Source organism: Erigeron canadensis, chromosome 4 (assembly GCF_010389155.1).
Source record: "Erigeron canadensis isolate Cc75 chromosome 4, C_canadensis_v1, whole genome shotgun sequence".
Lineage (NCBI taxonomy): Eukaryota > Viridiplantae > Streptophyta > Magnoliopsida > Asterales > Asteraceae > Erigeron > Erigeron canadensis.
Window position 1 is genome coordinate 7151888 of NC_057764.1, and position 72089 is coordinate 7223976.

General features: G+C 35.0%; 5 protein-coding genes across 7 annotated transcripts; 2 read left to right on the plus strand and 3 right to left on the minus strand.

The window, feature by feature from the left end:
- Positions 1-5779: 5779 nt before the first annotated feature.
- LOC122596910 lies at positions 5780-6661 on the minus strand. Its single transcript, XM_043769556.1, has one exon. The coding sequence runs from the start codon at positions 6659-6661 to the stop codon at positions 5780-5782; it is 882 nt and encodes a 293-aa protein (XP_043625491.1).
- A 6824-nt stretch (positions 6662-13485) lies between these two features.
- On the plus strand, positions 13486-14361 carry LOC122596912. Its single transcript, XM_043769557.1, has one exon. It carries the CDS (start codon positions 13486-13488, stop codon positions 14359-14361), a length of 876 nt encoding a protein of 291 aa, XP_043625492.1.
- Positions 14362-17210: 2849 nt separating this feature from the next.
- LOC122596913 (probable methyltransferase At1g29790) lies at positions 17211-18353 on the plus strand. Its single transcript, XM_043769558.1, has one exon. The coding sequence runs from the start codon at positions 17211-17213 to the stop codon at positions 18351-18353; it is 1143 nt and encodes a 380-aa protein (XP_043625493.1).
- A 208-nt stretch (positions 18354-18561) lies between these two features.
- Positions 18562-38639, minus strand: LOC122596914 (O-fucosyltransferase 16-like). Its single transcript, XM_043769559.1, has 10 exons — positions 38610-38639; positions 38300-38359; positions 38080-38170; positions 33065-33141; positions 20743-20831; positions 20466-20652; positions 20210-20391; positions 19689-19791; positions 19269-19600; positions 18562-19192 (listed from the first exon to the last, which is right to left on the minus strand). Exons 1-10 carry the CDS (start codon positions 38637-38639, stop codon positions 18874-18876), a joined length of 1470 nt encoding a protein of 489 aa, XP_043625494.1. The 3' UTR covers positions 18562-18873.
- Positions 38640-40128: 1489 nt separating this feature from the next.
- On the minus strand, positions 40129-49186 carry LOC122595840 (putative uncharacterized protein DDB_G0270496). Of its 3 annotated transcripts, XM_043768297.1 has the most exons (16): positions 48941-49186; positions 48201-48303; positions 47470-47579; positions 46429-46542; positions 46150-46331; positions 45201-45273; positions 43894-43968; positions 43691-43801; positions 43534-43576; positions 42837-42930; positions 42439-42541; positions 42245-42340; positions 41459-41488; positions 41007-41106; positions 40791-40875; positions 40129-40435 (listed from the first exon to the last, which is right to left on the minus strand). In XM_043768297.1, the coding sequence occupies exons 3-16, from the start codon at positions 47557-47559 to the stop codon at positions 40309-40311; spliced, it is 1323 nt and encodes a 440-aa protein (XP_043624232.1). In that variant the 5' UTR covers positions 47560-47579; positions 48201-48303; positions 48941-49186; the 3' UTR covers positions 40129-40308. The 3 variants fall into 3 exon arrangements, with proteins under 3 accessions (XP_043624232.1, XP_043624233.1, XP_043624231.1); XM_043768298.1 differs by lacking the exon at positions 48201-48303 and having other exon boundaries at positions 46150-46328; XM_043768296.1 differs by lacking the exon at positions 48201-48303.
- Positions 49187-72089: the final 22903 nt, after the last annotated feature.

Consider the following 72089-nt stretch of genomic DNA (forward strand, 5'->3'; position numbering starts at 1 on the left):
ACGGGTCCCCCCACGTATATATATCATCAAGACCTGGATATGGGTGCAGGTTTCCGAAAATGTCAGGATTATCTTTGACCCATTCTGATTCAGGGTGGGATTGATCGTCGAACAATTTTCGGTTATCGGGATAACGACAGGACTGGGACGGCTCGTACGTACTGTGTCTGGCGGGCTGCGCAGGTGGGGGTTTGTTCAAATCTGGCACCTTGTATTCCCTCGGTCGACTGGACTTGGATTTTCGTAGCCCAGGTGGGTTGGTGTTGAGATCCGGCACCTAGACCATTAGTAAGAATCAGTTTCCTTAACTGAGGTAGTTATATATACTATATTTATTGAATAATACAAATATTTTTTTAGATGTATTATGTATACCTTTGGCGGCTTTTGTTTCGAGCCGACTGGTCTTCCGCGTGTGGTCTTTTGAACAAGAGGATCTTTCACTTGTGTCTTACCAGGCTTAAACATGTCTTTAATTTTTGACAACCAATGTTTCTTTTGAGCCTTGGGTTGCTGATCCAAGAAATTCGTAATACCATCAACAACTTTATGTACATCGTCTTCTGCGTCTTCGTCTTCTACGCATGTCCACGGTGTTAAGTCAAGCTTTTTCCAAAACGGGTCTATGACATGAGGCTGTATTCGAGTCCCTGCATTTTTTTTATATAAATAAGTGTACGAAATTATGTCCTTTTGATGAAAAAATACAAGTAATAAATCGTACTAACCGCGCTGCATGTACTCGGCAATCTTGCAGGCACATGGTAGCCCGCAACTGGACTGAACCTTGCACCCACATTTGTTAACCTGTCTTTTAAGGACTTTGTCTAAGCGTACAATTTCATCAGCCATGATGTCCAAAGCTTTAAGTGAAACCTTTCCCAACAGGTCCTTCATACAGTTGTAATTATGTTTCCCCTTCCGGGTCCCGTAGCTATACCCCAGTTGGCCCCTTATTTCTGCTTCTTGACTGATCAAGACAGAATCAACACATTGGAGGATTCTAGTAAATGTGCATTTCCCCCTCAATTCTTCCTTCAGTAAATGGTGCTCGGCCTCCACTCTGTTTGTGGTGTGGTTTTGGTAGTTGAGGTGTTCATCGACCCAACAGGACACAAACTGCTCTCGGTATGGGGACAACCAATTATCGGTCAGGTACTTGTAGACGCCTGGAAAACCCGCAAGTTTTTCCTTTAAATCCTTCTCATTTGACTTAAACTCATCAAAAGTCCGAGACTGATAGACTTTTTTCCACCAAACGTTAAGCCTGTCAATGTTAACATCTTTCTTCATACGCAATGCCGGTTCGCAGTGCTTGATTATGTTTTGCCATATATGGTACCTACACAGCAGATGTTTCGAATCCGGCATAACAACCTTCAAAGCTCTCATCAGGGCCAGCTCCCTGTCAGTAAGAACGACACGAACGGCAAAGCTATCATCAAGGGTGGACCGAAGACATCGTAAAACCCATTGATAATTTGCCTCCCGCTCGTTTACGATAAACGCATACGCTAAACTGAAGGTCTTCCCCGTTGAAGTCACGCCGACGATCTCAACTAGCGGCATGTTGTAGATGTTAGTTTTGTAAGTGGAGTCTATTTCAATAACCCAGGGAAATGCGCGTCATAGGGTCATTGATGTTGGATGAATGAAAAATAGGTTCTCCAAGCGTCCATTTTTGTTATTTGTCGTGAACTGGTAAAAGTACCTTTTCTCTTGCAACAGTGAAAACATAACCTGCGATTAATGACCAAGATAGAGTAAATAAGTCAATTCCAACTACGTAGTACAATAAAATATTTAATGTTTGTACCTGCATTGGAGTACGCCCTGCTTGCCCCGACCTTCTTCTCGCTTTTAGGAAGTTCGTAATGTCTCCTTTGCGAGTCAAGTTTCCTGGAAATTCAAGTTTAAGGTTTACCAGGATCTGATGTGGGTACAAACCGCGATCCGATTGGGTCCCCACAAATTCCTTTTCTTCATCCGTCATCCGTCTGGCGTATGCATTCCCTTGCAGATTAGTAGTTGGATCATGATTGTGTCTCCAATCCTGGACAGTTAACCTCAAACTACCATCAGGCCCAGAGCGGCCTATTAAAGTGAAAGGACAACCTATCTTACTTGACCGTTTAGGTGGACCAATTAACCTTGCATCGCGCGCTCCACCGTGGTGACATATAAGTGTCACTTTATTGACCACCTCTTTTGAGTTTTTGTTCGTCCGCCGTATAACTAGAACATAACCCAAATCCATTGCTGTTCTTTGAGCCCACTCCGTTAATTCTTCAAAGGAACCGAACACCTCATCAGTTTCAAAGTCCCCAGGTTCGCATTCATATTCACCGTCTGCATCAGGTTGCTCAAACACATTATCCGGCACTTCAATACGTACGTTTTCTGGGTCTGCCCAAATATCCTCTAAACTATCCATCTGAAACAATTCAAGTCAACATCAACCTCATTAACTATTAATGATGTCCATACTATATATATATATGTATATATATTTACACATACGTATAATATCTATATCTATATTCATAATACACATATATATATATATAAACAATAAGCTTGAAAAGGAAAAGATACACAAAACCAGCAACTACAAATATGTAATGAAAACGATGATTCCTATATATGTATATATATATATTTACACATACGTATAATATCTATATCTATATTCATAATACATATATATATATATAAACAATAAGATTGAAAAGGAAAAGATACACAATAACAGCAACTACAAATATGTAATGAAAATGATGATTCCTATGTACCCAAATTTTTTTCCGAAATAGACAAAGATTCAGTATGAAAACCACGACTTAATGATATTCTGTATCTTATTACATGAATATTGGTTGTCAAGTATAAGTATACGATAGATAATTAGACATTCCATATATATATAGTCTAAAATTGTTGCAACGATAATTCCTATGCGCTACATCTGTTGATCTTATTGAAACAAATGTTGATCTTATTGAAACAAATGTTGATCTTACTGAAACAAATACAAAAAACCATTCCCCATACGTAAATTCCAAGACTGACCAGCTTGCAGACTAACGTGACCGACGACGTGGCAGTGCCACGTCATCACCATTTGCGGAGACGTCGCCGCTAATGGTGATGACGTGGCACTGCCACGTCGTCGGTCACGTTAGTCTGCAAGCTGGTCAGTCTGTGTCGGAGGTCCCACTATTAGCGGCGACGTCGCCGCTAATACCCTGGTGGGGTTGACCGTTGACCTGGTGGTGTTACCCAATGCCAAAATTAATAACATGTCTCCATTCACCCAGCAACCGTTGACAAATCTGGTGCGTGTGCAATATAATAATTTCTATGGCCTGAGTGGCACTGCATATGAATGGGCTGTACATGGAGACAGAAGGAATCTTATGAACTCCTAAAACAATGTTTTTTAATTTTTTTTTTTAATGTATATAATGCCAAACATGTGCATTTTATATGCAAAAAGAAATATTTTGTTCAGCAATGCAATAATATGCAATTTTATTATATTTGTGTAACGTGTTTTAGGAGCCAGGACGTTATCATTCAATGTGACATTCAATGCGAAGAGTGTTAGAATATATGAACATAAACACATAACAAATCACAAGTACGCAGTGGAAAAGAAACGTTTATGCAATTATATTAATTAACAAAGTAATGAATAGAATATGTGTACCTTTGCGTAAAGTTTTCAATAATATTATTAATAATAATAATTATTATTAAAGGGTCTAAACTAAAACCCCTTTACGATCGCAAATTTGACACCCATATGATGTATGCTAGTACCCGATCACGAACTCACAAACCCGTTGTGTATCTCCCTTAATTCAAAAAACCACATGAACCGATAATTATTATTTGTTGTTGTCAAAACAAATAAAATCCCAATTAATGCCAAACATTAATTATGTTACTATCATATAACATGAAGTTTTTTACGGCTCAAATCGAAGCCCTTTGAAAGGGCTTCGAACGAACTACAAGAGAGAAAAGAGAGAGGATTATTTAGTTAGGGTTTTTACAATTCTAATTGTCATATAAAACCCTTAAACCTTAACTCTTATATATAGGGACTAGCCTTGTACCCGCTGGTTTAGTCGTGATACCGTGTTATTACATGAATGTATGATTCATCTCAAGTGTTTCTTAGTCCGGCTGAAAGTGCAAACCGCCGTTGTTGTTTTAGAGTGAGCGTTTTTATGTGATTGATTAAAAACAGTAACGTATGTGTGTTTTTTTGGTATACTATATGAGCAACTATAGGGAAGGAAATGAACACGCGTAAGGTTTTTTTAAGGATATTTTTGGAATTTTAAGGATAAAGTGTTGGATGGGATAAAGTGTTGGATGATAGTATAGATTAAAAGGGTAAATTAGATATTTTAAAGGTCAAATGTTAAATTTTAGGGGGGAGTTTGTTTATATAGATATAGCCTTGTACCCGCGCGATGCAGCGGGACATAAGAAAAAAATATTGGTTAATTAGCGGTACCTGCGCGATTACTAGATTACCGTACCTATGACTATGTGTGTTTTAGACAGCAGAGACAACGGTTTTGGGGGGCGGTGGCTATGTGTGTTTAGAGGGAGGCGGTTCTGAGGGGATGTATGTGTGTATTTTGTTCTGGGGGGATATATGGGTGTGTTTTTTGGTATAATATGTGAGCAGCTTCAGAGGAAGGGAAGGGAGACAAATTCGGCGTAAGGTTTTCTTAAGGGTATTTTTGATATTTCAGGATTAAAATGTTTGGTGGTAGTGTAAATTAAAAGGGTAAAATAGGGAATTTAAAGGTAGAGTGTTTAATTTGAAGAGAGATAGTTTGTTTATATAGAGAGTATAGATAATTAGTTAGGGTTTTATAACTTAGTGACCAAGTTTGTATTCCTTATTTTCTAATTTACACTTTAATCATTCTCTTTTTTAATTAATTAATAAACACTATTAATCTTTTAATAGTTTATTAATTATTTCATGATCAAATTAATCAATATATTACTTTAATACATTAATTAATTACATAGAGTTTACGTGTCATTTTCGTGTAACCCCGTAGGGTTAAATAAATACCGGACATGCGTTTATGTAACGTGATCATAACCCAACAAACAGATGCACCATTGGCATTGGGACTAACCTTTATGCAAAGGAGGGATATATTGGTACACTAATTAACTTGTATTGATGTTTGATCTTTTGATGGTTGGTATTTGATATTTATAAATAAGAAATGAATTACGGAATTAATTTCCAAAAATAAAATATCATAAACTCGCTTTGCTGTGAGTTTTTTGACGGCCCATATATGTTTCAACGTGATTTGCAGAACATGTATTGCCAACCGGAGACTTTGCCAACTGTGCAATTTCCGGAAAAGGCAATCAGTATTTCAGCGTTACATCGATGAGAAGCAGAGATAGGGTGGTCAAAGCCCGGCGTTGGCAATACAGGTTTACCGTTTATTACAAATCTTCATATTGAACATATGTGTTCTATAAAGGTTGTCCGAAAATTTCCTTTGTTACAATGGCCTAGGCGACACATATATCTTAAGCTTTATTCTGTTGATGAACATTGTGACAGATCCTTGGCTAATATCCAATGCACGTATATATTGTAAAATGTACTGTATTTCTCAAGAAACTATCATAAATCAACTAATGATGTATATAACAAAATTCTACACAAAACATGGTCTAGAATATGTTTTTGCTACAAGATTACATAATGGTTCTTCAACTTTTGCTAGAAGTTAAGGAAGTTAAGAATTGAAACCCTATTTCTGATCAAATTTCTGCTAAGGCGATCTACTTGTTGATCAAGATCCAAAAGTTGCAATTCTAAATTGGCTAATCCGGTTTGTATTGTGTCGACTTCCAGGCTGCCTGATTTCAGGTTCTTGAAGCTAATGATGGTGCGCAGTACGTCATCCACCTTCTTGACTTCACTTTCTTCATGTTTTTGGTCACACTGCACACGCTTGTAGCCGACCATCTTTGAAAAGAAAATCCACCCTTTTTGCTTTAGTTCCGTCTCTGATCCAAGAAAGAAGGTCAACAAGGATTCAAACATTGTCAATGTTTCAAATCTCATTTCCTTCAATATATTGAAGTCTGATGTTATTTTATTGTCTTCTTTGTTTGAAGAAGAGGTTTGCTTTTCCAAACCTGACAAAGCTTTACAAACAATCTTTTTCACATTTTTCCTTTGGGATAAATATTCCTTGAATAAGGAAATAAGGTTTTGATGATCACCCCTTTTACGTCGAAGAACTGACTGGAGTTCTTTGGACGCGTCCATAGACATAGACAAGACATCTTTGGTAGTGGTACAGAGGTCTAAAAGGCCAACAATTTCATCTAATGACTTGTTCAGTTGTTCTTTGTTACATCTTTGGACGCAAGAAGTACTTTTAGTTGCTGGCAGAGCAAGCCATGGCTCTATCGATCCATACATATCATTAAGCTGACTTAGCCTGCCACGCATCAAGGGTGCCGATGTGGAGGCTTCTTTGGAATCTTGAATTCTGTTCAAGTTAATGAATTCGGGTTCTTGGCCTGATAAAGAAGGTAAGCTGATCGAACGTACATGGCAATTGAGTTTGGTGTTTGAAAGAATTGCAGCCATGTTTTCTATGGAATAAGAGTGTAGAAAGTAGAGATTGATTTGAGTTTATGATATTTCTTCTAATCATAAACTTGGTATATATAGTAAGGTTTGGGGAATGGGAATGCTCATGTGATCCTGAATCATACTCAGCAATGTCCCCTCCAAGCAATATCCACAGCTCATTTTCTGATTATTCTATGTCCTGCTGCAGCATTCACAAGCCTCATAAACGTGCAATCTGGAGGGACACGCATACACAAGTATTCATTATATAAATCCCATTTGTGTTGTAGTACTAGCCGGATACCAGTGTAATACAATGGGATAATTAACATATATATCTTTGTAATTTCAATAGTTTTGGACAGTGTTAGGTATGGTATATTTTAATGATAACTTGTGTTTTTTTTCTATGTTAGTTATCGAGGATGAAAACTAGCTAGCTAATACAGACCATATCCAACAACTTGTACTAAACATAGCCCCCTATCTTCGAGACAGAAGACTGCTCTTTTAACTTGCGAGTTATGCAGAATGACAATTAGCAAGAATGTGAACTTTCGATGTGTTTAGGTGATCTTCTTTAAAAGTTGTTGTTTCACTTAGAAAGAGCTTTTTGTGCTGACAAAAGTCGCCCCAAAAGTGAAAAGCCACGCCCCAAAAGACTTATTGTGGCCCCATGTCATCCCTTGCAAAAAACTTGTGTCAAAAAGGTTTTGAGACGACACAAAATGGTTTACGTCCAGACCCACTAAGTTAGTTTCTATACGACAAGTAGCCACTTTTGCAGTGACATATGGTGCAAAAATTTTCAATAACTAAAAATTAAATTATGAATATTTGGGGCGACGGAATGGGTATATGTGTAACCGTTGAAATTGAGAATGAGAGAAAATCGGAGAAGAAGAAGAAATACACCAAAAATCTGTTTATTTCTATATGATGAACGGATATATATACAACAGAACCGTCTCCAACTAAACAAGTTTCTTTTTTAACACTTCTAGTCCCTGACCTTTCTATTTTACAAATTGTCACTTTCAGTCCTTGGTCTTATTATTCGAATATTATTTCTATTTACATAAGCTATGTAACAATACCTCCCCCTCAATTGAGATTTTTGCCCCAAAAATCAAAATCTGGGAAACGTTTTTGCAAGTCTTCTGCATCTTCCCATGATGCCTCTTCTAATGGCAGACCCTGCCAATGAACCAACAGTTTGACACCAGAAGATATGCCCTTTTTAATCAACTGCCTATCCACAATGGACCTTGGGTATAAGAGAGTTGGAGCAACTTCAGGCAATGGAGTTGGAACAACAGCTAGCCCAGAAGCTTTCTTGAGTAAAGAAACATGGAAAGTGGAATGAATTTGTGACTCTGCAGGCAATTCCAACTTGTATGCAACTTCACCAATTTTCTGCAGTATTTTGAAAGGGCCAAAATACCTTGCAGACAATTTCTTGGAATGATGAGATTTAAGAGAACTCTGAGCAAAAGGATGCAGCTTGACAAGCACCCAATCACCTTCCTCAAACACCCTTTCAGACCTGTGTTGGTCTGCCATTTGCTTCATTCTGTTCCTGGCCAATTCCAAGTTCTTTTTGAGTTGAGTGATCATAGCTTCTCTATCCCTGTGGATTTCTTCTACTGCAGCATTTGTTGTGTCACCAGGAATATAAGGGATATGGATATTTGGTTTAACCCCAAATAATGCTTCATAAGGTGACATCTTAATGGTTGAGTGCCATGTTGAGTTATACCACCATTGGGCCAGTGGCACCCATTTTACCCATTGACCAGGAGAATCCATACACATGCTTCTAAGATAGGATTCCAAGCATTTGTTGAGTGCTTCAGTTTGACCATCAGACTGGGGATGGTAAGCAATAGACATTGCCAAATCAATGCCCTGTAATCGCATGAATTCCTTCCAGAAATGACTCAAAAATATTGGGTCTCTGTCAGATACAATTGTAGAGGGGCATCCATGAAGCTTGTAGACATTATCCATAAAAGCTTGAGCAACAGTCATAGCAGTGTAGGGATGACTTAGCAAAATAAAGTGTCCAAATTTAGTCAACCTGTCCACTACTACAAAAATAGTGTCTTTTCCATGGATTCTGGGCAGCCCAGAAATAAAATCCATTTAAATGTCACTAAAAATGGTTTGTGGGACTGGCAAAGGCTGCAATAAACCAGGATATGCCACAGTCTCATACTTAGATTTCTGGCAGACTGTGCAATTTTTCACAAAAGCTTGAACCTCCTTATGACTCCCTTTCCAATAAAACAATTCCTTCAATCTAACCCAAGTAGGTACAATGCCAGAATGCCCACCACTTGCAGAAGCATGACACATAACCAAAATCAATTCTCTTAATTCCTTATCCTTAGGAATGTACAACTTCCCTTTTTTCCTTAAAAAATTTCCATCCCAAGTAATGTTAGGAATAAGATGCCCTTGCTCCAGTTTAGCAATCATTTCCTTAGTCTCATCACAATGCTGCCAAGCAGCTTTAATTTTCTCCCACAACACACCATCAAGGGAACTTAAACCCATCTCTAACAATGTAGACCCTTGAACCCTAAACAAAGCATCTGCCACAATATTTTCAGCTCCCTTCTTGTACCCAATATCATAATCATACCCAAGCAGTTTAGATAGCCATTTGTGTTGTAGTAGGGTGACAACTTTTTGATCAAGCAGATACTTCAAACTCTGGTGATCAGTCTTGATAAGGAAATGATGATTGGCCAAATAATGATGCCACTGTTTGACTGCCAGTATGATTGCCAGTAATTCCTTTTCATAAACTGACCAAGCCAATTGTCTTTTAGACAATGCCTTGCTAATAAAAGCCAATGAATGACCTTCCTGCATTAATACTGCCCCAATGCCAGTGGATGAAGCATCAGTTTCCACTACAAATTCCTTGTCAAAATTGGGTAGTTGCAGGACAGGAGGAGTACTGAGGGCATGTTTAAGTTCCTCAAAAGATTTTTGAGCTCCAGGGGACCATGGGAAATTATCTTTCTTCAACAATTCAGTTAATGGCTTAGCTATCACTCCAAAATTTCTGATAAATCTTCTATAATATCCTGCCAACCCTAAAAAAACCCCTCAATTGCTTCACATTCATAGGTATAGGCCACTCTTGAATAGCTTTGATCTTAGAAGGATCAGTAGAAACTCCTTCTTTAGTAATAATGTGACCCAAATATTCAACCTTATCCCCTGCAAATGAACACTTTGATTTTTTTGCTTTCAATGAATTTTCCCTCATAATGGACAAAACAATATCCAAGTCCTTCAAGTGTTGATCCCAACTGCTACTATATACCAGGATATCATCAAAGAAGACCAAAGCACACTTTCTTAGAACAGATTTGAATGTTGTATTCATCAATGCTTGAAAAGTTGCAGGTGCATTAGTCAGACCAAATGGTAACACCAGAAACAAAAAATGGCCTTGGTGTGTCTTGAAAGCTGTTTTGTACACATCTGGTTCATACATTCTCACTTGGTGGTACCCTGACCTCAAATCCAGCTTAGAAAATACTACTGCTCCATGTAATTCATCCAACAGATCTTCTATTAAGGGAATGGGAAATATATCCTTGACTGTGGCTTCATTTAAACGTCTATAATCAATGCACATCCTCCATGAACCATCTTTCTTCTTAACCAACACCACTGGGGCAGCAAATGGACTGGTATCATCCCTAATGACCCCACTATCCAATAACTCTTGAGTCATCTGTTCAATTACATCTTTTTGAGCTTTGGAGTACCTATAAGGTTTGATATTAAGATTGTGTTGTCCCTCCTTTAACACTATCTTATGGTCAACTGCTCTAACAAGGGGCAGTCCCTTTGGTAATTCAAAAACTTCCTCATATCTCATCAAGACAGATTCTAAATCTTGTGCACCCTTACTTGCATTCACCATTGGTGCATATGTACCTTGTGGTTGACTAGAATCCTGAATAGCAAATAGTTGTGCTTGGACTAAACTGGTTTGGTTGGCCAAATAACTACCCATCTTTTTCAATGAACAAATGCTTATTTGTTGTTTATTTCCCCTCAATATACATTCCTTCCCATCCACCTAAAAACTCATGGTCAGGGTCTCAAAATTCCACATAATATTCCCTAATTTAGCCAACCATTGAACCCCCAAAACTAAATCATAGTTGGAGAGGTCTATAACCAACATATCATCTGCAAATTTGTTCCGCTGCATTGACCACAATAAATTCTTGCATAAGGTGGCACACTTCATACTATTTCCATCTGCCACAGTCACTTGTACATATGGAATCTTAAAGATGGCACCCTGCAGTCTATTAGAAAGCCTGCTACTCAAGAAATTGTGTGTTGAGCCACTGTCAATCAAAATATGCAGATCTCTTGTCCCCATAGTGCCTACTACTTGCATGGTAGTATATGAAGGGATTCCCATAATTGCATTTAATGAGATTTAAGGGGCTCCCTGTACTGCAACATCCAAATTTTGCACTGCTACATCTAATGCTTGTTCTATCTCTTCCACTTCCTCATAAGCATCCTCTACTTCTACTAAAAACAACTATTTTTTTCCCTTACACACTCTTTGATGCCCAGCTACAAACTTCTCATTGCAATAAAAGCATTCTCCCTTAGCCCTCTTATCTTCCATGAATTTATTAGTAACCCTAGTAGGCTGAATATTAGTTTTGGGAGGTGTTGGGAGTGGTAACAGTGGTTGTTTGGCAATACTAGTGAGAGTATTGGTTCTAGGAGGAATATTTCTATTATTGTATTGAGAAGTATAACCAAAACCCTTTCCTACAGTCTTGTTGGCTTGATTTTGCATTTTTGCCAGTGAGTATGTGTCCCTCAGTGTCTTAGGTTTGAACATTCTAACTACACACTTAATTTCAGGCTTGAGACCTTCTATAAACAGGCTAATAGCATATTTTTCACATATGGAGACCTTATTAAGCAAAGCATCAAATGAGTCACAATAAGGATCAAGTTCACCTGTTTGATGCAAAGGCTTCAATGCTCCCATCGCATCTTCAATCATTGTTTGAGCAAATCTAGCAGTAATTGATCTGGAGTATTCATCCCAATCTATTTCTTCAATACTTTTGCCACTAGATTTCATATAAGCCAAATGCCATGACAACGTCCTACCTTCCATATGTATTGCAGCATATCTCACTTTTTTATAATCTGGAGTATTATAAATAGTGAAGAAATGTTCACATCGGTATTTCCAGCCTTCTACTTCATCTCCTTCAAATTTAGGAAAATCAAGCTTTGCTAAGCGATGAGTTTGACTTCGTTCATCCTCTCCATTAACGAGTCGATTTTTAGACTTCTTAAGATCCGCCATTTCCGCTGTGAGGAGCATAATTGCATCTTGAGTTGTTGCCAGCTCTCTCGCCATTCTTTCCACGTCATGTTCTGGTGTTGGAGGATGTGTTTGAGCTTGTGATTGATTCCGAGTCATCATGAGGAAATTAGGTCAAAAAATCCCCAAATTATCATGAATTAGTGATTATTTCAGTGAATTAGAAGAATTAATTGAATATGTGAAGTGGATTATTGTTGAATTGAAGGAATTTGTGACTAGATTTCTGAAAATTAGGGTTTTGGTATTTATTTTTTTTTTCTTTTTTTTTTTAATTGAACAGATAATTCGCCGGAGAAGAAAATTCACCGGAGAAGACAGCCGTAACAAGAGCACGCCGGAGAAGAGGAGCGTTTTGGCTCTGATACCACTGTAACAGTTGAAATTGAGAATGAGAGAAAATCGGAGAAGAAGAAAAAATACACCAAAAATATGTTTATTTCTATATGATGAACGGATATATATACAACAGACAAGAGAACGGCTAGTAACCGTGTCCAACTAAACAAGTTTCTTTTTTAACACTTCTAGTCCCTGACCTTTCTATTTTATAAATTGTCACTTTCAGTCCTTGGACTTATTATTCGAATATTATTTCTATTTACATCAGCTATGTAACAATATGGGACGATCAAAAACCCAAAGTTAAAAATAAAAAACTTAAACAGGGTTATTTTTCCGTTGTGGGCCTTTTGCTGCTACAAGCTGTCGTTCCAGAAGATTTTAGTCTTATAAATCCAAAATTATTGAATTGCTGGTTATATTCTCTTCATTATCCTTTATTGAAGGAGAGCATCCTTAGAATTAATTAACAAGTGTCTTCATCATTGTGATCCCACATTTGATTTGTTAAATTAAAAACAAGTTGTATCTGGGTTAGTTATATTCTATAAATATGTATATATATATATATATACCAAGTGCACGAGTGATTCTATATAAACTAATCAAATTTAGTAAACGGTTGCTTCTGAAATGGAGACACTATAATCTGCCAAGATCCTAGTTTTATGCTGAAATCTGAAATAACTTTGTTTTATGCATAAAGTTAGTTGTTTATTGTATTCTCGTGCTGTATCATCCTCCAAGTTTAATGCAACTCGTGCATTCGTGTGGGTGCAGTTGGACAAATTAGCAGATGTTACTCGCACGCCCAGATCATGCACGTGGATTTGGTAGTTGAGATGTATTAATCGGAATGAGTTGTATTGCCCGAACATTGCTGGCTGGCATATGAATTATTGGAAATAAGTTGGATATATGCTAAATCTCAATGAGTTGTATGTCCAGATATTGTTGGGAATTATTAACTCAAACAAAATCACAATGAATATTGGGTACCCAGGCGCCCTGTCCTTATATACCCAGTTTATACTCGAAAGAAAGATTATAAGCTCAAATCACATTTTCAGCTTTTGATCAGTTAATATAAACAGATTAAATGGCTTCTGTTTCATCAAGCACAAAAAACAGTACTTACCATACCCGATCCATCAGCTTACCGTCAACATTGCACAAATCATCCCCATTCGACAAGTTATATCAAGAAGCGACCACGTATAGTTCTTCTTCTTCTTCTTCTTCATCAATTATAGGCCACAAAGTAAATGGGCTAAATGATATGTTTGAATCCATTGAGACGTTGCTAAGCACTCAACGATTGTTAGGTGATGGATGTCACAAAGAAGAAATAAATGGTATTTTAGATGAACTTCTGGTGCTTTTAGATCTTTGTAGCACCACCAAGGATGCCTTGTGCATGTCCATGGATGCTGCCAAAGAACTTCAGTCAGTTTTTAGACGAAAAAGAGGTGATGGTGATGGGTTGATATCCTCGGTTAGGCAATATCTATCTGAAAGGAAAAATGTTAAGAATCTCACTCAGAAGGCAATATCACGATTGAAAAAACAAAGCTATTCACCCATTAAGGAAAAAGGGACTACAACTGACATCAATCTACTTAAGGATGTGGGATCAAATACTTTAATGATGCTTGAATCCTTAATGACCTTCATTCAGGGATCATATTCACTATCAAGGCCTATGGTTTGGTTTTCAGTATCGAAGATTTTGTGCAACAAACGTGTGCAGTGTAATCAAATGCTTGAAAAGGATGAAATGAAGAAGGTAGATGATGAAATAATCGCTCTATTCAGCCACAAGGGAACAAATAAAGGCATATTTGATGTCGAGATTATGTATAAAAGCTTGTCTGAATTGGAGTTTAGCCTCCAAAATCTACATGAACATGTAGAATGCCTCTTTAGACATTTGATCAAAACTAGAGTGTGTCTTCTAAACAAGCTCACCTGCTAGCAAGTAGTTTTGTGATGCATATATTTTTTGTAGAATACAATATAGGTGTATATATCTTGAACAAAAGTTTGTACAAATAGAACATATGTTTAATTGATTAACAATATAATGGACTTCCATTCATATGCAAACACTGTCAAATGTTCAAGTTAATATCAGTTGCTTAGATATCATTTCTTGCTGGTAGACAATCACATAGTATAAATTCATGAAAGGTTGTGGCTCTATCAATATGACCTGGTTTTTGATTTTGATAAAGTAATCAATTAAAATAGTTAAATACTCTGTTGCACAGGTGTTGCATCTATATACGTAACCGCACACGAGTGATTCTTTAAATTAATCGTATTTAGTAAATGGTTGCTCCTGAATTAAAGACATTATGATCTGCTAAATTAACAAATTAAGAATCTTAACCTGCCATGATCCTAGTTTTATGCTGAAACCTGAAATAACTTTGATTGCTTGTCTTTAATTAGGCGGAAGAAAATGCCTTCAACTCTTGAAGCAAATATATAGGCAGTTTTAGGTAACCTTTGGCATGTCTTTAGGCTTGTCTTTATCACGTGCAAAAACGCGCGTCCCTGCCTAACCTGACAAAAAGTTTGAGGATTTGCACATTTTTCAGTTCACCTTCATGTGCTTAAGTATTATATATATATCTACCCTGTTTAATGACCCTTGTGCATTTGTGCATGTGCATTCAGGTGTCGATGTGTATGGTATATGCATACCAGTAATTGATATATATTAATCAGAAGGAGTTGTATTGCTGGTTGGCATGTGGATTATTGGGAATGAGCCAAATATTGCTCGGTATCATTTACTTAAACCGAATCATTGGCCGCTCTATTCCTAGCTGCCATATATAACAATATAACATTGGAAGAAATAAAGATGGTGAACTCAAATCACAATTTCAGCTTTTGAGTTCATAGAAACAAATAATGACTTATATATATATATATAAAGTAAGTAAGTAAGTAACTGCTCAGTGCCGCCTTCCGCGGGTTTTGAGCCCCCAATACCTCGACGGTTTATGGGGGAGGTTAAGATGTAGGCAGACCGTACCTCTACCAAAGTAGAGAGGCTGCATCCAGTTTCTACCTAAATGGTAGAAAAGGCCCTCCAACCTTTGCATGGGATGAGGATCGAACCCATGACCTCTGTCTCCAGAGGCAAGGGTGTTTATATATATATATATATATATATACTGTATTGTGCATGTACAACATCCTCCTAATATGTTAATACTATTTCTTTGATATATTGTGTTTATGATGATTATGTTCAATCATGAAGTGACCTAATTAAACTATATTCTTATGGAAACAATGAAAATATGATGCCAAAGGGTTAGTCGGAAGGACATTCTACAACTTCACCCGAATTATTGATGTTGATTCTTGGGTAGTCTTCGACTCGAGAACCATTTGCATTCTCTCGGTATTGTGCTAAAGATATGTTTTATTCTTCTTTACTGGATTCTTCCTGCTTCACTATAACTTTTAACATATCTGGTGTAGCCTATATATATCTGGACCCAAATTGAGTTGCCTTGATAGAAGACATACAAATTATTACTTTATGTGTGAAATTATTAATAAATTTGGATCAGCATCAAAAGAAGATGTGTAAAATGAATAACATATAAGCGACGCTGCTAGTTTAACTTCCCTACAGTTAGTACTGATGGATGTACACATTTGGATACTTGCTTATACACTGCGGCAAAATATGCCACCAAAGAAATCAAAAGATGGAGTTTAACACTCCAAGAAAAGATACACCAACCTGAGTGGAAGAAAGATAAACCGTTACTGTGGTACGCCCAAAGGTAAATGATGGAGAGAATGATAAACTTGTTATTGCATGGTACTCGTAGAATGCGGTGGCGATGTCGACAGTGTTATGGCGGTGATGGATGGTGATAGTGGTGGCGACATTAAATGGTGTAGGTAATTGATGTAAGGATATTTGATTTAAAAGGGGTAGTATATATAAATATTTTATAATATAAGGCACTGGTAATGTAGTTTAATATTTAGGCTTGGTGTTTAATTAGTATAATTTGATCAATTCACGTGTCTTATTTTTTTTAACTTTCAATATGAGGCTATAATTTTTATACAGTACTATAGATAATAATGAAAAGTTATTAATACGAGTAATAAATTTGATGGGATAAGGACCTCAGAATGTAATGAACTATACATAAATGTTTATGTTGTGTAATGTACTATTTGAATGTTTATTGTATGTAATAAACTTTCAAGTCCAGGTTATTGGATGTATCCGACCAATCAACAACTTACAAGTGACAGCTTATACGGTTTCCACATATACCCGGGTACATCTAATAAACAGGATTTAAAAGTTCATTACATACAATAAACATCCAATTTAGTTTATTACACAACATAAACATTTGTGCATAGTTCATTACATTCTTAGGTACTTATCTCTAAATTTGATTGAGTTAACTACTTCGCTGGTCATCCAATGTAGGATTAGCATTTCACACTCCATGCTTATGACTTAGTTGTACCATGACGAGTAGTTAACGGGCCAAATGTACGATTACCATTCCACAATCCACTTTCTAAGGTAAAGAACTATGGCTTACATTAGAGTTGACCTTTTTACTAACTCCATACGACCATACCTGTTACACATACTTAAATACTCATTAGCAAGCCTATGTTACCTACTCTTATTTTTCAATAAATTTTTCTTCACACATATGATAATCTGTCTCACATTTGGTTAATTAAATATATATTCAGATGACATTTGAACAGATTATTAATCTAATGAAATAATACCAATTTCTAATTACCATTGCAGCCATGGATTCCCCTCACAGCACTACTCATACTCTGTCCATCATGAATCTATTCTATCTTTTCATTCTTTTGTCATCAAACCTTTTAACCATGTTCATCTCCACCACTTTCTATTTTTCATGTTCGAATTTAAACATACAAACGGTTGATACCGCCACGAGTAAACCGCTGCCTAGTGAATTTACTGCCTTCACATCACCAAAACAGCTACCATTTGGAATGAACTCAAATTTCGGGTCAGATAAACTATATCCTCCAGTTGGCAGCCCATGCACCCTTTTTCGTAATGAACTTGACCGCTACATGACCTATAAAGTCAATGGATACTGCCCAGATGATGAACTTTTAGCCCAAAAACTATTACTTAAAGGGTGTGAGCCACTCCCTCGTCGCCGCTGTCGCCCAGCTGCACCGAAAAACTACGTCGAACCTTACCCAATTCCAGAAAGCTTCTGGTCAACACCACCAGATTCATCTGTAGTCTGGACAACGTATACTTGCAAGAACTACTCATGTTTAATCAACCGTAAACGAAACCAGAAAGGGTTTGATGACTGTAAAGACTGTTTTGACCTTGAAGGTAGAGAGAAGACTCGGTGGGTTGATGCCAAAGTCAGGGACGGTATTGAGTTCGGGATTGATGAAGTATTGGAAACTAAAAAACCTGGGTCAATCCGCATCGGACTTGATATTGGAGGGGGTGTTGCGACGTTTGCAGTAAGAATGAGAGAAAGGAATGTAACTATAATTACAACATCTTTGAATTTAAATGGTCCTTTTAATAGTTTTATAGCGTCAAGAGGCGTTGTACCTATGTACATTAGTATTTCTCAAAGGCTTCCGTTTTTTGATAACACGTTAGATATAGTTCACTCGATGCATGTTTTGAGTAATTGGATACCGACGACGTTGTTACATTTTATGCTTTTTGACATTTACAGGGTTCTTAGGCCCGGCGGTCTGTTTTGGCTTGATCATTTCTTTTGTGTAAGAGAACAACTTGAAGAAGTTTATATACCACTTTTAGAAAGTATTGGATTTGATAAAGTGAGGTGGGTGGTAGGAAGGAAGCTGGATAGAGGACCGGAGTTGCAAGAAATGTATCTTTCAGCATTGCTGGAGAAGCCACTAATTAACTCTCAGTAGTTGTAGTTTTGCTCTCCTATGTATTTGTTTTATGAAATGGTTTTTGAATCTTCATATTCTCTAAAGTTAAAACTAAATTTACTAATAAAGTGAGAATCTTAACCTTTGATTTTAAATTGAAGGTCAAAATTCAAAAATGGTTTTTGAATCTTAACCCTTGATTTAATAAAGTATTCGATTGAAATAACTAAATACTCTGACACACGGGTATAGAAGATGTGTATATATTATTTATATGTACCACATTCTCCTAACATGTTAATACTATTTCTTCGATATACTGTGTTTATGATGATTATGTTCAATCTTGAAGTGACCTAATTAAACTACATCCTTATGAAAACAATGGAAATATGATGCCAACGGGTTAGTCGGAAGGACATTCTACAACTTCACCCGAATTGCTAATGTTTCTTCTTGTGAAGTCTTCAACTCGAGAACCATTTGCATTCTCTCCGTATTGTACTAAAGAAATGTTGTATTCTTCTTTACTGGATTTTGTGTGCTTCAGTACAACTTTTTACTCATTTTTAGTGTTTTTGTTGTCTTGAACATCATGGCTATTCAGTTCACTTTGATGTTGAATTATATTTTCATCACTTTCACTTTCATATTGAATTTGACTTTGACTACTTAAATCTTCGCATATGCATGCGATTGGATTTTCATGGAACTCGCCCTTTCCAGGCTTAGACTCGTTTGGTCGCCCCATGAATCCTATCTGGTGAGTTCGAACCCTTGAGGCAAATTCTTCCCATGTCATTTTACCACGATCCAAAAACAATCGATAAAGTTTCTTGGCATTTGGTCTGATTGTTGGTTTGTACCCAAAATATCTCCTAGATAATAGAAATGTATGAGACCGAAGAAATATGAAAAGTGAAATTCAAATAAGGTCTTTTAGTATTATCATACCTTCTTCCAGCTAACATTTTAGCCATGTTGCCATTGTTGTTGGTTGCAAATACATCGCTTTCATTACAAACGATGAAATCTAAAGCAGCCATACGTGAAGAATATGGCGCAAATGGTGCTAATTCTTCCTTAGTTGCAAGACTGTCCTTAGAATGAAAATTTGGAAAAAGTTGTTTCAAAGGCAATAATGTGTTTTCACCTCCATAGACTTCACCAGATGCCACGTATATGTGAACATCCTCTCCATATCCTAAAGCTCTTAGCATAAGCCCGACTTCCTCCGGTGTCAAGGGACATTTCCCTTGCCTTCGTTCTTTACCAGGGTTTCGTTTCTGCATACAAATGTAATAATCCAATGTGTCAAACTCTGTATACATGTTTACATTCGTCTGCATACATACTACTGAGGAATGTGCTTACAGGTAATGTTTCCCATCTCGTTCGTATTTGTTCCAATTCTTCCCTTTCCTTGTCTCCACCACCAAAGTAGCACCCGGAGAATGCAAGCATATCGGATTCAAATCTGTTGTTATTATTAAAGAATTAAGCATGTATCTTCTAGCTCCATAAGGGATATTTGGCTCATATTTTATTTTGAGAGTTTTATCTAATACTTTTTTTTTAATAAGACTACTACTTGTATTACGTTTGGTCTTGCTATAGGAAGACCTAAATTTCGAACTGAACACCCAAACACCTATCATACGGAAGTATACATTTATACTTACTTAACACCCACCGGAAGTATACATTGACACTTCGCGTATAGTACTTTGACTTTTTTGGTCAAAGCGGGTATACTTTTCGTATAAGAGCATGCTAGCATACAGTAAGTGTTTATGCCGAATTGGTGGTGTGTGTATACACATTCCCTCACGTTTTTACCGGTCCCTTTTTAGTCATTATGTCGAATTGACAATATATAATGACTCTATATATACCTCAAATGTAGAGCAATATAACGCTCACTTTTCATCTTCATTCTTTCTACCAATTTTTTGCCCATGTAGCGAATTGGATCTGTATATCTCAATGCATGATAATTTGCTCGACATCTCAGCTTCTGTAGATCCGTATCTAACATATTCGACAGCCTATAATCATATTTTGTAAGCATGACAACCTGCAAACCATTCCAAACTCGATTAAAATGAATCTCACATACCCGAAAAACTAAATACAATAATAATATCGAACCTTTTTCTTTTCTAAAAGAGGTAGAACATGAGATTCATAGCATTCCACATCGCACTTACGGGGTACACGAGCTTTATATGGATGAAAGACTCTTCCATCCATATCTGCAGGAAGCTCTTTTACGATGTGCACATCTTTTGAGAGATACGATATGAACCAGTCAACATCAAAAATGTCGGAAAAGTTGCTACGCAATGTGGAGTATTAAGTGATCGATCATTACCAATACAGCAAAGTTAAGGATGAAGATAGCAAATTTGGGATGCCCACGCCTTACCTCTGATCTTTCCAGTATGATCTATCATCTAATTTTGGAACCACTAATGTAGAGTTAAGTATGTAAGCTGCAACAACAGCATCGGTTATCTGCATTCGAATTTAAATATTAGCTACTAATATGTACATATAATGCTATATATGTGCAATAAAACTTTACTGTAAAAAGAAAAGCCCAGAGGTGATGTGTACCTAACATCCGCTTAAACTTTTGATGGCTCTAAGCAGGACAAATTTTGACGGACTGTTTAAAAAATTTAACAAAAATCCGCTTTCTTTATCAGGACTAAAGAGTAAAGACCGGTAAGAATAAATTAAAATCCTTATAAATGACTGAGAAACTATTTATTTGGTACGGGTTCTAAAACCGTCCCAATAACCCGTTTATTTCTTGGAACACCATCTTTTAGTACGCATGCGAAACCGTTCCAAATAATACTAAAAACCGTTCCTAAACACGTCTTTTTGTAGTAGTGTCTATTTTTTAACGTGTAAAATACATATGGGAAATGATTAATCCTCCTAATAGATTAGCCTAAAGATCCTCCTAATTTTTAAATGAGGACATATGGAAAAATCAAGGGTGAGATTAGGAAAGAGAATTAGTGGTATCCACATGTCACAAGCTAAAGTTATTAGGAGGATTTTTAGGCTAGTTTTTTAGAAAGATAAATCATTTTCCTTAACAAATATATAAACAGTTTATTACATGGTACTTGACAACTTATTATATTGATTAGTTAATACTCGTACTTATTAGGAAGGGTTTAGTCATACGGAATGCAATAAACTATGACCGAAAAGTTATAGTGTGCATGATATAACGATTTTGTTTATTCTATGACGGAAAAATGGCTAAATATGCTAAAGTGTATGAAAAGTGTTAGATGGCTTATGTGGCAGCGGTTAACCATACAGGTAGGCTTAAATATTAAAATCTGATATATACACCCTATATATATCACCACAACCAACCCCCAAACCCCTTTTAAATTGTCGGTTTCAGATCTCGAATCAATTAATAATCGCATAACACAAATTATACATACCCGAATAGAAAACCAAAATCATAACATTAAACCATCAAATCACATTAACAGTTCTTGACAAAGAAAATTGGTAGGGGAAGAGTTGGTTGCAAGGATGGCTAGGTCCGGACACCGACATCGTGGTGTCCGGCGGAGTTGTGGCCTAAAGATCCGTTCTTTCTTTTTCTTTAATTTTGTTACCGCCACCATTATTACTACCACGATTCATATCCCCACCACCACCACGACCGTCTTCCAACTCCGGCAGCTTCTTCACCACCACCGTCTTCCACCTCCGACATCTTTTTCATAGCTTCTTCACCACCACCGTCTTCCACCTCCGACATCTTTTTCATAGCTTCTTCCGACACCATAAGCACAACAGTCTATCGATCTATAGACGCCTGCCACCGCTACCGTAATGAAAAACCCAACACCACCATAAATTGTCGCCGCCTCATGAGATAACCCACTCTTTTTTGGTTCAAAACCATCAGCTAACCCCTTTAATTGCTTCAAAACCGACTATCGATTTTATGTATCTATTAGTTTGATTTATTATATATTGTGTGGGTTGAATCTATTATTTATTATTATGTGTGTAATTGTGTTATTCCTAATGTTGAATTTGAATGCTATTTACGGTTTTTTTGTGTTGAATTTGAGTGTCATCATGGGTTAGTTTAGACGTATTATCTGGGTTTGGGGTTAATTGATTGATGAGGATCATTTGAGCAGATATATGTAGGTGTAGTGTGTGTATCTATGTGTGTGGTGGTGGTAAAGTGTGTGTATAATTATATATATATATAAAACGAGAATCTTTGAGAACTTTTCAAATCAAGCCCAACCGATGATTGTTCTTAACATGAAGATTGTTTTTTGATTGTTTTCTGAATAACTTATGTGTAATTTTGAAGTTTATAATTGTGTGGAGGCATGGAATATCATCCGTTATACAATTATGTGGAGATTTGGATTCTTGATCACATGTGCACGAATATTGCTATAATCACATGTATACAAGTCGATCACATGTAATCATAGCAATATTCGTGCACATGTGATCAAGAATCCAAATCTCCACATAATTGTATAACGGATGATAATTCATGCCTCCACATAATTATAAACTTCAAAATTACACATAAGTTATTCAGAAAATAATCAAAAAACAATTTTCATGTAAAGAATAATCATCGGTTGGGCTTGATTTGAAAAGTTCTTAAAAGTTCTCGCAAAAAACGGGTTCTTAAAGTAACTTTTCACTATATATATATATATATATATATATATGGGAAAAGGAAATATAAGGTTGTCCGGCACTTAAGCTTAGGTGTGAAACCCCTCACATACTAATATTTTATTACTTCTTGTTTAATGAATAAATGCATGGGCCCCCGTGATTTTTATGGATTAAAAATACAATATGTGAGTGTTTCATACCTAAGCTTAGATACCCGACAGCCTTATACTCCCATCTCCCCATATATATATACACACACACACACGTAATCCGTTTAATAAAGCATTTTTTGAGTTTTGTTTAATAAATGAAATCCACATAAGCAATCCACGTAAGCGGTCAACAGGATAAATTCAAAGGAGGCTATCGGCCACCTTTACACCAGGTCATCTTTTAATGCAATGGAACTTTTTAGCAGGTTCCCACCATAGAATAAAGAAAATCGTTAGTTCGTGCACACTAACTTTTCGGTCATAGTTTATTGCATTCCGTAGCACTAAACCTTATTATGAATTATGGATTTGTTGGTGCCTTATTTTTATAGGATAAGTGCCCCGGAATGCAGTCAACTAATGCTCAAAAGTTATTGTGCACATGAACTCTAGGTCAGCTTTATTGTGTCCAGGAAACTTGTTCAATAGTCCTATAGCATGCAAAAGTGACCGGGTCAAAAGTTAGTCGGTCACCACTTTCACGTTGACCGGTTGAGTGCTAACATGACATGCACACAATAACTTTTTAGGATTAGTTTATGCACACAATTAAAAAAAAGATTTTTTTTTTTTTCAAACTCTCCGGAAACTGCAAATACTCGCCAAAAACTTAAAAATCCGATTAAACCTTCGTTTCTTCGAATTAGACGACGAAATTCGCACCAAAATACTTAAAAATCAGCCACGAACAAACCCTCTGCAAAAGTTAAACCGATTGAGACTCGCCGGAAAATTCACCAACTCGCCGGAAAAATTAAAATCACCGTAACTTTGTTGTTTCTTCGAGTTTGGACTTGAAACCTACACCAAACTGCTCAAAATGACGTCCGCAAAAATCCTAACTCAAAACAATCTCGATCAGATCTCAACAACACATCTTCATGGCAAATGGTGTGGACAGTGGGTGAGGTGCTCTGTTTGGTGGTGGTGATGGTGTTCCTAGCGGGTTGAGTAGGGCTGCAAGAGGCAGGGAGCGAAGGTGGACGAGTTAGCCGGTGAAGGAAAGGTAGTGGTGATGGCCGGAGTTGTTGTCCGATGGGGGTGGTAGTTTGTTCGATGGGGTGATTTTTGGTTGGACTGGAGGATTTTGTCACAAAGGGAAGTGAAAAAGCAAATATATATATCAAATTAAAAATAAACAAGTTTTATGTGAAGTAACCGGTTCCACATAGCCATAATCCCGTTTTATGTTCACAATAAACATAATTTCAAGTTTCCTGAACACAATAAAGCTGACCTAGAGTTCGTGCACACAATAACATTTGAGTATTAGTTGACTGCATTCCGGGACACTTATCCCTATTTTTATTAGCCCTGGCCTAAAAGTACATAGACCTAAACACATGAAAAAGACTCTAACTATTTAAGGGGCTTAGGCAATTTCCTAGCCTACATTTACTGCAAGGCTGGCTCTGTTGGGATAATCATTATCTACTTTTTTTCGCCATACACAATGGAACATGATTCAAAATTATAACGTATAACTATAAAAGCACATTTGGTTGTCTACGGACTATCAACTTGATTTTACCATATCTTTTCAGTTAACATTTTTGGATTTTCACATTATACCCATAAAATCCCAAATTTTTGTTGTCAACAATTGCACTCCTAGCTCAGACTAAGGATAAGGTAGCAAAAATTACCAAATACGATCCCATACAAATTCGGGGACTGAAAAATAGTACCGAATCCCATTTAGGGTTGAGGCGGTATTAGTTTTTGGTGGATTTCTGGATTGGGACCTTGACGTTACTCGTGTAGGTTGTAAAATTGTCCCGATTATGTATCGATACCGCTTTAATTTGGACTGCCGCCGGTACAACGTTTGGTATTTTTGGGACCGACACCATCGTTATCAAGACCGATATGGGATGGTACCAGTCTCATGCTCACCCATAGCTTGGACCATGGGGTGTGATATTCCTACAACATCATTTGTCATCCACAACCAGGTATTTTTATAAATTTATACACTAAGAAACAAAAAAAAACTCACGCCCTTTTGTTAAATTGGACGACCAATATACAATACGAAATTAACACAAATACTATATACTTCACCGCCCATTAAAGAAATTGACCTCATTTGCAACAGTTTTTTTAAGTCCTCGTTAGATACTCAAGCATGAAACGATCATTAACACCTACTAACGAAAATGACCTAACTCACTGTTAGAGAAAAGGATTTGATTTGTAGCTGTTATTGTAACTCTTGTCAAATACCCAAAATGAACTTAACGTCCGTAAGCGCTCAATAGTTTTTTTAATATTTAATAAAAAAAATTATTTACAAAAATCTTCTTCCTTTTATCTGGTAAAGATCATTAACATTAAATTAAAATCCTTATAAATGACGGAGTAAGAAATTGTTATCCAAGTTTTTGTATGTGCAAAATACATTTAAGATATCTATATAAAGTTTATTACGTAGTACTTATTATGTTGATTAGTTATTACTTATTCTAAAGTATGGATTTGTTAGGCCGGTCATAATAAGAACGTCGACGACCCGTCGATAGGCTCGTCGACGTCGACATTATTGAGCAAGTCGTCAACCGTGCATGTCGTCCGGTGGTTTCCTTAGGTCGAAGAGCATTGACGAGAGGAGCGTTTGTAACGGTCACTTTTGGGTTTTTTTTTTCAAACGGCTAGTTAATTAAAAAAAACCTCCACTATAAAAACCAATTTCTATTCAACCATTCTCATCTCATTTACTTCATCTCGCTCATAAAAATTTATACAAAACAACACACTCTCTATACATTTTCTATTAAATATGTCGAGTTCCGACGAAGATTCAGTTTCATACATTTGTAAATATCCAATAGATCCCGAAATGTTAAACACTTTCGTTACTTTCCTAGAAGATGAAGACGAGGAAGCAGAGAGCTCGAGAATGGCAAACATGCCAAAAATACCAAGAAGAACAATAACCAGAAACCATGCGGAAGCCGCGACACGTTTATATAATCATTACTTTGCCCCGCAACCCGTTTACCCTGCCGATTATTTTCGAAGGCGTTTTCAAATGCCCAAAGAAATGTTTATTCGTATAGTGAAAGATATACATTCCTTTTTTAACGTCATACAACCATTACCAAAACACTTTGCATACTTCCACAACGCTCCAACCGACGCTTCGGATCGCCCGGCGTTAAGTATTTTTCAAAAATGTACTTCCGTTGTACGCCAGCTGGCTTATGCTTCTATTGCCCACCAGTTAGATGAATATCTCAAAATGGGTGCCCAAACGTCATACTAGTCATTGAATTACTTCTACAAATGTGTTATTTAGTCATATCACTCAGAGTTTTCGAGAAGACCGACAAAAGAAGATGTTAACCTAGTGACCGCTAAACACGAGGCGGTGCATGGTTTCCGGGTATGCTTGGAAGCATTGATTTTATGCATTGGGCTTGGAGAAACTGCACAACGGCATGGCAAGGCCAATACACTCGTGGTGACAAAGGACAACCGACGATTATGCTAGAAGCGGTTCCTTGATATGATTTGTGGATTTGACATGCTTATTTTAGACCTGCCGGTTCGAACAAAGACATCAACGTCCTCAATGAATCTGACTTGTTCGACCAGCTTCTCCAAGATAATGCTCCCGCGGTAAATTTCACCGCTAATGGCCAAGAGTTACAAAAGGTTACTATCTAGCTGACGATATCTATCCAGAATGGGCTACACTTGTGAAGTCTTTCAAGTGTCCCATGGACCCTAAGACCGATAAATTCAAATGCTTCCAAGAATCTACTAGAAAAGATGTGGAGCGTGCATTTGAGGTACTTCAAGGCCGCTGGATAATCCTTCAACAAGGTGCCCGTCCATTAAGTGTTAACAAAATTAAACGCATCATGTACTGCTGTGTACTTCAAGGCCGCTGGAGAATCCTTCAACAAGGTGCCCATCCATTACGTGTTAACAAAATTAAACACATCATGTACTGTTGTGTGTTGTTGCACAACATGATCGTTGAATATAACGGGGTTGCAATCACTCCTTTCGATTTGGAGCTAATTCGCGATACGCCGCCAGAGCATTCTTGGGACGAACGGTTTGACCTTCCCTTACATATGACAGGGGAGTTACGTGATAGGGTGACACACAACCCTCTAAGAGTCGCCCTAGTCGAGCACATTTGGAACTTGCCGGAAAACCACCGTGAACGTTGCGTTGCCTTTTTTTTAGAATTGTCTTTTTTTAAATAATAAATGTAATGTGTTTTTTTTAAATAAATGTAATGTTGTGTTAATTTAAATAAATGTAATGTTTTGTTTTTTTAGATAAATGTTGAATTATTTATTTTTTGGTAAATATAAAATAAAATAAAAGTTGTGAACGAGGAGAGATAAAAGCTGATGTGACAGTGTGAAAGAGGTGTGGATGATGATGTTATTGTGAGAGGCCTTAGTGCTTTATTTTTTTTAGTCCTGACCTAAAAGTACAATGACCCAACACATGAAATTATAATGTAAGACTGTCAGGATAATCCTATACTACTTTTTTCCGCCATACACAATGAAACGTGCTCTAATATTATAAAGTATAGCTCTCAACAGCATATTGGGTTGTTTACGGATTATTAATCTGATTTTACCATATCTTTTCGGTTAACATTTTTGAGGTTTTGCGTAATGGCAAAAGAATTTGATATTCGTTTTTTTGCCAACAATTGCATTCTTAGCTGAGACTAGGGGTGAGGTAGTAAAAAATACCAAATCCTATCCCATACCGATTTGGGGACTGGGATGGTACTCCTGTAGTTTGTAAAATTGTCCTAATTATGTTGTTAGTCCAGTGCAAACTGGACTCTTGAAGATTTGTCGAGAAATAATAGAAGTCTAGTGGATAGTGGACAGTGAGCTTCACTATAGTTGAGATCTCACCAGAACTCAGGACATTCTATTTGAAGTCGAAGACAACAAGTGGAAGGAAGAAAACATTCATTGTAGCGAAACTCAGTGAACGTTTTACCCAGATAAAGACTGAAAAATTCTCCAGTGTAAAGTATTTACAAAGGTTTACACTAATTACGAGAAAGACTTCTTACCTTTGCACTCTATTATCTGAACAATGCACTTTGTCTGTGATTAAAGTACAAAAGTGTGTAAAGGTGGATGGTTAAAGTACCTTTATGAGTTACTTTAACAGGCATCCTTAAGGAATTACTTAAATGTTCACAACCGTATTTTGTATCGCAAAGTTGACATCCCCATGTCAACCCTTGCCTATAAATAGAGGTCTTTGCACAACCATAAATTCATCTTTCTTTTCAAATCCGACTTTGCTTTCTTGGTGAACTTGTGCAATATTCTCTCAAAATCAAAAATAACATTTCACGACCTTAAGTGTTTCGATTATAGAATAGATTTTCAAGTATAGATCAATTGTATTTCTAGGTTTTTAGGATATTTACATATTTATAATTTTTATTTAAACATTAATAAATAAATTACATTGAAACATTACAACTCACTAGTTTACGGTTATTAACTAGTTTACATTTATTGTATTCATATTTACTTATTTGTTTCAGTCACTAAATAATTAAACGAGCCAGTAACTTGGTATATCCTTCACTGGCTCCAGTCGAGTCCAGTGAACATATTGCAAAGAACTCGCTATTAACATAGAGGTGTCTTAAGTAGTACCATCTCTTGAGTTGAGACTTACATATGTATCAATACCGCTTTAAATTGGACCGGCTCCGGTACAACATTTTGTGATTTTTGGGACAGATAGGTATCAAGACCAATACAGGATGGGACGGTACGAGTCTCATGCTCATCCATAAATTGGACCATGGGGGAGTGATATTCCTATCATTTGGCATGCACAAAAATGTATGTTTTATAAAGTTGAAAAGAAAACAAAAATATAAATAAAAAAACTTACACTTTTTGGCTATAAATCTAATTTAACATCACGCTATAAATCTAATTTAACATCACGATTCCTAATTTCAAGCTAGTAAGAAGAAATCTTGATGATATCATCATAATATTTATTTCATTAGTTTTTTGTCACGAAATTTACACGGTTTGTTGGAAACGACCTAATTAACAAGACTAGCCATCTGTTGTGAATTTTGGTTTTGGGCCATCCATAAGATCATTTGTAAAGGTTAGATGAAAAAGATGAAAGTGAAATGATTTGGCAAATGACTCCAAGGTGAAAGCTTTAAAGTTAATAGGTGAATCCTCTGAGTCAAGATGGGGTCGGCGAAGCATTTCACCGAGTGAGAAGTCTGCCACTGTTTTGTTTCTTTCATAACCATTGTTGGCAATGTGGACTAATACGAAATATATATTGAATCATATTGAATTATAAAAACTAGTACAACTCCAGTCCCGCGTTGTGGATTTTCAATTTTCCATTGAAATGGTTGTGTTATTTTAGAGTATTTGTGTTGAATCTCTAACCGTCAATTTAAAAGTCATTTGGTCATCGATAAGTTTGTATATATATATATATATTTATTTAATGGTAAAACCACATTAGCTTCCATCTGGGTGTTGCGGAATATCAATTATTGAGATTGCATTTTCTTACTTATAAAGTGTCGTTATATATTATCTTCCATCTGGTTTTGACTAGCTCTGATAATGGTTTTGGCCTTAGACTTTGGTATTTTGTGACCTCCGTATTGGTTTTGGCCTTGTGTAGAGGTAGGCCTAAACCGAGAGGGTAGGTCACGCTAGGCTGGCCCCAATGAGAGAGGATTTAGAGGACTAGGATTTAGCTGACCCAACCCCAACCTGAACCAATCAGACCCTGACCCCAATCAGACCCTGACCCCAATCAGACCAAACTGATCATGCTGACCAACCAAGCTGATCAGAACCAGAACCCAAGCTGACCCAGACCAAGCTGATCAGAACCAGAACCCAAGCTGACCCAGACCCAGCTAACCAAACCAAGCTGATCAGAACCCAAGCTGACCCAGAACCCAAGCTGACCCGGAACCTAAGTTGACCAAGCTTCAAAAAAGTTTGATTTATTTACCAAAATGCCACCGCGCATTTTTTTTTTCATTTTGACACATGTCACGTTCTAATTGGCTTATAGGACCTTCTCTCCTTAAGACACTTTCTTCCGGGATCTCTACCCTGAAGAAGACTTTAAAAACAATTTTAAAATAAGAACGGTGAGAACACCTTAAAATCATCATTTTGATGCATTAAAAGTATATAAAACTGACATAGTGCATAACTAACTATCATTATTTAAGTGTTTAGCAACACATTGATTCATCAAAATCGAAAAAATCACGTTTTTTGTGGACAATCAAATAAGAACAGTTTTAAAATAAGAACGGTGAGAACACTTTAAAAACATCATTTTGATGCATTAAAAGTCCATAAAACTAACATATTGCATAACTAATTATCATTATTTAAGTGTTTAACAACACATTCATCCGTAAAAATTGAAATAATCATGTTTTTTGTTTTGTGCATCCATCTTGGATGCATATTCATCAAAATGATGCGTCCAACAAAAAACGTGATTTTTTTGATTTTGATGAATCAATGTGTTGTTAAACACTTATATAATGATAATTAGTTATGCACTATGTCAGTTTTATGTACTTTTAATGCATCAAAATGATGATTTTAAGGTATTCTCACCGTTTTTATTTTAAAGCTGTTCTTATTTGATTGTCCATATATATATATATATATATATATGAAAAGTGAATAAAAGATTGTTATGTACTTAGGTATAAACCCTTACATAATACTCGTATTTATTGTATAATGAATGAATGATTTTAAGCTCCTATTATTTTATAAATTAAAAAATTAATAAAATATCTAATTAACGTGGAGGAAATGTCTAAAATACCCTTAATTATATATTACACTATTAGTCCTTAATGTTTTAAAATATCTCAATTAACTTTTTATATTAATAACTTTTAATTATCTATATCACTCGACGCCGCCTCTACTACGAACAGTCGTCACCCACTAACACCGTCGCCGCCACGAATACCGCCGCATAGCGCAGGTACTGTGCTGGTAATAATAATAATAATATTAATAATAAGTTATTAACATTAAAACTTCAAAAATTTGAGTTTATGATTCGAAATCACAAGGCTATTTGCCGTCATCTACTATGCTTACAAGTTCTGATTTTGATGTGATTGTAAAAATTTAAGATAAATCCAAAACTCTAACTAAACACATATCATATTTATCATTACTGTATATTATAACTTACTTTCGATCATCGGTTTATTTAACCACAATTTATTTTGATAATCACAAATCATGTACGTGGCATATTTGAATTTTATTATAATATAATTTATATAACTACCGTACATCGTACGGGTATTAAGACTAGTAATATATATATATATATATATATATATATCTTACCAGTTTTGTATATATAAATTGCCATCCTACTATCCGAGTACCCCGATTACTTCCGGAGTTGGCAAAAACTTAATTCCGACTCTCCACCTAGCTTGCTTAGCCGATGCCGAGTCGCGAGATGTAGATTAGTGATGAAACTTAAGTTTTAGCATTTTTTATAGAATATATTTATAATTTTGGGATAGGTTTTTGAAAATATTTATTCATACATTTATTTCTTATTTTTATTTATTTGTATTTTGTTATAAATATTATCATTATTTTTCTACGATGAAATGTAGAAGTTGTTGTATTCGTACAATTGTTTTTCGTTTCTTTATTTGTAATTAATTTGTTGTTCATTTCCGTTTTACTTATTTATTTATAATTTGTTGGTTTTCTTCCGATTTAGTTTTTTAATTGTAATTAATTTGTTGTTGCTGCCGTTATTGCTACTGTTGTTGCTGTTGTCGTCGTTAAATCGTCATTGCTGCTATTAGTAGAGAAATTTTATAGTAAGATCATGTATGAAGAGTTGGTATATTGTTGTAAGTTATCTTAGTAAACAATTTATCGTATCCCTGGCACACGCAAAACTTATGAGGCCGGTATCAACTTAAGTTATATATTGGAACGAGAGTAAGTAAGTGTGCGTTGCGGCTGTGAGATAAGTCATAGAGTGTGATAGCCAGATGCCTTAACCGTACGGGTTCTGCAATCGGATTTAAAAATTCGTCGAAAGTATATCGAATGATATATCTAATGAAAAAGCATGAAATTTTAAGAACACCCATATAATTTTTATAATTATTCGATGTACGGTTTTTAAGATAAAAGATTTTAAATGAATTGAAGGAATAAATGATTTATGAAGGAGAGAGAAAAAAATGATTGGTTGAGATTTAAATAGAGAGAAAGGATCTTATAGTTATTTTAGGTAAATATAGAATAGAGAAGGGGGCATTTTAGGAAAGTAAATGTTAAAACTTAAAATTTAGACAGAAGAAATTTGTTTTATAATATAGTACGAGAGATAGTGCCCGCGCGTTGTGGCGGTGAGATGGTGGGGGTGATAACCAAATGTCTTTGCCGTACAGGCTCCGTCCTCGGATTTAAAAATTTGTCGAAAGTATATCAAATGACATCTCTAATGAAAGAGAATGAAACTTTACGAACACCGATACAATTTTTATAATTTATCGATATACGATTTTTGAGATAAAAGATTTTGAATGAATTAAAAGAATAAAATGATTTACGAAGGGGAGAAAAAAAATGAGTGGTTGAGATTTGAGGAGAGAACGAAAATGAATGGTTGAGATTTAAGGGTATTATAGTTATATTAGGTAGAGATGTTTATATTAGTGAATAAAGAAGAGAGATAATTTAGGTAGTTTAATTAAGATTTAAAAAAAAAAACAACATACTACACATTAAATAACAAGTAAGTACATACCCCGGTGCGTTGTTGATTCAGACCACCACTGGTGATGATCATTAAGAATCGATTCGGGTTCGTCTTCTCATCGACAGCTACACATTAAATGCAACTAAATGAAAAACTTCAGCAATATACTTTTCTAATAAAGAAAATGTCTAGAATTTTCTAAATTAAAAAATTAACTAATTGATGCATAAGAGATAAAGACTACGGGATCAGAAGAGATCATCATTTCCCTAAATAAAAGATCACGACTTGGGCAGCACATCAAAAATCAAGCCGATTCATAACTATGATTTTATTTCAATATATAGCTCTTTGATTTTTTGTATAAATAGATGCTACGATAGGTTGTAATGAATCATCACAAAAATCATCAATATAATTTCTTTTTCAATTCAATCTTTTAACATGGCATCAGAGCCATCGTTTTTTGCATCATCATCTACCCATTAAAACTCACCAATCACCAAAAAAAAAACGAAACCTAAGTCACCATGGCAGAAAATGCCGGCGACCATGTTTCGAATTTGAGAATTCAACTAGCCAATTTCTTGCAAACCAATATCAATCTCTTGCAAACTAATATCAATCAATTAGCCAATATGTTGCAAACCAATATCAATTTCTTGAAACCCAAATTCAATCAACAACTACAAAAAGCGAATCGCCGAAACAACCGCAGAAAAAAATGGGATGATAAATCTCATCTTACCTGTGATGAATGCGATATGTCAAGACACACAAAAGCACAGTGTTTCCGCATCATTGGCTACCCGGATTGGTGGACCAATGGCACCGAGAAAAGTACCAAACCGGTTAAAAACGAGAAAGAAAAACTTCCCACCTTCGATCTTCCTTCCTACGATCCAACCACCAGTACCGCCCCTGGTGATGGTCGGTGATTTAATGCCATGGCAACTGGAAAATTAGTGGCGGCCAGAAAGGAGGAGGAGGGAGGTGATATTTTCCTAGTGGGGACAAATAAAAAGAATAAGTCGGTGGTAGCAGATAAAGGAAAAAAGGAACAGTTTAGTTTATATTTAATGGATAATGGGCCTAGTTCATCTTAAATGAGTAATGGGCCTAGTGGTTCTAAGTATGTAAAGGGTGGATCGGTTCACATGGCCATAGGGCCTAGGATCTATTTGGATCAGCCCATATCACTCATTCCAATAGTTCTAAAAATACAAACGAGCCATGGATTTTTGATTGTGGAGCAACCGACACGATGACATATGAAGTGTCTGATTTTGTTAAATTATCAAAACCCATGAAAACACATATTAAAGCCGCAAACAAAGGAAGAATGGATGTAAAATCCGGGGGCTCCATTGAGATTTCCCCAAGCATTAAATTATCAAATTGTCTTTATGTTCCATCTTTGTCACATAAACTTTTGTCAATAAGCCATGTCACAAAAGAACTCAATTGCTCAGTACTCATGCATCCAACTTTTTGTATCTTACAGGATATCAGGACAGGACAAATCATTGGGCGTGGCACTGAAAGAGTATAACTATATTATGTTGATGAAGTATCTCAAAGTGGAACCGTGATGCTGGCTCATGAAACAAGTGAAAGAGAAGCATGGTTATGGCATAGACGACTGAGACATCCTTCTGGTAGTTATTTACACATCTTGTTCCCTAATCTTTTTCCTTCCAATAAACCAATTTCTTGTGAAACTTGTTTTTTAACTAAGAGCCATAGACATACCTTTAAACCTAGTAATACTAGAGTAAAAACACCTTTTTCATTAATTCACTCAGATGTTTGGGGCCTGACTCCTGTTATTAGAGGTCAAAATTTCCGGTATTATGTGATATTTGTTGATGATTGCACCCGAATGACTTGGATTTATGTTTTGAAAAATAAAGTCGAAGTGTATGATAGGTTCACTGCATTTTATACCATGGTTCAAAACCAATTTCAAGAATCTACTAAAAATTATAAGGTCTGACAATGGTAGTGAATATATAAACTCACCAATGAACACGTTCTTCCAATCCAAAGGTATAATCCGTCAAACCACATGCCCTCATACCCCAGAACAAAACGGTGTTGCCGAAAGGAAAAATAGACTTTTATTGGAAATGGTTAGAGCTTTAATAATCGAATCTTTTGTTCCCAAACTGTTCTGGCCTGAAGCTCTAGCCACTGCCACTTACCTAATTAATCAGCTTCCTATAAAAATCTTGAGCATGAAAACCCCCGTTGGAAACCTTCACTGAATACCATACTCCTCCACAAACTCATACTCTTCAACCCAAAATTTTTGGATGTACAGTGTTTGTTCATATTCCAAAATCATATCGAAATAAACTTGACCCGTGTGCTAAGAAATGTGTTTTTGTGGTATATGGAGTCACTCAAAAGGGGTATAGATGTTATAATCCAAAAACTTAACACATGTTTACCACAATGAATTGTGACTTTCTTGAAACCAGCTATTTTTACTCTCCACAACACAATGGTCATGGGGAGGAACAATGTGACACATTGAGTTGGCTTAGTTATAATCCTGAAGTGAGTAAAAATACCACAGTTGATTGTGAAAATACCGTGGTTGACTTTCATGAACAGATCTCTCAAGAACAGTCCTCTCGATCTCAAAATTCTAGTGCCATCGAAAATACTGTCTCAAACCTGATGTTTGAGGTAAGTAATTCTTCCATAAGTAGTTCTCTTGATGTTTCAAATGAAAGTGTACCAGATTCCACGAATAAAAGTGTGTAGGAAAGTGAAGAACAGGTTGAACAGAATGTCGTAGAAGTTGAACAGAATACTACAGAAGCTCCAGAAAAGTATTTCTTGCCACCCAGGTCAACTCGATGAATACCTGCAAAACGTTACTCTCCAGAAAAATTCTCTAGAAGCTCCAAGTATCCTATGGCTAACGTAGCAGAAGGCTACCTTTCCAAAGAAGCAAAAGCATTCACAGCAAAACTGTATTTAGAAGAAATTCCATAAAATACAGAGCAAGCATTAAAAATAACTAAATGGAAGGATGCTATGAAGGTTGAGATGGAAGCATTGGAGAAGAATGAAACATGGGACAAATGCACACTACCTCAAGGAAAGAAACCAGTAGGATGTCGGTGGATCTATACAATTAAATACAGACCAGATGGGGAAGTAGAAAGATAGAAAGCTCGATTAGTTGCCAAAGGGTACACTTAAACATATGGGATTGATTACTCAGAAACATTCTCTCCAGTTGCAAAGATGGATACAATAAAGGTTTTATTCACAGTAGCAGCAAATCAAGGATGACCTCTTCATCAGTTTGATGTAAAAAATGCTTTCTTACACGGAGAGTTGAAAGAGAAAGTATATATGGATCCACCGCCAGGGTTCTCTCGGAATTTCAAAAATGGAGAAGTCTGTAAGTTGAAGAGATCTTTGTATAGCTTGAAGCAATCTTCCAGGGCATGGTTTGGCTGGTTCACAGTTGCAATGAAAAAGTATGGATATAAACAAAGTAATTTTGATCATACTTTGTTTCTCAGTCATAAAGGAGATCGCATAACGTGTTTGATAATCTATGTGGATGACATGGTTATCACTGGGAATGATGAAAATGAAATCAAAAAGTTAAAAGAAAGTTTGTGTCAGAGTTTGAAATGAAGGACTTGGGAAATCTGAGATATCTCCTTGGTATTGAAGTGTTAAGGTTACAGCAAGGAATATTCATCTATCACAAGAAATATATATATATATATATATATGGGGGAAGGGAATATGAGGGTGTTAGGCACCTAAGTTGGGTGAAAAACCTCTCACATACCTTTTTTTAAACCATAAAAATCATGGGGGGCCAAACATTTATTCAAAATATTAAAATATTGGTTTGTGAGAGGTTTTTCACCCAAGTTTGGTGCATAACAGCCCCATACTCACTTTTCTCTCTATATATATATTGGATTTTTTGGCAGAAACAGGGATTATTGATTGTAAACCGGCAGATACACCCATGGTTATCAATCAAAAATTGTTTATGAAGTTATATGGAAAACTTGCTGATAAAAATAGGTATCAACGAATGGTGGGAAAGCTGATTTACCCTGCTCATACTCGCCCTGATATTGCATATGCTGTTGGGGTAGTGAGTTAGTTCATGCATCAACCCCAAGAAGAACATATGGATGCAGTTTTAAGAATTATCAGATACCTTAAAGGGACTACTGGACATGGAGTTTTGTTTAAAGAAAATGATCATCTCAAGATTCAGATATATATAGATGTTGATTGGGCTGGAGACAAAGGAAATAGAAGATCGACATCAGGGTATTTCTCTATGGTAGGAGGAAATGTTGTTACTTGGAAAAGTAAAAAGCAAAAGCTTGTTTCTTTGTCGAGTGCTGAAGCTGAATTCCGGGGTATATCTAAAGGCTTAGCAGAAGCGTTATGGTTGAAGAAACTTGTGACAGAGTTAGGATTCACTCCCAGAGAAAGTATTCAAATCATGAGTGATAACGAAGCTGCTATTCAGATATCAGAAAATCTAGTACCACATGATAGGACTAAGCATGTGGAGGTTGATCGTCACTTCATTAAAGAAAAACTTGAAGACAAGATTATCAAATTACCGTTCGTTAAATCTGAAGATTAACTTGCAGATATCTTGACAAAAGTAGTAGGAACAACCATGTTTCGCAAATGTCTAACCAAGTTGAGTTTTGGTGATCCTACTATTCAACTTGAGGGGGAGTGTTAGAAATAAGAGATAAAGACTACGGGATCAGAAGAGATCATCATTTCTCTAAATAAAAGATCACGACTTGGGCAGCACATCAAAAATCAAGCCGTTTCATAGCTATGATTTTATTTCCATATTTAGCTCTTTTATTTCTTGTATAAATAGATGCTACGATAGGTTGTAATGAATCATCACAAAAATCATTAATATAATTTCTTTTTCAATTCAATCTTTTAACACGTATATCATACTGTAAAACAAGTTTGATGGTATACGTCTAAAAACGATGGTGTACGGCCCTATGTTAAAGGTTAAGAATAAGAAAAACCTTGAAATTTTAGGCTTTTTTGGGAGCAACCATAATATATGTTTGATTGACTCGACTCCCATATCTCATCTCCTAAACCCCCTCCTGCTTTCTGCATCATTAAATTTCAAAAAAGCATGTATATATTTAGTTACAAGAAAATTATAAATAGATATATATCTTTTAAAAATAAATACGAAAGGGTAAATAACTAGTATATATAGATCAAATTCTAGCTTACAGGAACACGAAAAGATGATGTATTTCCCAAATGTGACTGAAAATCGATTTCGTCGTCAAGCTGTCGTTAAATTTGAATATTAGATTAAAATGGAAAATGAGGAAATTAATATTTTGCATGAAATGGATACAATTAATTACCAGACTACAGTTATAAATGACATGGTGGACGCGATGGTGGTTTATTGGTGGTGATAGAAACGATGCAAGGGCGAAAAGAATTAGAAAACAACCCACGAGGGCGGAGATGAAAGGGAGGAGTTGGCTGCTAAGGCTACGTCGACGGCAAAATATTAACCCTTGAAGTATACGAAACCAGGAGTCGTCGTTATTGTTGTCATTGTTATTATTGGTGCGGTTTATGGTCCGGAGATGATGATGGTTATTGTGGTGTTTATGAGGGTGGGTTTTCTTCTTCATAACTGGTGGTTGTGGTGGCGGTGGTGGATGCGTGACGACCGGATAGCGACCATGAAAAAAGTTTTATTTTAGCATCCAAACCACCATTAACAACAATGTTGTTTCTAACGAGCCTTTGGTTTCATAAGGTGTTTACCTTATTTTCATTGCATGATAAGAGAAGAATTCGATCAAGGAATATGGGGTTGGTTTTTATGAATAAAAAATGTCATTTCTAGATTTTTATTGATATTTTATACATTTATAGATAAAAGATATCAATGTTAAATTTTAGTATCATATGTTAAAAAGTTTCACAATTACCCCTTTTCATAATAAATGTCCATTTCGAAATCAATTTTAAAAGTTGATATCAACACATTTGGTATGATGAAATGAAAAGGGGATAAAGGGAATAGGAAAGACCTCCCTTGTTTGTTTGCGACGAAAAAAGGAAATGAGAAAAGAGAAAGGGGAATCAATTTCATTCTCTCAATTCTCTACAAATTGTAGAGAATGGGTGAGAATGGAAAAAGAAAGTTTTTTTTTTTAAGATGTTATATGTAATAAATATTATTTAAAATATTATTTTTTTTTATATATATTCATTCTCTGTGGATACCAAACAACGGAATCCATTCTCTTTCCAAATACTTATTCTCTTTCTCACTATTTTCAGTCTCTATTACATTTCCATTCTCTATGATTCCCTCCTACCAAACACCCTAATGGATTAGGGTATTGGCATCATCCCGTCTCGTGGTCTATCAAAAAGCAAATTCTCTAAAAAAAAAAACAGGTTACTATAGTATATGGGGAAGTGAAAGTAAGGTTAATATTGTATACAGGGAAGTGAAGGTAAGGTTGTTTCACACTTAATTTGGATAGGACCCAATCATTTATTCATTATAAAAAATAAAATAAAATAAATATAAAGAGTTTTCCATCTAAGTTAGATGTGTGAACCCGACACTCACTTTTATATTTATATTTGTATACATATGTGTGTGCGTTTGATAACGAGTATTGAATGAGGGTCATGATGCAAACAAATTTAAAGTTGGAGGGTTGAAAAAAGTAATACCAAAATTACATGTTAAGAGATTGGTTGAAGGTGAAGATTTAATGATGTAATTTGGGTTGCAACGCAAACACCTTAACTTTAATTTTTCAATATATTTTGATTGGTTAAAACTTCAAAATAATTGATTGGTTAAAACTTCAAAACAGTAAAACCTATAAACAAACCACAACGTGCAAATAAGGATACTAGTTTATATAACTAATGGAGACTAGCACTTGGATAAAATATCAAAAAATACACACATACTAATATAGTTATCACTTTCAACTTTAGTTGTTTATTGGAGTAATTTACTCGTGCTTTTTGAAAACTAAATTTTAGGTCCAAAGAGTTGCAACTAAGAGCTGTTGGAGGAAATCACTAAATTTTGAACAGATATAAAACACATTACATAGGAAAAAATTCCAAATTGGGATACTATGTAATCACTGGCATCAAGTGTAAAAAAAACATAGCCCTACAAGTTCAAGGGAAAAGAGACCACTACAAAATCGTATCAATAATAGTGCCTTACACATACATTAGGATTAAGATACTGAAGCAAGTTTTTGCGTTTTGAGGCCAAATAAGTTCTCAAACAGCTTAGTGGCCATAGGAGGTATGTTCATGGGCTCGGGAGCCATGAAATTCACAATCTTCTCGTGAATATGATACCTACAGAACAAAATCTTTACATCAAAATCAAACAAAAAAGTGTATTATTCAATTTCAATTTCGATACCGACTCATTTTCTGAGTCCTGTTTGGTCAATGACCCAACTTTCTGGCTAGAAGTTAACAACTTAAATGGTTTTGTCGTTGATGAGCATTATCAATACGTTCTTTGATGAATGTATATTCATTAAACACTTTCTATTTACACCTGAATGTGTGGCTAGTGACCAAGAGGCGGGAAGGGAGACGACAACAACGGTCAAGAAAAGTGAATTTTATGGTTGCAACGTCCCAGATTTACCAAGTGGAAATGAAAATATAATGTCTGCATTAAAGTAACTCTGTCACCACATACCTGATCTTACGACTTTTAGAAGCACGCCGATCAACGATTTTGCGCTTTTTGGTTTGTAGTCTCTTTAGAGCATAAAATGCAGTTTCTGGAAATAGCCAAACAATCAAACAAATATATTAACAGGATGAAACCCACAGAGCTTTAAAGGGCAAGTCTCATGGTGAACTAAAAAACATAAAAAATCATGGATGCGGGAAGCACGGTTGGGTTGCTTACCAGATGATCCGGCATCAACAGTCTCAAAAAACTCTCTTAATAATTGCTGATAGAATTCGGAATCGTCAAGTAATTCAGGATCACCATCAGCATTTATTGCCTAACCAACATAAGTTTTTGTACAATCAATTTGGTGTAAAAGCAGATTTTATATTACAACAAGTTTCTTATGATCTACCCACCCAATGTTGATTCAAAATTTAGATAGAGTCAAAGTTGACTTTTGAGGCTAACTTCATATCAGATACGGGAAAAAAATTTCCTTCAATCTAAACCAGTCGATAATTATAATAAACTACTATAGCTTATGAAGATACAAAGACAATCAATACATTTGACTTATAAAGCTAAAGATGTTCAAGTTCATTTCAAGTTTGAAAAGTCACAATTCAATGACAATTGTCTCTGAAGTACTACAACTCTTTAAAGTTCATCAAAGATTAACTTCATACCTCATCGTTATTAAGATTTGAGTCAGAAACCTGTCAACACCAGAAGTATTAAACTGAATTAGAATGGATAATGACAAGTTGGCAGATTAAACTGAATTAGAATGGATAATGACAAGTTGACAGAAAAACTGACTTTAGAATAGTTAATGACACGTTACATAAGATGATCATATAGAAAGTAAGCAAAGTTGCAACTACAGATCACTTTCACATTTGTCAGGATAATGTCTACAGGCCATGATAGTTTTGTAAACCCAAATGCCAAATCCATGTCACCCCGAGTTTTCATAATAATTACAACAAATGAAAATGTTAACTTTTTTCATAGACGGCAAAAAAGGAAAAAGTCTTTAGTCGGCATGAAACATAGATTTTATGCAGAGTTGTAAATATCAATTATCGGTATATTATCGACCGACCCCCGTGAAGCGATATATCGGACGTAGCGGCGATATATCGGGGATATATCAGAGACCCTAATTTGTAAAGAAAATTATTGTTTCAAAATATATACTAAAAATATGTAGACTTTGTAATCCAATAGTCAGAATATAAAATTACAAAAACACAAATTTTGACACCCAATCCTGAAACCAGTTTATTTTTAACTAAAAAAGAAAGTGTCAAGCTTATTTTGTTGACCGATATTGACGGATAAGTACCGATATTCGACCAAACCCATAAATTGGCCCGTTAATCAATTTTTCGTATCAGTGAAGGTCTGATAACCGATTTATCACCGATATATCAGCCATAACACTGATTTTATGGAAGTTTCAAACTTACATTTCCAAAAACTGGAACAACAGATCTCCTCTGTTGCATCCCTTTGACCATTCTACTTGGATCCCGCATGTAAGATGCAACTTGTTCACTGATATTCTGCAAGAGAGATATAACCAGGTGAGCAATGGCGCAAATGCTTCAAAGATACAGATTCAGATGATCAACCCTAAACACATAAAATGATAGAAAAGAACCTGATTGAAAGCTTGAAACTTGTTTTTCATGCCGGCAGCACCACTTGTCACCTGTGTCTTCCTCTGCCATTTATCAACTGACATATCTCTAAAAGGAGCAATTCTGCATTGCAGGGATAACATCAATACACATTTCAGTATTTGTCAATTATCTATCTTCATAAAATTCACCAGACCATGCAAAAGGCAGAGTTTGACCACAAATATTTTAAGAATGTTGCAAAAGCTCACACCCATTTCTATCACCTACTCTCATCTTTTTATTTTGTCATGTCATGTGTCATTATCACGTGAAAAGGAGAAAATGCCAATTATTTGACTATTTGTCACTTTGCATTCAATATATTCAATCATGAAAACCTCATTGTCCTGCTTGATCAAATATAAAATGGAAGTACCTTGATTGCATTTGAGAAATCTGGAACCATTCTTCATCTCCCTCTATCGAGTGGTTGGAAGCCTCCAAGCTTGTAAAACTTTTTGCAGCACCATCTTTCAAAAAGTAAACTTTTAATCAATAGGCAATTAGGAGAACTTAATTGAACTATTGAATTAGCAAAATAGTTTATCTCTACTATCTCTAATACATTATAAAGCATTTGTTCCCTCCATTTTTTCAGCTTTAAGTAATAGAAAACCCCAAAATACCCTTGTCACTTATTCATAATACCATTGGAAGAAATCGCAACCAATCATTTCTCTCTCTCTCCTCAAATCTCAATCACTCATTTTTCTCTCTCTTCCATAAATCATTTTATTCCTCTAATTCATTCAAAATCTTTTATCTCAAAAACCGTACATCAATCAATTATAAATATTATATGGGTGTTCTTAAGATTTCATGCTCTTTCATTAGAGATGTCATTCGATATACTTTCGACGAATTTTTAAATCCGAAGGCGGAGCCCATACGACTAAGGAAATTGGCTATCACACTCTATGACCTATCACCTCCTATGACCTATCACACTCTATGACCTATCAACCCACCACCTCACCGCCGCAATGCGCGGGTACTTTCCCTCGTCATGCAATGAAACGAGCATTATGCACTTCTAAAAGTTCAGGATTTAGTTAAAAAATAATGCAACATACCTTCAACTGCTTCTACAATTGATGGATTCTTCTCTGTAATTGCCTATTTAAAGAAGTTAAGCAAGATGGAACAATTCATGAAACAGATACCACACATGAAACTTATAGTTAAGCAACCTACTAATTGGAAACAGATAAATTCATGAATTTATTTTACCTCCTGCAATTTAAGGATAGAATCTAGGGTTTTCTTAGCTGAATCAATTAGGCCTGAATATGCTTCATTAACTCCCTCATCAGAATTGCAGAAATCAGATCTAATTGGCTCCTGCAAACAGTTTTTATGGGTAAAGTTAAATATACCAGCATAATAAACATAGGTGTGACAAGGGTATTTTAACTTGTAATCTTGATGTGCACCTGTGGAAGTCGATTCGAACTTGAGAATGACTTCTGCAGCAAAAATCTGAACTCGAGAGTTTTGTCCCAGAGAGCCTTAACAAAGGTCAATAATAATATATAAATCAGCATGTAACATATGGTAAGAAAACTATATGGAATATGAGAAACCCGACAGAGGAGAGAACTGTTTGGTTGGGCAGGTGAGATAACAATTCAAAACATATAACTTATTTCCAGATACAAGAGCAGACCCCAAAGTGAGCACTAAGAAACCCTATAATTAAGAATCTTAAGCTCCCTTGATTCTGGTTCGCTTCGTTTTAGATTGACCCAAGACAATTTTTCTCCAATGCTTGAACTCTTACTATTAAAAGTATATACCTAACGTGCCAAATATCACAACGAAGAGTATGCTACTTCAATACTAACCTGTGTTAAACCAAAGAGTTGAACAGTTTTTAAAACCTAGAAATCATAGTTGTCAAAAGCGAAGGCGATCTCAAAGCGCAAAGACCCCAAATAGGGCGAAGGCGAGAGGCGCAAAAAAAGCGCACGTCCGGAAAAAAAAAGGCGCACTAAGTAAATAAATATAAAATAATTATATATAGTGAAAAATAATAGCAAAAAAATCAAATGTCATTTATAAAATAAAACCAAATATCATTCAAAAAATATCAACTTTTCAACCAAAAACTTAAAATTATTAGATTATTATAAACATATATAAACTCTTCCCCCCATTTTATATTCTCTCTTTTTCTATCTTCTTAAACAACTATGGTCACTCATTTTGGCCGGAAAACATTAGATCTAGCCACAATTTGGCCGGATCTTAAATGATTTGGTCGAATCTTGACCCATTTGACCATTTTGACCGCTGTTGACCACCACAGTTGATCGCCGTTGACCACCTTTTTCATGGTCGACTTGGGCCTAGGATTTCAGGCGCTGGAGGTGCACCTCGCCTGCCTTTTGCGCCTAGGCGCAAGAGGCGCTCGCCTTTAACAACACTGCTAGAAAAACACTTTAGAAGAGTTTTAGCCAGTTCGACCTGATACCTTGCTAAATTATTTTTATTTTACATGATTCACCAACAAAAACAAACAACAATCTGATATACCTCACTCATCCGTAAATGGATCATAATTTTTCCCTGTACACTTAAATCTAGAAAATGCATGGCTACCAGAAGAACTGCAACTTGCAAGTAGTTAAAAAATATTATAGTCAGACACCCTTCCAACTTGAATCAGGAAAAGCTAACGTAGCAACATCTAAAGTATATAATGCTGGCACGAAATATATTATTTTGCAGAAGCATGTACCCTTTGATTTTTAACTGCTTGGCCTTTCTGAAGATCTTCGTCTTGGTCATGTCGTAAGTTGCGAAAAAGATCTCTACAAAATATCACAAGAAAAAAAAAGGAAATCACTTGATGTAGTGATTTGTAATCTCAACTTACATGACAATATAACATAGAAATGAGTGACAGATGAATGCATATGATTAACGCTATACCACTTTAGCTGACTATATCCTCCTTAGTTTAAAAGAAGAAGAAGTTATGGTGGAGTTGAAACGATAATCAAGGTGTCTAAACAAAAATTAAAGAAATGGCAAGATAGGTGGGCCGGGGATCAAACAAACCAGTTAACTCTCCTTTGTATGTCGAGATGAGCCTAGTTATGCAGATTGCAGATCCAAGACACTATTGATCCAAAAAAACTAAAACTTAATAGTATCTTAAATATATAGCTTGCTAGGTAGTACTAGGTGGTCAGAAATCTTTCAGGGACCTTGTAGCAAGTTATATAAATATCGATATTAGTTGGAACTTATCTGATATATATAATATCAAAACATGTAATTTAATACATAATGTAACAGTTCTGCGCCGCTCAAAAAAAAAAAAGTGTTCTTGAAATAAGGGTCCCCTATATATATGTGTGTGTGTGTGTGTGTGTGTGTGTGTGTGTGTGTGTGTGTGTGTGTAAGCTTTTTGTACATCATTAGGAACCAGCAAAAAATCTCTGCATACATGGTTGCTTCTACTGACTCTACCTAAAATCTCAGTTTTTGACCGACATTGATCAATTTTTAGACCAAACCTAGTTTTGAGGCCAGATGTGTCTGGACGCGCAGCAATTAATCGCAGAGTCACATAACCGAAATTGACTCATTGAAGTATATGAGTCATATACTACCACCTAATCACCTATTGAACACGGCATGAAGAGCAAAGGTAATCAACTCAAGCTGCCAGAGAATCTTACTGTTCCTCATGGCGAAGTTCTTTGTACTCCTTCTCAAGATCTTCCATATCGGCATGATTGATGTCTTCTGTTTTTATGTCCATACCCTCACCATCCTGCTCATCACTCTCATTTTCATTGTCATCATCCTCCGCGGTACTATCACTGTCATCCGCACTAGACATGTCTTCCTCATTGTCCTGCTGTTTTAACAAAAAAAAAGTTACATTTGTAAGCAGATGTTATTGTGATAGATAACATACATTCACAAAGAAGATGATAGAATAAGGCTCCCTTTACATTTATGGCATCCATATCCAAGTCGTGCTCGCCATCCTCTTCTTCTTCATCATTATCATCGCTATCATTTCCATTGGTGTAATCATCTCCAATACCATATTTCCCATTATCCACCTGCAGAATAAAAAGAAAAACACAATGAGGATATGTACGCATGTTTGCCTTCCACCCTTGAAGTCCCTTTGTTAAATAATAAGAATATATCTAAAACATGGTAAAAGAGCACCACTCGAAAAATCCCATGAAAATTACATTTCCAATATGGGATATATCATATTTAGCAAAGTTTCGAATCAATACTATTTAATTCTCTAAATCGTCACTCCAAAACTATAAGTGATAATTTTCGTCCACATATTTTCTTCTAGAATCTATTATTGGAAGTGTATGTTTAAATTGAACAAAATCGGAAGAGATCCGCGGCTCGGGTATCCCGCCTAGCCAAGCCACAAAAATGGATTAAACATAAATGAATTTCTGTATTAATAGAAAGAGCACTGAGAACAATTTGCATCAAAAAAGATAGTAGTACAACATTAGAACATATTTTGTAGTGTGGAAAGGATTTGTCCACCGGTAATGTTGACATAGTAGTCGAACACAAACACATTTGAATAACTTGTATGATATTAGAAAGAAATAAAGACAATTACTTAGTAAGTTAACTCCGTGACATACATCAACTAAAAAGAACTAACACCTGTTAAAACTGATATTATGCAAGACCAAGTCAGCTTTGGAAACTCAAAATACAAAAACAATAGAATGAAACGAAAATGATACATATAAGCACGCGAGCTGAGATATTGCAAACTTTATAGATAGGAGCCGTTCTACTTTACGATGTTAACATATAAACTATATAAAACCTTATGACGAAATATCAGTTCCAGTCGGTTTGACCTAGAATGCTAGAACATGGTAAAAATCCTCTCTTTTACTAGCTCACGAACTTTAAAACCTTTTTGAGCAGCCACAGTATTGCTGATGCAAAGTATTACATGTCTAACAGATTTCATAGTGAGCAGAAGAATAACTTACATTATGACATTGATGTGTGATATCATCATCACTGTATGAACTAATATCACGGGTTTGTACTTTTCTCGATCGCTTAACAGATTTACCCATTCTTGCAATAAATATTGAATCTACAAAACAAAAACAAAAAAAACAATACCATAAACATTAGATGTAACATTTCTTTCACATTCAAAGAATCCATAGCACCACTACTAGCCAAATCCTCATTCAACTCAGATTGTAATGAAGTAATTATACTTCCATAATTCAACTTCGTAGTATCTACTAAAACAGAGGAATCATAAATCTAAAATTTTAGCAACACAGCATAAGATTTACAAGATTCATCAAGTATCACTTGTTAACCCACCTTACTAATCCTCAAAACCCTAGAACGTGTAATTGGTACACCACTTCTAGACAAACCATCAGGGTTGAGGTTTTTGGTTTTGTTTGTCTCTCTCTTTGGTCCCATATTGAAACAACACATTCATTCAAAATTTCGAGAATTTTCAACAAACAATTAGCTTGATCAAGAGAATGAATGTTAATTAAAAACCAGTGACATTCTACAATGATCAGACAATTACTTGACAGATAAAATAGCGAATTGTAGATGAAAGTTAAATAAACACCACCGACCCACTATATTGATCAAACGAATTTACTGGACCAAATATAAAAAAAATAATAAAAAAATATATATAAAAAAAAAGATATTGCAGCCAAAGATGGAAGAATTAACCCACCGGCACCGACCCACTAAGTGCATATGGATCGAAAAACAGTTAACTCAGCAGCTCGAAACAAGGATCGAAGAAATTGAATGTTTGATTAATCTTCACTGACCGACTACAAACTTAAAAGAGTTGTGTCATTTACGAAATGCAAATCGAACAAAACAAATAACACTACAAAATTCTCTCCAATCGCCCACACAAAAAGTGTATCGTCATTTTAATATGTGAATCCAGATACTTGCCTTACGTTTTAGGGAGTTAGGTTTTCATCTTTGTACTTAAAGATCATTTTTTTGATAATTTTCAACCCAATTACTTACAAATTTGTCGAATCAAGCTATGTATTTTCTCAAGCATTCTAAGAAAACAAATTTAGCCTATAAAAACCACCAAAAAGATTAAAAGTTACAGACTTTTGTTGCAAAGACCTTCTTAATGAGTATTAACAAACAGACAGATAACTATTCAAATAATTTAACTTTTTAACGAATATTTGACTGTATAATTCATGCGGAGCCTTTTATTAATTTTGCACAAAAACTGCACCATATTAACCCAATCCGACCCGTTTCAACCAATACTAATATTTATCCATTTGACCCATTAACCAACCTACCAAACACTCTGTCAGGGTCCTTCATGAAGGGATTTATAATCAAGAAAAAAAAAAATTTAGATTGTTGATTAATAACAAACAAAGTAACAAATTTGCAAACTCATGAAACAAATTGGGTATCGAAAACTTGTACCCTTATGGGCCCAGTATGATCCTCCTTAAGCTGGTTGTCTTCCTCACCTTGCAAACGAAGAAGTTAGCGAAAATTACTTCGAATAACTAATACAAAGTTCAAACTATTTGATGCTCATAAACCCTCCAAACCGAAATCCGAAATGGGTTTGGTCCAACCCGAAAAATATAATCTGGATTAAGGTTAGGGTTTTAGGCGACAGGGGAGGAGAGTCGACTAAGAGACTACAAAGTGAGGTATGAGGGTTTTGGGTTTATTGGCTTAATTAAATTTGGACTACTTGATTGGATATACCCAGCCCATTTCCTATGATTCATATTTATTTTTCACCTATTTATATTTATTTTTTAACAACGAGGGAGTAATTGGTAGTTAGCATTGGATACACCATGATATTTAATCCACTCTTATAAATATCTAATAGTATCAAGCATTTTTTCTAATATTATCTAATACTCTGTTACTTGGCCTATCACCTCTACCATCTTACCGCCGTAACGCGCGGACACTATCTCTCGTATTGAAAATGATATTCAAACCTTGATGGATTTTTTTCCAAGAATAAAAGACTTAACCTTTATCAATAAACCACCGAAGATGCAACGAGAGAGTGAAAAATCATCGGATGGATCTCTCTGGAGACTGGATCTTTCTGTTCGAAGCTACCCGTTGGTAGGCTCTCGCACTCAAAGAAAAACACTACTGAAAAAGGTAACCCATAACCCATTCGATTTCTTGACCTGTCCATCTTATTATAAGCATGTTTATCTTTTGCTTTCTATTATATGTATTAATCTTTCAAGCTTTATATTGTATGCATTTATAGTTGTGCTCCATCATCTTATTGTATACATTAAATAACTTATTTACCCTTAATAACTTTTTTTTAACTTCTATTTCTAAATGTGAGAACTAATTTTCCAACGTACCACTATCCTCGCAACTTTTCATAAACATACCTCTACCATAATCACTAAATAGGTATCAATTAGATTTTTAGTTCCGTATATAATAAGTCTAACATATACTCGTATAAAAGTATGATTAACAATGAAACAATTGAGACATGTCGTGTTGGCCCTAGCTTTGAGCATATATACGTATGTAATGTGTGCATTTTTATATTTTATTTTGGTTAATAAGTGCAAATATGTATAATTGTGTAAGAATCATTCCAAATTAGATTAATACCCGGTTGGTAACCGGATTACCAACTAAACTTATACAGCAATGTATCACACATTGTGAAAAATATACGTCTTATAGTATATTATAATAAAGTTTATTATGAAATCGAGCATATGTTAAGATAACAAATCTTGTACTTTTTTGGGTATAACATATATGAAGTCGGTTTTATATATACTCGACCTTACATGAAATTCGACTTGAAACTAACCTGGAAAAATTGGGTTAGGGTTATGAAATCTCGACCTGGTAATCTTCCAACTTGATTTTTTGGGTCGTGGTCGGGTTGACCTTTTGGATTAATAGATCAAACCGTCAACCCAAAAATATTTTAAATTTATATAAAAAATTATAATAAATCGAACCATCAACTTATTTGATCAGACAACTCACAACCCATTTACTTGAAATCAATCCGCCAACCACCAACCATATCACCTGAAATTAACCCACCAAACCATTTAACTCGTAAACTTTAGTTTTGTTGGTTGGTGCTTAGGTTTGTGTTGACAAACTGACAGAGTGACAGGTTTTGGTTGAGAAATTTAAATTTTAATTATAATTATATACCGGCATTCCGAACCCATTAACTCGAACCTGAGATAATTATACTTATATTTATTTTAATTGTTGTTCTATATAAAGTTATTTATTCTTTCATAAAAAATTTCAAATTATATAATAACTTGCTATAAACTTTTAAAGTACATTTTAGATGACTAAAACATCATGTTAAGCATATTTTTAAACATTACATTGTACTTTATCTATATAAAAAAATATATATAGGCCACATAATTTAAAACATTATTATATATCTGTAAAATTTAAAATCAAATATCTTAATAACTATATGTTGTAAAACTATATGACAGTAAATATGGTTGAATTAATAAAATAATATATGAATATTCAGAATAATATAAATCTAACAAAAGTAATGGATGTAAAATTTTGGATTAGACTCGTAGGGTGAGTTATCATGAAAACCTTTAAAAATCTTTTAAAATTTAGGTATCACGACTATCTTTTTTCTTAAGAAAAACACTTTTACGTATTATATACATTAATTAAAAATTAAAGTAATAATATATTTTTCCTTTTTTTCCCCCTAAAATAAATTAGTCTATGATTTTTAATTAATTTAAAAATCTTTTTTTAGTTTTTTTGTTGTTCAAATATAAACTCTTAAATAATTTGTATTATATATATATATATTTCACCTCTTCCATTTGAATAACAAAATATTACCACTAATCATAGCTAGATTCACACTCCTCTTCCTTTTCACCTAAATAAACAAACATATACACTTTTGATGTCATTATGCTCGTGATGGTATTTTATAGCTGAGATGTGGTATTCTCATCTTTGTCTAATTATGAAGATCTACATCAACCTTCCCATCCCGTCAGCCACCATCTTCGGCTAGACCTTCCCGTCGAGAACAACCATCATGTGGTTGAGAGTGAATGAATGAAAATAAAGAGTAGGTGAAAATTGAATAGAAATGAATGGTTGTGTAATGACATTGACAACCCGTTTTAAAAAATGGTTGGAAATAACGATATTTTTATTCCAACCATTTTAAAAATGTTTTTATTTTTTTGTTGAATTTAATTTTTTAAATTTTGTTTTCTAATTCATAATGATAAACTAATCCTAATGCAACTTTCGTGAATTGTAAGCTACATAATTATTCGTTTAACCTGGTCACTGATCGAATATTAAGTTAGTTTTTTATTATTATAAAAAACAACATGTTTGAAAATGGGTTAAAAATGAGAAAAAAAATTACTAAAACGTTAGCAAATGAGAGATAGGAAAAAGACGAAATAAATTTTAAACATGTTACCATATATATATAAACTACACATTTAATATAATTAATTGATTACCATATCTAGATTTTAAATTCAAGAGCTCAGATTGATTTCTAAAACTAATTTCAATGGTCCAGATCAAAAATTAAATTTTATTTTTTTCTCTCTGCTCTACCGGCAATATAAATATATATATATATATATATATATATAATGGTGAACTTGGACTCGAGAATAAGATCATTACAAGTTGTGCCCATGTTTGTTTGTTTTTTTTTCATGCTTTTTTCATTCGCTTTGTAAAATGTTGTAAGTTTACATACATGTGATCTATTCTGAACTCTTTAATCACATTATTCATCCTGAAGTTTATATCTATCTTGGAAAACAATTCTAATTATTTTCAACAACCATTGATTGAAAGCATCATGTTATGCAGAGTCATTCTTTAGAATGCAATGTGTCGAAAACGTCCTCGATGACATTCACAAACAGGATTCTCACGAAACTCATGTGTATAGACAAACCTCGTCGTGATGGAAGAGGTTGGTTGGGAAAAATGGTGGTGGTGGTAGTGGTCATAGTAATGATGATGGGAATGATTTGGAAATATTTTAGTGTTAAAAAAGGGTTAATTAGACGGGAACCTCTGATCTCATGTACCATTTGGTACCCATTAATCCTTGAGTTAGGCTAGTGTCCAGGTGAATCTCAACCACTTAATAATCCTCTGATTATCTCAAATTTGTCTTTTGCAAAAATCGAACCCAAGTTCCCCGTGGAAAGTGACGACTAGTGGCCACTGAGTCATTACCCAGTGGTTGGAAAGAATATAGTGTTAGTCAATTAAGTAAAACATAAAAAAAATAAACTATTCATTTCTATCGGGGTTTAATCATTTTATGCAAACAATATAATTAATTAAATTAATGCAATAAATAAATAGAAAAATTTAATGCATTTCCAATTAAGCCAAATAACTTTTGCGAAATGCTAAATACAGCCCTAAGGGCTATATTTAACGTGCATAAAAAAACTTGTACTTTCCATATTAAAAGTCTGCTCCCTGATTTTCATGGTAAATGTACAAACAATTTATGCACCTTAAACACAGCCCTAAGGGTTGTATTTAGCAAACCCCATAACTTTTACTGGTTTTACCTTGTCGATATATTATCTACTATAGTAAAGGAATAGAATGTGAACAGTATTATTTTTTTTTGCCTCTATCGACGTTTTAAAAATAAATAAAAGAATTAGCAATTATAAAACCAAATATAGATTTGGTGGATTGATTGGTCTCTATGCTTTTTGGGTCGGTGGAGGTCCTAAGCTCAAACCATCCCCTTCTGAATTTTGTAAAAAGTAAAGTAAAGTAACTCCCAATGCCGTCTTCTACGGGTTTTGGGTCCCAATACCGTGTATGGAAGAGGTTGATATGTAGACGGTCTTACCCCTACCAAAGGTAGAGAGACTGCTTCCAGGTTCTACCATAGGTAAAAAAGGACCCCCAGCATTGCTGGGCATGAGGATCAAACTCATGACCTCTGTTTCCAGAGATATGAGCTCCAACCACTGATACAACCCAGTTGGTTCCTTCTTAATTTTGTAGTTTGTAATTAATAATAAAGTTTTTGCATTTTGACTCCTCTTTTTTTTTCTTTTTACTTTTCAATCCCTCATGTTTCTTTCTTATTACTTTAACCTCTAATATAATTTATGTTTTTTCTAATCTTTTGTAACACTTTGTTTTTAATACTTTATTACATTTAACATTTTTTTTATAACTTTTTAAAATGTTATAAACTTTTTAAAATGTTATATATTTTGTTATTTACTATTTTTTAATATTTTTTTCCATTATATCTCTTTTGTATTCTTTTAAACATTTGTTTCTTATACCTTTTTCACATTTAACATTTCTTCATTTGGTTTTCGTATTCTTTTTTGTTTTTTTCTTATATGTTTTAGTTTTTGGTTTAGTATATTCCTTCTGTATTTTTTTAACATTTGATTTTCAATATTTTTTGTCTCCCATAATTTTGTGGTTTTTTTAACCGCGCCCAAATAAGCTAAAGTTTTCAAAAACTTACGTTGTCCATGTGGCCGCATTAAGTTCTTAGTTATCATTATTGTCCTAAGATGGGTTGTTGAGAATATTTATAGTATGAGTTTATTGCTTTATTTATATGTATTATTTATCTAAACTTTCATTGTATTACTATGCTTATATCGTTATATGATACTAGGTTATACCCGGGCGTTGCCCCGAACTATTTTATCTCTTACTGGTTTCTCATAAGTTATACTCATATACAACAAAAAAGATGACAGAGTTACAAGGAGGTCAAAGCTGGTAATAACAACCTTCTAATGTGTATAAAATTCTATATATTCAGTACTATTTTTTTAGTATTGGTGCAATTTAAAGCTAACTTACCTCCCACAAAAACATACATTTAGAAACTCATACGTTCGTCCTAACTCAATTTAAGATAACTGGTATATTTTATACCCTGATTGACCTAAAATTATGTCTTTGCCACTAATAGAACTTGAGTAAATAGAAACACAATTATCTATATATACCCAACATGATTATATATACACGTGTGTTGTATGAACTAATCATTTATAAATAGTTGTTGATGGAAAATCGATATATCTATACTACTTTAATATATTCTAAAAGACATTAATTTATTATTATAAATTATAAACTCAAAATTAAAATAAGACGTTTATGTAAAAAAATTACAAACTTTGTAATTATTAACTCGATCATTCATGTTCACGAAACCATTTGAATGATGTGTATAAACAGTTTTCTAGTTTGTAAGCATTCATGTGTACTTTATTAGTTTGTTATAAAGATTTCTACTAAATAGATAATATATAATACAAAGCTACTCGTATAATATAAGCTTCTGTGAACAAAAAGGATAACGTAAATAACACGGATAAACTAATAATCGGATACTTTAAGTGACGAAATGCTGAATATGATAGACGTTAGTGAAATGGAATCTACGACTAAAAATATACGTTGTAACTACGTTATTTACGCTATCCTTTTTGTTCACATAAGGATAGAGATCTAAAAGTATAAGTGGTTAGAGATCTAAAAAGAAACTCACATGACCTCAAATATTATACATAAGTTAAAATGATAATAACGATAAGAATGATGATAAGAATAGTTGTTAGTAAAAATGAAGATATATCTCTCTGATAATATAGCACTCGGAGTACCAATTAAGATCAATATAAAGAAAAATAAAATACACCAATTTAACCATAGAAAAATCAAAAACAATAATATTATGGAAAAAATTAAAATAGAAAATTGTTTAACAATATAGCAATGATGAACCCAAAGTTATATTAAAAAAAAAAAACTGGACTCCCTTCAATATAATGACGGAAATACACAACTAACTATAGATATGAAATCCAATCAATGCATTAAATTGCCGTTCAAAAATTAAAAAAATATGATTGAAATAATTAATGAAATCAACGGATTGTCTTGTTTAACTATTATGTTTTCCCAAAAATAAATCAAAAACATTGTGGTTCAAGTGGCAAATCTTAACACATGCTAGATAGGAGGTTGTGGGCTCAATCCCCACCTCTTTCATTTTTAAATAATTAATTAAATATGTAGATTACATGCTTATGTGGCGTATGTAGTGCTAACGTGGCACGCTGATGTGTCGCTAGAATCAATATGGTGATGCCACGTTGGAAAAAGCTGAGATGGCGAGCTCAGTGAGTGCCACGTGAGCACTTGGAGATAGCCTTATATATATATATATAGAGAGAGAGAGAGAGATAGATAGATAGATAAAGATGTAGATATAGATATAAATGATATGATATGTAATTTATAGTAACACCATAACTCAAGAATCGATATAATGCTCAACAATATAAACATTTGTTCCATTCATTAACGAATTGAACAAAAATTTATATAGGTTTGTATCTTATCATTTATTGTCCTTAACTATAAAAGCAGAAAAGTAAAGGAAATGAATACTTATCACGTGTATACCCTACTTTGTACAGCTTCGTACTTTTTGGCAATAAATGTCCTCAACCACCCAGGCAACACATTTTAATTACTTACCTCATACACTCATACACAAATGAAACGCAATCAAAGGTACATATTATATAATCACAAATAACAAAATCTGATCACTAGTAAACTCCATCACCACCACCGTACTGGAGCAACCATCGTCACGACAAGCACCACTGTCACCCGTAAAATCCATCACCAGCCCCATCAAACCACCGGCATCCACCCATTTAGCACCACCATCATAGCGACTTAGCGAGCACCCCCACCAATCAGACACAAAGCCTTATCACCTTTCTCCAGCGACTCCAACCGTCGTCGTTGTCTTCGTCTATGTCATATCTCAACGTTGGTGGATTTTAAACTACAAGTAAAGACAGTTAAAATATCTGGACCTATCTTATTAACAACATGCCATGGGTAAGTCTGGGGTTAAAGATCTTATTGTTTGTTGCTTAATTGTTAGAATTTGCGATCTCAGAATTATAAGTTATATCAGAGATAATAGGTTTTTTGGCAAAGTAAGATCTCACTCCTCTTTTTTATTACAACTTTGTTCTTTCCGAAAGTATTTCACTATCAATCTTTCATTATGCTTGTCACAACTCATTGAATTCCCTTGGGCGTATCAGGGCTTTAGCCGGGCCTACAAGAATTATGATTCTTTTATCAGAGATGAGCGGTTCCATCTCTATCATAGGCAAAGTGTTGCCTCAGAGAACGGTGTTTTTGAGTGTCAGATTTGATGGGAAGCCTCTATGTGTTCTCAGTTCATTTTTAACAGGCCTTGTATTGCACTCTTCAGTTGACGTTTACTCGGCTGTTGTGGAGTAGGCTGTGCAGAATAATCTTTTTAGAGATCAAACCAATTACATTGCTCCTTTATTCGACGCATCTGATGGATATGTTTCATGTTCTTGGAATCATATGGGAGCACTACGAACGAGCTTTGAGCGTTGTGGCAACATACATTATGATCATTTATGCTTTTACTTTGTCGTGTCACCATTTGTTGCTCTTTAACCATAAAAGGTTTACCTAACTAGGAGGAGGTTAGTGGGTAGTTTTAAGTACATGATTGATATCTAGTAGACAACTAATTAGATATATAACTCTAACATATGTTCAATTTGCAACCTTGATCAAACATCAAAATCTTACATTTTCTTGATATGTACGATAGACCCTTAATATACAACACTAGGTCCACCTAACACAGTTTTAGCAGTTAAAGTTTCGGGTATAATGTATATGTGTTGGTATCTAGATTGTTGTTAAATGTAATTGTACTTTTTGACAACTATTATCCTGCTAGTTGGTCATTCGTTTATAATATATATGTTTGTTGCCATTCTAAAAAAATAGTAGAATGCGCGGTCCATTTAGTTCACAAATTGAACAACTTTTACTGATTGGTTTAAAGGAATGAAAAGGAAGTAAAGGCATATACATTATGTGGTGATATATAATACTTAAATTTGGTGTATCATTCAATATCCAAAAAACAAAATTAAAAAAAGTTCAAATAACATACATACCAACAAGAATGGAAAACTTAATTAGAATTGATTCAATTAGTTTGAGTGGATTTGCATTCATAGTATCAAGCTATTGTGCTCGACAACAGTTTAATATGATGGTACTATTCTGGTTATGTTGCATGTACAAATAAACCCATATATGTTGTATATATAAATGTAATACATATAAAATAATTTGATTATTAAAACATAAAAAGCATGATAACTTAAAACATACACCAATAAGTGTAGTTCGATAGTGTCAATGCATTACTTTCATCATACTATCTGTACACGCAATTAGAAAATGGATATTATCGTTGATCTCATCGATCATCTCTTTCAACAACAGTGATATCTATACTATATTATAAAGTTCCCTTTGTCTAACATTTTAAGTTTCAATATTTACTTTCCTAAAATGTCCCTTCTCTCTCCTCAAATCTCAACCAATTATTATTTTTTTCTCTCCTTCATAAATAATTTATTCCCCCAATTCATTTAAAATCTTTTATATCAAAAACCGTACTTCGATAAGTTATAAAATTTATATGGGTGTTCATAAAATTTCGTGCTCTTTTATTAGAGATGTCATTCGATATAATTTCAACGAATTTTTAAATCCGATGACGAAGCCCGTACGACTAAGACATTTGGCTATCACACTCTATGACCTATGACCTATCACCCCCACTATCTCACCGCCCGTAAGTCCCCTTGACGCGGATCGTTAATAGTTTGATCCCGTTATCCAGAGGTGCGGAATCCCTCTCTATAACGTGGTGATTCACAACGAAAGCCCCTAGATCACTTGCTGCCTCACAGGTCTTCTTCGGGCTAGCGGAACGACCTTTGACCTATTAACCTGCACAAATATGCTTGATAATTCGACAAATGTTCGACCCTAATCTCTGTTAGGGTTCTGGTATTTATAGGAAACTCGACATGGGCTTCAGCGAGTCGACCTCGCATTTCCTGCCCAGCTTGACATAATTACGAGGTCGTAATTGATGCCCTGCCTGGTATTTGACCCTGCAAATACGAGGTCGTATTTCTCATAGCAGAATATTATTACACATTCAATACTTAAACTTAATCTAGTATTCTATGCATAATACAAAGTTCATTAATGACAATCATATGACAATGACATATTACAATATAAGCTCAAACAATCTAGACTGCTATTGACATAGACGTGCACTTACAGTCTCCCCCTTGGCAATAGCTTCTAGACGTTAAAATAAATGTCTTCGTCTTATCTTTGTCATCAATCTACTTCTTCTGCTTCATTTGAGAACAATAACTTCAGGTTGATTTTAACTTAAGGCGCCTCAAGCTCAATTATCATGTTTATCCCCGTAAACAACTATTCTTGGAGCTTGTAGAGCTTCTGAGGTAGCCTTGCCGACATAACTAGCCTGGCTAGACTCTTACTGAGTCTTTGTTCTAATCACAAAACTTCCTCCTAGCTATTGAGCAACTCGAGCAACATCAGGATCTTCATTTGGATCATCCTTATTTCCTGCCTTAGCCAGCTCATCACCCTTACAACCTGAGTTATCCCTCTCAGCTAACCATTTGACATAGTTGTCATATAGCTCATGCATCTTCTCCTCAAGAATCTTAACTCCCTGCTTGAGTCCATCTGCTATCTTGACAACCTTGCCTTTAACCTCCAGAGACTTATCAGACATCTTGGACACTACCTCCTCGATCTTGCCCAACTTGTCCTCAAGAATTCTATTCTTGTAAGTCACAACTTTCATATCATTAACCATATCTCTGATCAGGCTTCTCATTTCATTCATAGCCTTATCATGCTGTTCCATCTGCTCAGACATCAGTCTCTGCAAATCAGCAAGGCTTAGACTAGCCTCTTCAGTTCTTCGTGGCTGTAGTTGTGGCTGAGTAGTCTCCGGACTAATGATAACTGGACCACCAGTAGCAGCAGAAGTCTCTTGTGCCCTAACAAGTTTACTTTTCTTATGCAATGGTTGTTCTGGCTCCCAGTCCTCATTAGTTTCTCTTCTTCTTCTTCTTCCTAGATTGACTACTGGAGATTTAGGAATCAGCTTAGATCCAATTGTGACGAACACGTTTGATCTATAAGGATCATCATCTCCATCACTGCCGGACTCATCATTTGAACGCACTGAAGGCTCTCTATCTTGTTCAATAGCTATAGCGTTCCCTTTATCTCCAGCATCAATACCCGATCCACTAGCCTGATCAATGCTTGACCCACTAGCTTCAGTAGCACCTAACTTACTAACTCTAGCTGCTTCAGAACCATCTGCAGCTTCAGCTACATAGTCATCTATGTCCCTGTCTAGGTCCACGTTCACTAGATCATCATCATTGGGATTATACCTCTGCTCTTGTGCAATATCACCCTCTGGATCAGCCATCTACTCCAGAATATCATCAACAATATCTGGATTGGCTCCAACCTGGTCTATCACATCATTTGTAGCTTGTATGACCACTTCAGGCTCTTCTGGTGCATCTGCCCGAACTACAACATCATGAAGCTGCTCTGGAAGCTCAACATTCCCTGCAGCTTCAACATTCTCTGGCTGCGGCCCTTCATAAGTTGATATGACCCCATCAGTAGGTGCAATGTAGTTGGCATTCACAATGGCACCAAATAATGCAACATCCTGTTCATTTGGATCATTGGGATATCTCGGTAGAAACTCATAATAACCGCGACGTATAATCATGCTCACATGTTTCACCTCCCTTATAAGTATGGAACTCTAGCATTTATGATCATCATCACAAATCGAGGAAATAGAAGAAACCTCCTTTTGCCCGTGGCTGTGATCTGTTTCCTCATTTCATTAAAGAAGAATTTAGAGAAACTGTATGGCTTGTTAAACACCAAGCCCACCATCTGTGCCTGTGCTTCCTGATTCAATGTATCGAAACCAGACTTCTTGTTGCTTAAACCAACATTCAACACATGAGCTAGATACCTCCACCTGCCATAGAAACCCTTCTTAAATAGAGTTCTACTAGCCAAGTCACCTGCAAACCCCATCCTTCGAAAAACACCCTGTATCAAGTCATGACAGAACCTGGTGAGATCTGTAGCACCACCTTCCTGCTCAACTGTGCCCAAATGAAGTATATCAATGAGATCTGCAGCAGCGAACTCTATCTGCTGCCCGGCAACAATGGTGTGAAAAATATACACATCTCCAGCACGAACAACGTTCGCATTTGCCCAAAAATCTCTCAAATAATCAAGATATATCACTAGAGAATGAGTCAACACATAATGAACTCGAGATCTTCGGAAGAAAGCAAATATCTCGTGATAGTACTCTGTGCCTTCCTGATTATCATCGAAGTTCATCACGTAATTATGCGCAACGATGAAATTTCTTGCCATTTCTGTAATCAATAACAAATGATTAATTACCTAAATCGACATAAAAATTCACACGCATAATATACAACTATCATTATCTCTGTAATCTAGTCAAACATATAAATTATCCCTGTAATTTATAACAAATACAATTAACATAAGTTATCTTTGTAATTTAGTTAATATCATTAACTTTAATTATCTCTGTAATTAAGTTAATATCATCAAAAATTATCTTGTTAATTTACAATTAACACATATAAATAAATTATCCCGGTAATTTAGTTATACAAAATTAACTCATTTTCAAATCTTTATAACGATAAACTTTTGAAAATCTGTTAACAATAACTTAAATTATCCTTGTAATTAAGTTAAAATAATAAATAACCAATTTTCAAATATTTTATAAAAATAAAACTTTTGAAAATTTGTTAAGTCAAATACGAGGTCGTATCTCTGTACGAGGTCGTATTTCATGGTCAAAATACGGTCAACCAAACTCTAAAATACGAGGTCGTATTTTCCGATTTGGCCACGTATTTGTCCAGGTCGTAAATCGGCATCGTATTCTAGAAGTCAACATAAGTCAAAATCAATTGACAAATGTGAGGTCGTATTTCTGGGATAGCAAACCCCTAAATACGAGGTCGTCGCATTGTTCATCTTCCCCAACTCGAAAACACGATTTACCGAACCAAAACTTGTAAAAATTGTATCTATACGTTCGTATTCAAGCGATTAACATACCCCAACCCTTAGTTTTACCCAAAAACATCAAAATCGAATGAAAATTGAAAATCCTAGTTCGAAAATTTCGAACCCCTTTTTCATAATTTTCTTGTTGCATGGTAAACTATTGGACGATTAGATTATATACCTAGATTTAGAATTTCGTGATGATCACAAAAATATCACTCAAAAACTCTCGATCTAATCGGGTATATCAAATCTCAAACGGGGTTGCAAAGGTATTTTTCGGGGTCGTAATTGCTCTAAAACTAATATTTAATTGTGAGGTCGTGATTTAGGGTTATTTGGTATATATACCCATTTGACCCGAATGGGTTTGGGTCAATCTGGCCCACCAATTACGAGGTCGTATTGAATTTGGCCCAGTAGACCAATTACGAGGTCGTATTCTGCCATCTTCAATTACGAGGCCGTAATCTTACCTCCTACACACTTTAAACTTCAATTTTCGTCAAAGTTTCTGAATAATTGATCAACGTTTATTATGAACTTCCTGGAAACATGAAAAATTAAAATGACCAAACCTGTAACCATCGAATATTCATCTTTTCCCTGATCTTCGTCTTAAACATGAAAAGTTAATAAACTTACACAAAATTCTTTAACTTTTCCACGATCGATCTTTCTTAAACAATCTCGAAACGAGTTTTCCCTTACTGTACCACTTGCAATTAATCCATTTACCGATTAATCTGTTACCACTTGTGACATAACAAACGTATTCATACAATTTCACAAAATATTCATAGTTATAAAATTGATTCTTCATTCTTACTCTCCCCCTCAATTTTATGACTAGGATTATAACTATGATCAATCAATATAACTACCATCATTTTTATGTACTCCCCCTCAATTTATAACTGAGATACATAACTATGATGTTGTATTGAACAATTAATCATTCTTATGTACTCCCCCTCAATACATAACTATGATTAATTATCAGAGTAATATACCTTTATGAAACAAAAATTCTTATAATATAAAATCTCTTTATATTATATAAATTTTAAACAATATTGATTTCCTTACTGTCTTGTTTCATATTATCAGAGTAAAATACTCCTTTATGAAATGTGACAGTATAAAACACATTTTACAATCATGTTGAAATTCTTATAATATAAAACTCTTTATATTATATAAATTTCATATATTTTATCATATTGATTATAACTTCATATTCTTATGAAAACAATTTCATAACTATATGACCTAAATAATCAATATTTTACACTTTTCACATATACAATTATGTTCCGATATCTTAAGTTTTAAAAACACATAAAACTTTTCATATTTAAACGTAATTCTTATGTCTAAAGCATTTAACCTTTCGCATTCATATATCCGTTTCTATTTCTAAGGTTTATATATTAAAAACCTTTCAAATTTAAATGATATATCTATGTCTAAGGTATATATATAACATTTAGCCTTTCACATTTAAACGGTATGTTTCTATGTCTAAGGCAGTTAATAACCATGTAATTCCTTTCATAACTTAATAATTTTATGACATTGACATTAAGTCTATATCTAAGGCTTTACATAACCTCTACATTCACATTATGTATATGTCAAAGGTTTTACCTAACCTTTTACACTTACATTATGTCTATGTCTAAGGATTTCAATATAACCTTTTATATTCACAGTAAGTCTATGTCTAAGATTTTAACTAATCTTCTACATTCACAAACTGTCTATATCTAAGGATAACAATATAAATCCTTTCACATTTAATTAATATCGATGCTAAGGTTTTCCTTAACCTACCACATTCATATTAAGTTTATGTCTAAGGTTTTACATATATTGTTGATAATCTTTCATATTTAAATCTTGGATTTCTGTATCTAAGATCTTCAACTAATACACATTAAAGATTTCTATAATCATCTCGTTAAATCCGTATCAGAGCAAGTTCCACATTAAACTTGTCAAAGCAAATGATACTTAACTAACCTGATGATCTTAGCCTTATTTTAAATACTTCAGTCTTTTGTTCAAAATTCCTTCCTTTAGATTGAATTTTCTGCAAATACACTGAAAAACAAAAATTTCGAGACAACAAATTAATTGCCATACCCGAAATTTGATATCCTGAAATTTCAGATTTAAACAGAAAACTTCAAACTCTGTGTATCGTCAAAACAATCAACTAATCCACCAAGGCTTGTTGTAGTCCTCCTCCTCAACGATAAATCTCTCTGAATTAAGCATATCTCGAGTCCCTGCTCGCCTTGCATAACCGGCATGTGATAGAGTAGTTGAATTTCTAACAATCAATCTTGTACTAGTTGACTATCATGAAAACCAAAAACTTTGAGATTTGAAGCTCAAACTTCAGGAACATGGAACATCATGTTTCAAAACAATTCTTTGTCTCTAACATTCAAAAATTTGCTTCTTTATGCTAATACAAATAAAGAGATAAAAATGATATTGTTTATTCTTCATAATTTCATTACTATGATAGTAACAACTTAATCTAGAATTACATTTTTCATTTTCTTCTCCAGATTTTGTTCTTCTTTTACTATTATAAGTCATAAAATCCATATGACTTTATCTTAGTTTAAGAACTACAAAATATTCTAAGTTCAAACCTTAAGAACCCTGTCTTATTGTTCAAAATCTAAACCTTATAATCGAAATCTTAAGGTTTTAAAATCATTGACCTATAGTTTGCTAAACTATTTGTCAAACCATCAAGAAAAGAATCTTAAGATCTCGGTCTTATTATTCTAAGGATATTTATCAATAATCTTGAATCTTAAGAACTCTGTCTTACAATTCTATTGATACTTATCACAAATTTTCAGAATCTTAAGAACTCTGTCTTACAATTCTATTGATACCTATCACAAATTTTTAGAATCTTAAGAACTCGGTCTCACTATTCTATGATAACAATCAATAACCTACCCTGAGGTCTTTCATTTATATCTATGGATAACCTACCCCGAGGTCTTCCTTATAAGTCTATGGATAACCTATCCTGAGGTCTTCCTTGCAAATCTATATTGATTTCGTTTCTAGTCACTTGATTTTAACCCAGCAAAATCACATAACTAAACCTAATCACTTATACTTTTGCATCAGAGAGAAACATAATTTTTTGCCTTTTAAAAGTGTTTTCATGAAACTTTAAATTCCATGTAAACTTTGGATATCATGATCATAAGAAAACGTTGATAATTCCTAAAATTTTCGACAAGGATTTGGCGAAAATGTTCCGAAACTATCAAATTTCAAATCTTCATGAATTATCCCATTTTAAGATCTTAGGCAAAAATCACAAACCATAAGGGTTTTACCTATGGTTGATCAACATACAATTAGAAATACTTCTATGATTGCCTCATCATACTAGTATTTCTCTTTGTTATGACCTATACAACTCTGTGTATTCGTCTTTCTTGCTTCCATGCTGAGAACTTGCTTGACAACCTACAAAATCAAACATTTGTTTGTTGTCCTGCACATCTCAACAAATAATCATCATATCTTCTCAAAGTAATAACATACAATATGAAGAAATGAATGATTCTGCAAGATAAAGTGAATTTGCTTAACAGTCTACTATTAACCTAGGTCACATTAAGGTCTATAATTCACCGTCAAGCACTTTCACACTAAGTCAAAATCATTTGATATCTCAGTATCAAATCTTTTTGATTTAAAAAAAATCTTTTCAAGGATAATTCTCAAACTATTAATCATCTCCTCTTTAATTCTTTGAGAATCTTCCTTCTAAAAGTCAAATCAATTCTTTTAAAGATCAAATTCAGAACTATGAACATCTCTGTGTTCATTCTTAAGAAAATCTTCTTTCTAAGAATAAAACATTTCTTTTAAAGATAAAATTCAAAACTATGAACATCTCAGTGTTCATTCTTATGAAAATCTTCTTTCTAAGAAACTTATATTGACTTAATATTTGTTTATTGAAATCAACAACTCTGTGTTCTTTTCCTTAAACCAATATTCTGTTAAATAAACAACTTTCTTTTAGCTTTTGATCCTTTCACTATTGCTTAACTACCTTACTCGTTTATTCGTTGTTCCATAAGAACGTAGTTGAGTCCTCTTGGAAACTAGTAACTATTCTGACTCTGTCTCTCGTGCAATAGGAACTCTTTATTTTAACAATACAAACATAAATAAATAGATAAAACTACACACATATTACTAGACAGATAACACACACACACACGAACATAAACGAATAACATAGTTACAAGAGCTAAAGTACTGTATTGATTAGATCAGCTTAGCATGTTACATAAGCCTACATGAGAAATAATTCTCTTATTATTAATTATGAACAGTGATCCAAGACGATTACCAATATATTTGTCCTCTTAAACACTCGGTACTTCCAGTTTCCTTTTAGTTTGTAACACTTTTGACATACCCTTGTCAAGGCCAGTCACCATGTAACCCGAGTAGCCTAATATGCCACTTAATCAAGTTTGCGAACTTAAGTGACCCACATTCAGATATACTCTCACAATCGACACAAGCACTAAGATTAAGACATTTGGTAACTAAAGGGAGATGGTCTTTAAGAATCAAGTTAGTGGTGACAGGTCGGTGATTCCTCGCACGCAAAGCGACATAACTTGACTCATCGTAATGGAAATATACCCAACATTGCATAATGCTAAGTACTTGCATATTTGTGACATCATTTTAAAGCGCTTATGGAAACCCGTGACTTTCGATGAGACCCGTGTAGAGAACTTTCTGACAACCTATCCCAAGTTGGAAGCTTTAAGTAAGCTACGTATACAAAGACACCCCAAAGACTTACTTGTCAAAATCTCAAAGGCCACATTAGCTCCATAACTTTCAAAAGATTAATTAGATATTTGCATATCTTGTCACAAGTATACATCCGAAAAAGCAATACACACTTATGTATGTACCCGAGACCTTCTATATAAATACCAAATATACAAAATTACAATGCTAGATCTTTCATAAGATTTAAGGACCATACTCTAAGTAAAGAGCAGACATTCTCAGCCATAAATCTGAATATGTTTCCCATAAGAACATTATACACATTTAATTTCAGATTATAAGGAAACCTTGGTACTTTGTGCCTATCGATACATCATATAATGGTATCATGGTATCACTGAACAAAGCAATTTAAAGTACAATTAAGTAGGCTTAAAAGGTAAAGTATCGTCACGTATATTCGTCTTCACAAAGTGACCTTACTCTTTTTTATTATTTTCTTTTTCTTTTCTGATTTTTCTTTTTTTTTATTTTGTTTTTATGACTCTATTTGACACACAATACAACACGACACATTTTACAAAGTTCCTGTTGAGAGACACTGTCACTATAGATTTCTCATTCCAATCAATTGGACTAGCAACTCGAAACGAGTTCGGTCGAAAGCCTTAGTGAACAGATCTGCTAAATTAAAGTCACTCGGCACCTTTTCAAGGACTATTAATTTCTTTTGAGCACAATCACGAATAAAATGAAACCTTATGTCTATGTGCTTAGTCCTACTGTGCTTAACAGGATTATTGGTAATGGATATGGTGGATTCATTATCAATTTTAATAGGAGTACATAGAAAGTTCTGACCGTAATCACGCAGTTGTTGCTGAATCCATAGAACCTGTGAACAACATCCACCAGCTACCATGTATTCGGCCTTACAAGATGAGATAGCAACAGAAGTCTGCTTCTTGCACTGCCATGAAACAAGTCTTCCTCCTAAAAACTGACATCCACCTGAAGTCGATTTCCTATCGAAATTGTAGCCACCATAATCAGCATATGTATAGCTCACGAACTTAAAATCTCCTCCAATCGAATACCAGAGTCCCAGCACTGGTTGACCTTTGAGGTAGCGAAGATTTCGTTTAACAGCTTTCATATGGCTTTCTCTTGGACAAGATTGATAACGTGCACACAAATAAACCGCAAACATGATATCTGGTCTTGATGCTGTAAGATACATCAATGAACCTATCATGGCCCTATATCGAGTAGGATCAACCTTTGGATCATTAAACGTGAACATTCCAAGTTGATGGTTCTTTTGTATAGGAGTATCCATCGGTGAAGTATCTTCCATTCGAAATCGTTTCAATATATCTTGAGCATACTTCGTTTGATGAATAAAGAATCTGTCCTTCTTTTGTTCAACTTGTAAACCCAAAAAGAAGTTCATCTCTCCCATAGCACTCATCTCAAATGTCTCTTTCATAATCTGCTCAAATTCCTTGCACATCTTTTCGTCTGATGACCCAAAAATAATGTCATCTACGTAAACTTGTAAAATTAGGAAATCCTCTCCCTTCCATTTTGTGAACAAGGTACTATCGATCAATCCTCTTTCAAATCCATTTTCAAGAAGATGCTTCAACAGCTTGTCATATCATGCCCTGGGTGCTTGATGTAATCCATACAGAGCCTTATTCAGTCAAAAGACTCTATCAGGATGATCTAGATCTTCAAACCCTAGCGGTTGGGTAACATACACTAATTCCTGGACAGTACCGTATAAGAATGCACTTTTGACATCCAATTGATATACCTTAATGTCCTTGAAAGCAACAAAGGCTAGAAATAGACGTATAGCTTCTAGCCTCACCACCAATACAAACACCTCAGTGTAGTCCAACCCTTCCTGTTGAGCAAAACCTTGAACAACCAGCCGAGCTTTATTTCGTGTAACAATACCTTTTTCATCCTTTTTGCACCTAAAAACCCATCTGGTGCCGAATGGATACTCTCCCACTGGTATGTCAACCAGCTCCCAAACTTGTAGCTTGTCAAACTGAAAAAGTTCCTGCTGCATAGCTTCTACCCACGATGGATCTTTTAATGCCATTTGTATATTACTAGGTTCTGACGTTTCCGGTTCCTCTTCTACCTTCTGATGAAAACTATCATGATCATCCGAGCTGGCATACAATGTATAGTCGAATGAATTATCAACAAGATCATTCATCCCTCCATCAAAGTCTTGAATTTCTACCATGAATGCATGATTCTGATCATCGGCACTAGTCGAACCCCAATTATACGTACCGTCAGACTGAACCACAAATGCTCTTAAGTTGTCAACTTCTCCTGAGCTGCGGTCCCCAGTATTAGCATATGGACGCCCGAAATTCTGACCAACAATAGAACCACTTTGATTGAAGTTCTGACGACCTGTAGCTGAATTGTTGTCATGTCTTGGCCTCTGACACTCACGTGCAAAATGTCCAAAGCCATCACAATTGAAACACTTCACCTTGGTTTTGTCAAACCCTACCTTGCCGTCAATCACCTTCCTTCCAGTTCTATCAGTGAAACGCTGAACTCTCAAAGTTAACATAGACAATTGCCAGTTCAGGTCCATTTCTTCCAGATCATCTGGATCAACTTGCTTGTAATCCTCCCTAACCAGTTCAGGATCAGTCAGTTTTCCTCCAATTAGCTTTTCATGAGCTGACACAAAAGAAGCGAGCATGCCCAGATGTCCCTCTGCAGATCTTATGCTCATCGGCGAACCTGTTAAACCCGAGCTTGGAGAACTCCTATTCTGATTACCATTATGCACAACAATCGCTGATTCCAGAGACCTTACATACAACAAGTTGTTGTCAGAATCCATCGTCCTCTTCATTTTCTCATTATCTCCACTGTAGAAGGCTGTAATCCCTCCACTTGAAGATCTTGAGGAAGGTATGCTTGTCTTGCTATGATAGAGTTCAGGACGCTGAACAAAATCACCGTTGCCTGCTTCCTTCGACTTTCTTTTCATATCTTGGCTTCTCAGCTTTCGAATAATCTGTTCCAGAGTCCACTTACTGAAGTCGGGATTTTGTTGGATAGAAGTGATAAATCCTTCCCATTTGATAGGAAGTGCCTCCAACAACTTCTCGATTACGTCTTCTGGATCTGGATTGTACCCAAAGTGGGCAAGCTCAACCAGCAGATGACTGTAACGAACCAGTGTCTCATCAAGAGTTTCATCTTTGAAGCTAGTGAACACATAATACTGCTTCTTCAACAAGTCTTTTCTACTCTTCTTGAGATCGTCGTCATGGAGAGCCATTCGAAGCGAACCCAATGCCTTGCTTTTAGCTTCATAATCATTCTTCTTATCGACATCCATTTGCTCATATGAAGCAAGCCTAGCACCGCTCGAACTTGAAGTTTCACCTGGTACTGTTGGAGGAGTATAGCCATTTGTAATGTATATCCACATCCTCACATTCATCAGCCTGCAGTATGACTCAAATCTGCCCTTCCAATTGAAGTATCTGTCAAAGCTTATCAACTTTGGTGGTGAGTTGGCCTTTCCGGTTTCATGATCCATCAGAATCATTTGATTTAGTAACGCCTGATAATTTGCGGGTAACTGTGACGTCATTTTCTTAAAGCTAGTAAAGTTCACGAACTGCTTAAAAATAAACGAGATCGTAAAGTTCACGAGGTCCAAGAACACGAGGTCGCAATTAGAACTCGAGGTCGTAATTGAACAGGTCGCAAACGATATACGAGGTCGCAATTGAACTGGCGAGGTCGTAATTAGCTATCCAAGTCGAAATACGAGGTCGCAAACGCTACTGGTCCGATGATTCTCTTGAATTCGAAACCCTAAACGCCAAAAACACTCGAACGACGGTTGCAAACACCAAGATATACCACGAACAAGATTTCCGGTCGTAAACTTGTGGAAGAATCACGTCTAAACGACCCTAAATCAATGTTGTCTATCACCAACAAACTATAACCTCCCGGTATGAAACCAAGAGGCTCTGATACCACTTGTAAGTCCCCTTGACGCGGATCGTTAATAGTTTGATCCTGTTATCCAGAGGTGCGGAATCTCTCTCTATAACGTGGTGATTCACAACGAAAGCCCCTAGATCACCTGCTGCCTCGTAGGTCTTCTTCGGGCTAGCGGAACGACCTTTGACCTGTTAACTTGCACAAATATGCTTGATAATTCGACAAATATTCAACCCTAATCTCTGTTAGGGTTCTGGTATTTATAGGAAACTCGACATGGGCTTCAGCGAGTCGACCTCTCATTTTCTGCCCAGCTCGACATAATTACGAGGTCGTAATTGATGCCCTGCCTTGTATTTGACCCTGCAAATACGAGGTCGTATTTCCTATAGCTTGCCTCGTATTTGACCTTGCAAATACGAGGTCGTATTTCTCATTGCAGAATATTATTATACATTCAATACTTAAACTTAATCTAGTATTCTATGCATAATACAAAGTTCATTAATGACAATCACATGACAAAGACATATTACAATATAAACTCAAACAATGTAGACTGCTATTGACATAGACGTGCACTTACACCGCCGCAACGCGCAGATACTTGCTCTCGTTTTGAAAAAAAAAAAATCATTCACTTCATAGTTATGAAGCCTTCTCTACGCTATTGTAGGAAATTCTTCAAAAAATGTGTAGGTAATGGCATGTTCAAAAGTAGTTTAGTGTTGAGCAATTCACTCCTTTTCTCGAAACTACAACGCATTGTTGCATTTGAAGTAATAAATTGGAAGCCTTGCCAAAAAAAGTAAACAAAAATAATAATAAATTGCAAAGTACAAAATATTGATTTGTCGCTTCCAAACTTTCAATTTGATCCCTTGTTTTTCATTTTTATGTTAAAAAAATATGTAAAATAAAAAATAGTTATAATCATAATTTTCTAAGAATACAATAAACAATATCTTTTATAATTCAATAAGTTGGTTATTGTGTCTTCCAAACTTTCACAGCGCAATTTGATCCCTTGTTTTTCAATTTTATGTTAAAAAAATATGTAAAATAAAAAAGAGTTCTAGTCATAATTTTCTAAAAATACAACAAACAGTACTTTTTATATTTCAATAAGTTGCTTATTGTGTCCTTTCGTACAACACCTTCCATGCTTAATAATACATGGCTAAAAAAATAGGATCTACTGATCACCACTCCTTTCCAAATGTCAAAGAACAAGGCGTTGCTCATTTTTTAACTTACGTATTCAAAGATGTTAAGTTCTTCGCTAATTATTTGGTGAAGTTATTTTTATTTAGTGATTTGGTTATTAGTATGAAATTGTATAGTGCCTGCCTTGTTTTATATCCTGCAGTAGTGATGTGCTTTGGTAAACATATAAGAAATGGTTGATATTGTTTCTCGTTCATATGCATGTATAATACAGTATTTCATTCCAAGGTCCCCGACTATTCTTGCATTGGAGTCGGACTGATCTCAAGAAACATTGCCCACTGAATAATGATCAGACTGTATTTCAATTTTGAATTCCTGATAGACCCATAAAAGATGTGGCAAAAGAGAGAACCATATGAGCATGGAATTTGAAGAAAATAGAACCACCTAGATTTGTACA

Coding starts and splice junctions, on each gene's coding strand:
- LOC122596914 (XM_043769559.1), bottom strand. CDS start 38,639: ATGACAACAATAACGACGACTCCTGGTTTC. Junction 38,360..38,609: donor TAACGACGACTCCTGGTTTC/GTATACTTCAAG, acceptor ATTTAACGACAG/CTTGACGACGAAATCGATTT. Junction 20,653..20,742: donor TCATACTGGAAAGATCAGAG/GTAAGGCGTGGG, acceptor CACATTGCGTAG/CAACTTTTCCGACATTTTTG.
- LOC122596913 (XM_043769558.1), top strand. CDS start 17,211: ATGGATTCCCCTCACAGCACTACTCATACTCTGTCCATCATGAATCTA.
- LOC122595840 (XM_043768296.1), bottom strand. CDS start 47,559: ATGGGTAAATCTGTTAAGCGATCGAGAAAAGTACAAACCCGTGATATT. Junction 45,274..46,149: donor GAACTTCGCCATGAGGAACA/GTAAGATTCTCT, acceptor GATATTTTGTAG/AGATCTTTTTCGCAACTTAC. Junction 40,876..41,006: donor TGTTGATGCCGGATCATCTG/GTAAGCAACCCA, acceptor GGCTATTTCCAG/AAACTGCATTTTATGCTCTA.
- LOC122596910 (XM_043769556.1), bottom strand. CDS start 6,661: ATGGCTGCAATTCTTTCAAACACCAAACTCAATTGCCATGTACGTTCG.
- LOC122596912 (XM_043769557.1), top strand. CDS start 13,486: ATGGCTTCTGTTTCATCAAGCACAAAAAACAGTACTTACCATACCCGA.